The sequence below is a fragment of the Camelus dromedarius genome, chromosome 35 (genome assembly GCF_036321535.1).
Source record: "Camelus dromedarius isolate mCamDro1 chromosome 35, mCamDro1.pat, whole genome shotgun sequence".
In the NCBI taxonomy this organism is placed as follows: domain Eukaryota; kingdom Metazoa; phylum Chordata; class Mammalia; order Artiodactyla; family Camelidae; genus Camelus; species Camelus dromedarius.
In genome coordinates this window covers 7574617-7646705 of record NC_087470.1, presented here as the reverse complement: position 1 = coordinate 7646705, position 72089 = coordinate 7574617, and the positions used below count along the sequence as shown (strand labels likewise).

The 72089-nt window shown below is 44.6% G+C and overlaps 1 protein-coding gene and 2 long non-coding RNA genes across 5 annotated transcripts; 2 read left to right on the top strand and 1 right to left on the bottom strand.

Moving 5' to 3' along the window:
- Positions 1–2488: 2488 nt before the first annotated feature.
- On the top strand, positions 2489–12150 carry LOC135319977 (melanoma inhibitory activity protein 2-like). Its single transcript, XM_064482393.1, has 12 exons — positions 2489–2563; positions 3197–3307; positions 4971–5043; positions 7133–7271; positions 8648–8746; positions 9432–9492; positions 9605–9640; positions 9716–9828; positions 9946–10040; positions 11227–11297; positions 11656–11809; positions 12065–12150. Exons 1-12 carry the CDS (start codon positions 2489–2491, stop codon positions 12148–12150), a joined length of 1113 nt encoding a protein of 370 aa, XP_064338463.1.
- A 7457-nt stretch (positions 12151–19607) lies between these two features.
- Positions 19608–21709, top strand: LOC135319998 (uncharacterized). The gene is made up of 2 exons (XR_010379141.1): positions 19608–19982; positions 21552–21709. It is a non-coding gene; the product is annotated as an uncharacterized LOC135319998 (long non-coding RNA).
- A 27767-nt stretch (positions 21710–49476) lies between these two features.
- Positions 49477–71357, bottom strand: LOC135319959 (uncharacterized). 3 transcript variants are annotated; one of them, XR_010379052.1, is made up of 4 exons: positions 70860–71357; positions 67533–67605; positions 65597–66163; positions 49477–50360 (listed from the first exon to the last, which is right to left on the bottom strand). It is a non-coding gene; the product is annotated as an uncharacterized LOC135319959 (long non-coding RNA). The 3 variants fall into 3 exon arrangements; XR_010379050.1 differs by lacking the exon at positions 49477–50360 and adding an exon at positions 60344–60901 and having other exon boundaries at positions 70860–71356; XR_010379051.1 differs by lacking the exon at positions 49477–50360 and adding an exon at positions 60344–60901 and having other exon boundaries at positions 70929–71356.
- Positions 71358–72089: the final 732 nt, after the last annotated feature.

Below are 72089 nucleotides of genomic sequence, written 5' to 3'. Positions count from 1 at the left end.
TTCTTCTATTGCCACATTATTGCCACTGGATCTTCGACACTGTGATGATTCTCCAATATCTTGGCAAGGTTAGGGGCTGGCCTCAGTCTCTGATCATCACTTAAAGTTTTGAATGAAGAAATATGTGTTAAGGGTCAGGGAAATGTGTCTTTACATGGTATTACAGTGGAGTCCTGCCTGGGTTTTTCTGGACTATTACTCTTCATACGATGACTTGTATCTGAGTCAAGAAGCATTTTCGCTTCTTGAAAATGGTCACTGTCCTTCCTGCTGCTGTGTGTGCTTTTACTACAGCCATTACTCACTTTCATTCTCGTCTGATGTCTCATCTGATGTCCGTTTGTTTTTAGTGGTCTTGACAAATCTTACGACCTCATATGTTACAATTGCTTATCAATTCAACAGTCAACTCTGTATAAGATTTCAGAAAACCTTTCATTGAATGAAAGGGGTGCATCTTAATCTTAGTATAAAGATTTTGCCTTTATTTTTCTTTTAGTTTTCTCCTCTCTGTCTCTCTCTCTCTTTTGAAGGTTACATAACTATCCAGGTTCTGGACTTAAGTGTGGATGTTTGATTTGACAAAAAAAAAATTAGATAAATGATGCATTACAACAACATATCATGAAAATAATATAGTTCAGTGTTGTTAAATATGAATATGTGTTATAAAAATTGAATAGAGTGATGTTTATTTAATAGAATGTAAGCAGATCTTTTGTTCTAAAATAAGTTATTTACCATTGTGCTATCAGAAATGGTGAGTGAAAGATCATGCCTTAAGTAGGAAATTCTGATTTTTCCTGATTTTTAATCATATTAATTGTTATGCTGAACCAAAGTGATAATTGTGATTTCAATGGATTACTGTTTTGATAGTTTATTAGAAACTATAGATTTACTAATTATATATTTTGACTTCAAATTTAATGTTTCTTCCTCTCCTAGGTAAAGCCTCCAGTGTGTCAAGGTAAGGTATTAGGGTTTAGTTTCCTTTGTAATATTTTCTCAATACCAGGATTTGATGTGGATTTTAATTCAACTAAGAGTAAACACAATGACTTCTGATGTCTAACTGACTTCTCAACTCTTGAAAATTTTACTCCTGTGATTTGTGTCTAAATGACATCGTAGAGGAAGTTGGCATCTATTGAGCTAAGAGGCCAGGAGGGTCACAGGAGTAGGGAGACTAGGATGAGTTTAATTTTGCATAGCAACCTTGAGGAAGCAGGTGATGAGAAGAGTCTAATGTTCGGAGTGTGTCCCTAATATGAGCTGGCTCTTGGTGAAAAGTAAAGATGCTGAAACACTACTTGAGCCTGTCAGGTCTCCCCTGGCTGAGGGAGGGATGCAGATGTAGCCAGGCGGTGTGTGTCACAGCAGAGGGGAAACCATGGGCTGTGACTCATAAGTGAAGGGAGCCATTCATGGCAGTGGGGACTTAATGGAAGTGATTCAGCCTGAGGATGATGCTTTCTATGCAGGCTTCACACTCTGCTGACCGAGTGGGGATGTGCGTGGTGGGCAGGGTGGCTGCCCGGCGCTCAGTAGGCCCTCAAGGGCTGCTGTTGGTGACAGTTGATGCAGAAGGGCTGGTGCTGAGAAGAGGGATCTCAACATCAGAGCATCCCCACTGGGCAGGCAGAAGACACGTGTGCACTGTGTGGTCAGATGAGGGACTTAGATGCCTGAGAGAGGAGTCTGGTTCTGAGGGCTGCATTCTAGAGCTTCACACGTGGAGTCGCCTGTGACTGGCTGTTTTACATGTGCTGCTTTCCTGAAGCAGTGATGGTAACATTCTCATCCTGGCGATAGAAAAGCTTGTCATTTAGGACCTGTGTGTTATCCAGGTCCTCCAGTGACTAGGTGGGGAAGCCCACATGGTACTAAAATGTTTAATTCCAGCGACCTTGTCCTTCAGGGCCCCCAACATGGTTTTCATGAAAGATGATCTTCCAGGCAGCAGGAAGACACTGGAGGCCTGTGCAGGCCCAGTCAGGCAATGTTTTGAACTTGCCTTCTGTGGTGTTGCAGATAGGGCCTGGCTGTGGGGTGAACCTGCGTGGGATAAGGGTTCTATTTTTTTTAAGTAGGGGCATTTTTACTTACCTTAGTAATTGGAGGAAAGAATGCTAAGGGGACAGGATGCTTGGTTTTTCTTTTTCATCTCTGGTGATGTCAGAAGTATTTGAATGATTGAATTTTCTAAGAATGGTGCTTATAGCTGGGAGAGAATTTAGGGGAAGACTTTTTATTGTGTTTCTGCATCTTTGAAAAAAATTAAACTAGGAATCTCAATGATCTCACATTTAGAATGCCACTAAGATTTGCTTCCTTTAGGCACAGTAGAAAAGCTAAAAGGTTAATTATACTCATACTGCCAGCCTGATATGTCTCTACTGCTAATAAATCATGATAATTCTATTCTACTGGGTTTTCTTGCCAATATGAGAAATTGCTTCATCTCCTTTTAGTTACTTTAAAGCAGATGACTGTGCAGAGCAAGAATTTGGAGAATGAAAACAGAGAACTTGCAGAAAATATAGCTGCTTGGGTGCAGAAGGTATCCTTGTCCTTTTGCTTTTTTTTTTTTGTGTGTGATTTTAACTTCAGTTCCTCCCCCCTCTGGCAGTTCAGTTATTTGGCTCTCTTTTCCTTCATCCTACTGTCCTGTTCCATGTGTTCCATAAGAGGTCTAGGTTCAAAGCAAGTGTCCTAGTTAAAAAAAAAAAAAAACCCAAAAAACAAATTTCTTCTGCAGAGCACAGGGAACTCTACTTGATATCTTGTAATCTATAATGAAAAAGAATGTGAAGACAAACATAGGTGTATATAGATATGTGACTGAAACATGCTGTACACCAGAAAATTGACACATTGTAACTGACTATATATCAGTAAAAAAATAAACAAAGCAAGTGTCGTAGATGAAAAGCACCACTTTCTGTATTAGTGGAAGGGGTCACATACAAGATAGGTTCAGCTAGCAGTGTAATTAGTATTTGTAATTCTGTTTCCTTCATTACATTTTTGCATAGACCAACAACACAAAGAAATGCTTAGAGGAGGCCATCAGGCAAAAGAAGCTGCCCTCTGAGAAAGCACTGAAGTTTACGGTACGAACTTCTTAGATTACATTCTGAAAATAGAAATGAAAGTAATGAGTAATTGTTACTAATTCAATGTTTCATTGAAGGAGAGCTTGAAAGCCATTGAGAAGGTGAATGAAAATTTGAATGACATCATTCAGATTGTTCGAGCTAAGCTGCAGGCAGTGAGGGACCAGAACGCCAAGAGCCCACACCTGGTAAGAGCTGCCACGTTGACCATAGCCGGGCTTCTGATGCTTTTTGTGCCCTGGGCGAGCTGCGTGCTCCTGCTCCTCCTGCTTTTGACCACAGCAGAGTGTGAGAGCCCAGGAGCGGAACCTCCCTGTGAACAATGACCCAGAATTTCATGGACTAAAACCTCTGTGACTTTTTCTATTTCAGAGACTAGGAAATATGTCTTATTTTCACAACCTAGAGAGTTTTCTCACCACTCACACTGCCCTCCAAGATACACAGAAGATGCCAGGAAATACCTGAGAGGTTAAGGAAGTTACTAGACTAGGTGCACAGCTCCTTGCCCTGTTGATGTTAAACAGAGAATTTTCCATGTGAATTTGGGTAAACTTTGTTTATATTTCACCAGCAACACTCATTTGTGAGCTCTTTGACATGATCAGTTTCCCACCCATGCTTTCCCTTCTCGTCCAGTCGTGCCCTCCATTGTCCAGGGAGGAGGAAGCCTGTGGAGGTGAGGAAAAATCTGTGCCTGGAGGTCTTTTTTTCACATTTCTTTATGGGCTTGACATTTGTCCTGGGCCCAGCCTGTATCAGCTGCCATCACAGGAAACTTAGGGGTAGTTGTGGGTACTGGCTGAGAAGGGACAGGATTCCAAAAGGGTTGAAGAGAAGCAACTGCCCATCAGAACAAACCAAGACTTTCTGGAAGAGATTGGCAGGCTGGCAGTGGAAGAGGACAAGCTGAAGAAGGAAATGCAAGATGCAAAGGGTCAGAATGAGCTGCTAGGATGCCCGGTGCTAGAACTTGAAGGAAGAGGCCCTGTCTGCTGTAAACTCTCAAATGGAGCACTGTCTTCAGCCCCAAACCGAAATTCAGGGAAAGTCTCAGATGCTTTCAAGCATGTGTAAGGGAACGTATAACACTTGCTTTCCTTTCTTTATAAAATTTGTATGTTCAGAATTATTTCACTGCCTTAATATCTTCTGGAGAGAATGCTCACCAAAGTCTTTGGACATGTACCAGGGCTAATATATTTATTTTCTATGGTTTGTTTTGCAGTTAACAAATTACTTTGTTTCTGGAAAAAAAAACTTACACTTTTTAAACATATCACCCTGAGTTTTCATTGAAATCTTAGTACATACTTTATTTCTGTCCTGTGTGAAGATACTGGAAAAAGGAACATCTCCAGAGAACTTGAAAGGTGCTGTTTCAATGAACACTTCAGGAATTTGAGGTAAATGCCTCCAGTTGCAGCAGGATTTCCACTGTACACATTAGCTTTCACAAGGAACAACAATCTCATGTCTTAGAAGATTAAATGTTGATATCTACTCAAATTATTTTTCTTGGGAATTTAGTCACCAATGAGAATGTTTTAAGTTGAAATTGCTCTTAATAAATCTCATGTCTGTGAAGCCACAGTGAAATCTGAAGAAATGCATGTGCAGGAGGACGTTCAGCTCAGCATCAAGAAGAGAGTAAGGATTGTTACTCACCCCCAGAGATGCTTACCTCAGAGAACCGAGCATCACTGTGTCAGTGTTTAATTATGCTGTAACGCACGGAAAGCAGATGGCCCATCTTAGCTGATTTCAGGCGTATGATTCCTCTCATGTTAAGTATGTGCACATTGCTGTGGATCAGTACCTCTTGAATGTCTTCTCATATCTATCTTACAGCCAGTTGTTTCGAAGACCAGATCTGAGGATTCGATGCAGCGAGCTGTGACAACAGGGGACTGCAGCCTGGAAGGTATGTTGCTTGTTGGGAAGAAAACCTTACATACAGGATTCCTGGGAGATGTTGTGGCTTCAGTTCTAGACCCCTAGAATAAAATAAATATAATAAAGAGAGTCAAATAACTTATTTTTTTGGGTTTTTTTTTTTTTTTTGGTTTTCCAGTGCAAAGAACAGTTAAGTTTACACTATACTGTAGTCTATTAAGTGAACAATACCACTGTGTCTAAAAACCCCAATGTTCATGACTTAATGAAAATACTCTTTATTACTAAAAACTGCTAGCCATCATTGGAGCCTTTAGTGAGGTTTAATCTTTTTGTTGGTGGATGGTCTTTTTTTTTTAACTTTTTTTTAATTGAGTTACAGTCATTTTGGTGGATGGTCTTGAATTAACATTGGTGGCTGCTGACTGGTCATTGTGGCAGTTGCTGAAGATCGGTGTGGCTTTTGCAATTTCTTAACATAAGACCACAATGAAGTTTGTGACAGGATTCTCTCTTCCTTTCAGGAACAAGTCCTCTGTCACAGGCAATTTGACACATTTTACACACAGTAGAAATTCTTTCCAAATTGGAGTCAGTCCTCTCAAACCCTGTGGTAATTTATCAGCTAAGTTCATACGCTCTTCTAAGTCCTTTGTTATTTCAACCTTCTTCACAGCATCTTCACCAGTAGATTCCATCTCAAGAAACCAATTTCTTTGCTTGTCCATAAGAAGCAGCTCCTTATTCATGCACATTTTATCATGAGGTTGCAGCCAATCAGTGATATCTTCAGGCTCCATTTGTAACTCTAGTTCTCCTGCTATTTTCAGCACATCTGCAGCTCCTTCCTGCACTGAATTCTTGAGCCCCTCAAAGTCACACATCAGGATTGGAATCAATTCCTTCCAAACCCCAGTTCACGTTGATATTTTGACTTCTTCCCATGAATCACGAATGTTCTTAATGGCATGTAAAATGGTGAATTCTTTCCAGAAAATTTTCCATTCATTTGCCCAGACCCATCATTGGTGTCACTGTCTATGGCAGCTAAAGCCTTCCAAAATGTATTTCTTAAATAATAAGACTTGAAAGTCATAATTACTCCTGATTCATGGGCTGCAGAATAGATGTCGTGTTAAGCATGGAAACAGCATTCATCTCATGCATCTCCATCAGAGCTCCTGGACGACTTGTGCATTGTCCATGAGCAGTAATATTTTGAAAGAATTTTTTTTGTGTGTTTTGTTTTGTTTTCTGAGCAGTAGGTCTCAACAATGGGCTAAAATATTCATGTTGTAAATAGATGTGCTGTCATTCAGGCTTTGTTCTATTTATAGAGCACAGAGTAGATTTCACTTGATTCTCATGGGACATAGGATTTTCATAATGTTAAATGAATATTGGCTTCATTAGCCGCTAACGGGAAAATCAGCCTTTCCATTGAAGCCTTGATGCCAGGCGCTGACTTCTCTCCAGCTGTGATGGTGCTGGGTGGCCTCCCCTTGCAGTTCTCTGCATTGAAAACCTGTTGTTTAGTGCAGCCACCTTCATTAGCTGCCTTAGCTTCATCTCCTGGAGCACTTGCAGCAGCCTCTGGGTCAGCTCTTCCCGCCTTACCTTGCACAGGTATGCAGTGGAGATGGAATCTTGCCTTAAACTTCATGGGCCAACCCCTGCTGGCTTCACACTTTTCTTCTGAAGCCTCTTCACCTCTCTCAGGGTTTATAGAATTGCTGAGAACTAGGGACTTCCGCTGGATTAGGCTTTGCCTTAAAGGAATGTCATGCCTGTTTTAATTAAAATGATAAAGAACCAAATATTTCAGAAACTACAAAAATGTGACACAGAGATAAGAAATGAGCAAATGCTGCCAGAAAAAAAATGTCACCAATGGAATTGCTGTACTCAGGGTTGTTACAAATCTTCAATTGTTTAAAAATATGCATTACCAGGGAGGGCAATAAAATGAAACATGCCTGTAATAGCAATGAATTTGCACTGGGAAGGTAAAAAGGGGATTCCTGCCTTCAGAATTCTCTCCTTTCTCCACTCCCCAGCACAGCCAAGCTCTTGAGTGCACATGGGCACACACAAAGCCAGTTGTTTTATGTTTATAGAGGGTAAAAAGAAAATGCAAGACCACCATGCTGCATCGGGATCTCTGAAAGAACGTGAGGAAGACGGTTTCCAAAGGCAGGTGAAGAAAGTACGCGTCCTTGATGAAATCAGTGGACAGAGATCTATGGACACTGAAGGGTAAGACATTCCCGTGTTAATTATGACAATGTGTGAATGAATGTGTGGAGTTATGTGGATATTGTAATATGTTTCAGAATACTTACCACCATATTTTCTTTACCATATTCAATCAGTACAGATGTGCATTTATTTTTCGACCTTGATTTCTGTAATCTGCTGCTTCTGTTCATTCTAACTGGTTACCAGAGTCTTGTTTATATTTAGTTTGAGATTTTAGCGGGTTCTTGGACCAGATTTAGTCACTTAATTATCTGGATCCCCCTAGGTCCATTTTTATTGTCCTTAGGTTTCAACCACATCAAAGTGTCATGACCTGCCATGTGTCTATCATTTTTAATAAACTCTAGACATTGGGTAGAAAATAGAGAAAATTTGAGGCCTCGTGTGAGGTTAACTTGCTGCAGAGAAGGTGGGCATTACAGCTGGCAGGTGGTCAGGTCGCCAGCAGCGCTACATCCTGTTAACCCGGTTAGCAGCTGAGATCAGTCAGTGCAGCCAGCTTTCGTGAGGCCCGTGTGTCTCCTGTCCACCTTTGTTTCTGGCATGTAGCTCTCGTGGATCCCAGCTAAGTCCTGTGGGTCTCTCTAGGGATCACCTTCGCTGACGGACAGTGAGCTCCAGCTGCCTGACTGCGGTGCCTGTGCGTAGGGGGCACCGGCTGCCGGGCTGCTCTGCATCTCAGTGGTTTCCTCTGCAGTTACCGGGTGACCCCCGGGGAAGGTGGGCCCAGTCCTGGGCTTTCTTCTTCTCCATCTTGGCCTCATGTCCCTTTCTGGCTTGTTAGCAATTTGGTACATTTGATCATGGATTTCATAATTTGTCCAGAGTTTCCTGTCATTCTCAGGGAGAGGTCATGGACATCACACCCATTAACCCGCTTTCAAAAACAAACATTTCCTTATATTTCCTAAAGGATCAGGTTTTGCTCCAGGTTTTGACTGAAATCTGGGCTCTCTGTGGGAGAAATCAAACAAGTCATGAACGCTTGCTTTACCCTAATGTGTTTCGTTGTGATGACTTGGTCAGACCCTGATTCCCACGTTGAAACACAGTGAGCTCGTGCTGTCCCAGGCACAGGAGCCTAAGCCTGGTGGGGGGGGCGCAGAGCACACCTCACGTGGGCTTTTCCTGTGTGTTTACTTTATGCATAAATGATTAAGGGTGAGGACGCTGAAGGGAAGCCCAGATACCAAACACTTGCCAGAGGCCTGAGTGTAGCTTTTTCATATTTATTAGTGGGGGTACTTTAATTCTTTCCTGTGTATTTATCAGCCTGAGCATTTATGGGGAAGGGCGAAAGGAACATGGAATTCTTCCCTTCCAGTTTCTGGGAGGGAAACTGGCAGAATTTCAGAGTTTCTTTCCCCTCTCAGGAAGGTGGACATGAACGGATGTGAGCTGGTGGGAAAGCAGCAGCTGTTGGCAGCAAAGGAGGAGGCAAAATTGGCTGAAGAGGAGACAAGATGGTACAAGTGAGTTCAGCTCCTCTGCACCTGCGGCTCTGAAAACACCTGTTGGATTTTTTGAAAACTTTTCTAAAATGTTTAGACACAATATCATAAACTGACCCAAACAAAAGACATTTGTATACATGGCTTCACACAGGAGGAAAAGTGTTAAGTTTTACATATGTTAAGTTAAACGTTTAACTTTAAAAAGTATTAAGTTACTAAGAATTTCCTGGTCCCAGTGCTGGCCAGACTGAGAGGAGAGACGGTTCACAGAGGTGTTTCTGAAGGTGCTATAAACCGTTCTCACCCTGAGGATAGCAGTTTAGTGTAGCGTCAGTCGGACCAATAAACATTCCCGTGCTGCTGGGGAGACCCAGGGGTAAGAAGTAGGGTCAGGATGTAAGGAAAGGAAGAATCAAGCTTTGTGATGAAAGATGCTCAGCACAGGACACGTGAGGGAAATGCTGAGAACGGGAGGGGGAAATGTGTCAGCGCAGAACCGGGCAGGCGTTCAGTAACAGTGACGGAAGGAGTGGCTGCAGTGACAGCTTTGCACCTGCTGTGTTTCTGCAGCCTTGTGCAGTGTGTCTTGAGCGGTGAGATGATGTGTGTGAGTGTGCAGTGCAGATAACATGGACTGGGGCAGATTATTTAACAGCATACCCAGCATTGTGTCTTCTCTGATGGAACAATTTGTAACTCATAGGATAAGACTTGAAGAATGTCACGGGCAAATGCGGGAAGCAGAGATCATTTGGAGACACCAGGTAACCTGCCTTCCTCCTGACACACCGAGTCCTCAGCACCTGATGCAGACAGTTATTGTGGCCCTGAGAACCCCTAGCCATGGGGTGTTTCTTGATGTGTTGACATTTTCAGGTCACTCTTGCCGAGAAGAAGGCCCAAGACAGCTCGGTAAGAATTTGTTTCCTTCCTTCCCTTTGTGCACAGTCGGCCACAACTGAACGTGGATGTGTTTTTCTCCCACAGCTCAGGGCTCAGGAGCTGGAGAGGGAAATCTCTGAATTGAGAAGGGAAAACTCTGACCTGAGAAGGGAAAAATCCTCTGAGCTGAGAAGGGAAGTTGCCCACCTGAAACAGAGGTACAGAATTTTGACACATTTTTACGGGTGTTTTGAGATTTTTAAGGACTGGTTGTTTTGTGCCTAGTAGAGGAATTGGTAGTGTAATTTGTATTGAAGCCATTCTTTATCTTTAAGATTGGATGCAATCTGCAGATGGAGGCAGGCAGAGGAATACATGAGGCAGGAGTCCACCCCAGGAGGACCGTACAGGCTGCACCCTCCCCTGAGAGGTAAGGAGCGCACTGTGAAGTGCGGCAGCTCCATTTCTGCAGCAGGAGCTGCCCAGTGGGCTGCTTGTCCCCATGGGTAGTTGTCGGGTTTCCTGGACACCACACCACACACTCACTGTGGGGAACAGGTTCACAGCTGGGTGACAAGATGCTGTTTTCTTTACATGCCACCAGCCAGCAGGGCTCTGTCCCCTGTGAGCGGTGGAGCTCACGTCCCTCCAGGGACTGCGGGCCGCCCCCCAGTCTCTTGGTTGCCTGGCGTGGCTGGCATGGCTGGTTTCTGTGCACTAGAAGACATGAGCGTCAGCCCTCTCTTCCCTCCTAGACACGGTTTTGAAGGCTGAATTTTCTTCTCATTTTAGGAAAATAACATGGATGACGTTGTAGAATGAAGGCGGTATGTCATAACGAGAAAACATTTTTCTTCATTTGCCTTGGTGGGTAAATATTCTATTCAAGATCTGCTTTAAGGCAGCAGGCATTTCTTCACTAATTTTGCAGGTCCCTTCGTTCTTATAAAAAAGCTTGCACAGTGACCTAGAGTAGCCAGTTAGTAAGTGACATGACTACGTAGCCTCCCTCTCCCAGAGTTAACGTGTAACTCTAAAGTCTCCCACCAGCTACTCCATGTAACTCACCATTCTTTTGCCGCTTATTACAACATGAGTCATTGAGGCCACTTCTTTCATAAATGTTTACGTGACATCTGGTCACTTATACAAGACATGCGCTGTCAGAGAGAAGGCTTTTAACAGTTTACCAACAGGCTGAGGAGGAAGAGGTGGAGCTCACAGTCACGGGTTGTTGATACTCTTCCTACGAAAGACCCTTCTTACTTTAATGTATAATCTGCATACAGACTGATTTGCCCTGAAGTGTGCTGTGAGTCCACTGTGTAAGTGTTGGTTGAGAGGGATCTGAGCCCTGAGACCACATCCAGGGTGATTAGCTATGAAAACACCTGAATCAAGGCCCTGTGGTGTCCTCGTCATGGGACAGGGGTCCAGTCTCCCCTCGTCCTCGGGGTCAACTGAGGTGTGAGGGAGACCTGCGGCCTCTGTGAAGAGACCGGGGCGTGGGTGGGAGTGAGAGCTCTTGGAGGAGGGCACGGAGGGCTCGGCTCATGCTTCCCCTGCACGGCATCTGTCAGATAGAATCCGCCTTCAGCGCTGCTCTCCCTTTACAGCTTCAGGGCCGGGTGGCACCCCTGTTAGGAATGGCACCGCCTTACCGGCTCAGGAGGCAGAGGAAACCAAAGTAAGTAATTTTACTCAGTTGTGTTCCAGTGGTCATTTTGTATTGAATAATCTCTGCAACGAGCATTTTCCTTTTGAACAAACCTTCCTGGCTTTGCCTATGGATTGGGAATTAGGGGACAAGTATGCCCAGTCATCACAGTGAAGTTTGGTGACAGTGTTTTATCCCAAAAGCCTCCTGAGCAGCCCAGGCTGCAGGCAGGCCCAGGGCTAAAGGAGTGCATGCCGCGTAGCTGCCAACTGGGCACCCAGTGCAGGGGAGGGTGCCCGGTGCCGAAGACTGCTGCGTTGGGTTTCGGCTATTGTCGGTGTTGGCTTTTTGTCTGTCATTCAACCAAGCCCTCCCTTCTGTCCCGCAGGTCACCCCGTGGGCTGGAGGGCCCCAATCTTTCCGAGGACCAGCCCATGTGGCCTGCCCCGTGAGCGGCCCGTCGTCGCCCAGCTGGGCACCTGCACCTGGTCCCACTTGCTACCCTGTGCAACCTCGACCCCCACAGCCAGCTACTCCGCTCGGTAAGAGGAAAGCATAGTCCTCTGTTTCTTCCTTGAGTCACTGCAGAAGAAGGGCAGATCGCTCTCCGGGGCTTCCCCGTGCACGGGCGGCCCTGACTGGGCTCACGGCCGTGTCCCTCTGATCCCTTAGCAGACGCACTTGATGGACCGCGTCTTCGCCGTCCTGCCCTGGGGAGGGAGGTGTCTGTTGTAGAGGGAAAGAGGGTCCTCTGACGGAGGGCAGACTTGTCGGTTCTGCACACGGGTCTTCAACAGACACCAAGTTCCGGGCCCCCTGGAGGACAAGCCCGCCCATGTCACTGTCTGCAGCGAGTGGAGCCCTGACCTTCCACAGCCGATGATCGGTTATGGAAGAAACACCCGAACTCGGGGCCTTTGGTCTCTTCAGTCAAGGGTCCTCAGACCTGTCTCCCACTCGGTCTGATGTTAGACTAAGTGTGATACGGGAAGAAGGCCTCAAAGATCTTTTGCGCTTCAGGAAACTAACATGTTTTGTAAGGCAGTGAACAGTGAAAGACTGTTTTGTATTTTATTTTATCTATGCCGAGAAGCTAGTTGACTCGGGGAAGGACATAGGTTAGTGGTAAATAGAATGCTTGCTTAGCATGCCGAATTCCGTGTGCTCATTCCCAGAACCTACATTTAAAAACAGAAGAAAAGAAAAAACAAAAACAAGAGCAAACTTCAAATGTTAGAAATACATAGTGCACAAACCCAACTTCCATATCCATTATTTTTTACGTGTTTTCCTCTTACTACTTGGTTTGAAATATATCCCAACCGTGACTTAAGCATTTTTTTCAGAAAATGCTCCAAATCTTTGAAAGTCTTTTCTGCCACTATTGTTTTGACACATCCACGAACAGAGATAGACGCACATGGTGGATTTAATATACATTCGTGAATATTCTCATTAATGTACCTGTAAATACATTTTACAGATGGTGTGTCAGTGCGCCACTTTACAGAAGAGAGAGGAAGAGAATCTTCCTGGGATGAGGTACAGTCTCTTGTTGTTAATGTCCTTGTGTGACTATATAAGTACCAGGGGATTCTGAGACATAAACCGGGGGTTGGTGTGAGTATGCATTTTCACATTTGCATCTGCTGATGAGAATTTTTCACTTATGTTTTTAACTTATAGTTTAGGATGTGATTCTGTGCTTAATGCCGTAGGACTGGTAATGCACTTGTGTTCATTTTCCAGACTCACCTAGTGAAACCAGTGTCTGTATGGGCATTCTTTTTTTCAGGGTCTTTCCCTTACAGTTTATTAGAGGATATTGAAAAGAAATTCATCCCTGGGAAAGTTAGGTGCATCTTGGTGTTGGTTCTTGTTTAGCCGTCCTCACTTGGAATTAAATAAGTGATGTTTCATTTTCAATGCAGCATGTTTTGTCTTCCCATTCCACCGCCAGTAACAGTGGTCTAGTTTCCTTAATGCCTTACGCTGTTTCCAACCTGCTCCTTTTACTCAGGCTGCCCTTCCCCAAAGCCCCTCCACATCCCCCCCCTGCGCTGGATCTCTCTTTTACGAAACAGTGCGGTCTTCCCAGCATTCCCTGAGCTATCCACGTGCAGCGGACTCTCCTGTCCTTTGTGGCATTACTGTACCCGTTCACCTCTGTTGTAGAGCTGTTGAAACTTTTCTGTGCTGATTTGTTTTCATGGATCCTGTGCCTCTGGCAGAACAGAGAGGAGAATCTGCCTTTTATTGTACCGCCAGCTTCTCCCAGGATAGGGCTTATGTTCTGATAGCTTCGGTAAATAACTGTTGTCTACCTGACTGACTAAGCGTATGCACATGATCTGAAGTTCGGTTCCTGATTTATCTTGTTTTGTGTTCCTAGGAAGGGGCGACTAAGCCCGAAATTACAAAACCGAGTACGCTACTGGGACTGTAGAAATGGCTCCGCAGGAGCTGACGGATCATAAAACACTGACCTCTGTTGGTGGAGCACACGGAGCTTATTATACACTGGGTAAATTAGTGAACGTGGCTGGCATTTCTTGTTCTCTGTGCCTAGAAACTAGTGTGCTCTGGGGGGAAGGGTATATGTAGCTCAGCATTAGAGAGAATGCGGGCTTAGCATGCAGGAGTTCCTGGGGTCAGTATCCAGTTCCTCCAAGAAACGAGTGTGATACGGGAAGGAAGGAAGGAAGGAAGGAAGGCGCAAAGGTTTTGTTTCGCTTCAGCAGTGTCTTCGCAGGAAAGCCTAATCCTCCATCCTTTTCTGTGGTTTTTAGCCGACGCGGGACCTGGCGCGGCTCCGGTGTGGCCCGGCAGCGCCCGCCCGCCTGCGGCGGCCCCGGAGGCCCAGGTATGTGGGGTGGTCATGCTCTGTTGGACCTCGTCCTGGGAAAGGTGATCTTCCCGTTCTCCCGGCAGCCGTTCCTGGCCTCGTCTGCAGACTGTGTGTCCTGTGACGGGTCTGGCGTGGCGTGTCGCTGCCTTTTTCAGACTCAAAACTCTTGCCCAGGAGCCAGTGGGCTGCTTCTCCCGGGAGCCCGTCACCTTGGCTGGTGCCTGCAGGAGCCATGAGGGAGTGCTTAGGAGCCGGGGCCCGCAGACTTTGACTGTGGGTTTCTCGAAACAGCGTGAGGAGGGTGAGCCCTCGCTCCACACTGGCTTCTCCTGGCTCGGCTGACTCCTTCCTGACCTCCTGCACCTGGGGTTGCTCCTGGGTCACTGAGACGGATTTCTGTGTCGTCGTTCTTTTGACTGGTTTCCCGGCTCAGGCCAGGTGATTCTCCTGTTTAGAATGTCCATTCAGATCCTGGTACCTGGAAAAGGGGCAAAGCCCTCCCTCCAGCTTTGTACGGTGTGCTTTGTGCAACTTTGAGTCTTCCTGGGTGTGGTAAACATCACAGCCCGTCACTGTCTTTTCTCGGGAGGTAAGTGTGTCTTGGCCGCTGCCTCCAGTTGTCCTCTGGGCAGAAAAGCCTGGCTCTCGGAGATGGTGCGTTTGTAGTAGGGAATAGAGGCTGGAAGGGAAAGAGCCCGCCGTGAAAATGCCTCCTTCCCTGCGGGGGAATTCCGATGCGCACCAGAGTGCGTACGTTGTGTTTGTCCCCCACCCTGCGCCGGGTCGGGCCTGCCCTGGAAGCTGTCAGAGCTGCTCGTCGGTCTCATGGCACACCGTGGGGTTTTGCGCACGAGCTGGTACAGTCCCTTTGGTGTGAGGTGTGAGGTTGAGACTCCCCACGTCACTCTACCCTAGCACGCAGGTAGGGTGCGTTCCGTAGCGAACGTAAAATCCAGACGTCCCTGAGGATAGGGATGATTGTAGCGGAGCCTGAGTCCCTTCTGAGGACAGCCTTGTCCCCTCAGGAGCCCTTGGCCAGCTCTGCTGCAGGACACCGGGATGCCCAGCTCCCCAGGGCTCTTTGCGCCCAGGGGCAGCCCTGCGGGTCAGAGGAGGGCCCTTTGTGTGGAGGGGGCAGAGAGGGCCTGGCAGGGTCCTGCAGGCAGAGCCCTTCAGGCAGAGCGGTGACCCTGGTGCGGCTCTGCTTGCTCGTGTGGAGAATGAGCTCTTCACGTCCGTCCCGTCTCAATGTTACTTGTCCGCGCCGGGCAAGATTGCGTGGAGCTGGTGAAGGTGGCCTGGAGGGCCGCCCCGTCCAGAGCGGCTGGCTGTTGGGAAGGCGCTAGTTTGCCCGTGTGCTGGAAGCTCGGTGTGCAGCCTCTCGGGCAGGAGGACCCTTGGGTTCCTCCACTTGGAGACAGAGGCGGCGGCGACGTGCAGCGTCAGGGTCGTATCCCCGTGTCCCCCTGTGCGGCCCAGGCTGCAGGCAGGCCCCAGAGTACTGGGCGGGGCGTGTGGCACCGTGCTGCTCTCTGGGCACCCGGTGGAGAGGAGGGTGCCCGGTGCCGACGGCTGCTGCGTTGGGATTCGGCTCTTGTCGGTGTTGGCGATTTTGTCTGTCATCCAACCCAGCCCTCCCTTCTGTCCTGCAGGTCACCCCGTGGCCCGGAGGGCCCAACATTTCCGAAGACCAGCCTGCGTGGCCTGCCCCGGGTGCAGCCCGTCGTCGCCCAGCTGGGCACCACACCTGGTCCCCCTTGGTGTCCTGTGCAACCTCGCCCCCCCACCGCCAGCTGCTCCGCTCGGTAAGAGGAAAGCATAGTCCTCTGTTGCTTCCTGGAGTCACTGCAGAAGAAGGGCAGATCGCTCTCCGGGGCTTCCCCGTGCACGGGCGGCCGTGACTGGGCTCACGGCAGTGTCCCTCTGGTCCCTTAGCAGACGTACTTGATGGATCGCGTCTTCCCGTCCTGCCCTGGGGAGGGAGGTGTCTGTTGTAGAGGAAAGAGGGTCCTCTGACGGAGGGCAGACGTGTCGATTCTGCACACGGGCCGTCAACAGACACCACGTTCCGGGCTCCCTGGAGGACAAGCCCGCCCCTGTCACTGTGTGCAGCGAGTGGAGCCCTGAAATTCCAAGGCCGATGATCTGTTATGGAAGAAACACCCGAACCCGGGGCCTGTGGTCTCTTCAGTTAAAGGTCCTGAGACCTGACTCCCACTCGGTCTGATGTGAGACTTAGTGTGTTACGGGGAAGAAGGCCTCAAAGATCTTTTGCGCTTCAGCAAACTAACATGTTTTGTAAGGCAGTGAACCGTGAAAGAGTGTTTTGTATTTTATTTTATCTATGCCGAGAAGCTAGTTGACTCGGGGAAGGACATAGGTTAGTGGTAAATAGAATGCTTGCTAGCATGCCGAATTCCGTGTGCTCATTCCCGGTACCTCCATTTAAAAACAGAAGAAAAGAAAAAACAAAAACAAGAGCAAACTTCAAATGTTAGAAATACATAGTGCGCAAACCCAAATTCCATATCCATTCTTTTTCCGTGTTTTCCTCTTACTACTTGGTTTGAAATATATCCCAACCGTGACTTAAGCATTGTTTTCAGAAAATGCTCTAACTCTTTGAAACTCTTTTCTGCCACTTTTTTTTTGACACATCCCCGAACGGAGATAGACGCACATGGTGGTTTTAATATACATTCGTGAATATTCTCATTAATGTACCTGTAACTACATTTTACAGATGGCGTGTCAGTGCGCCACTTTACAGAAGAGAGAGGAAGGGAATCCTCCTGGGATGAGGTACAGTCTCTTGTTGTTAATGTCCTTGTATGACTATATAAGTACCAGGGGATTCTGAGACATAAACCGGGGGTTGGTATGAGTGTGCATTTTCACGTTTGCATCTGCTGCTGAGAAGTTTTGACTTATGCTTTTAACTTACAGTTTAGGATGTGATTCTGTGCTTAATGCCGTAGTACTGGATAATGCACTTTTATTCATTTTCCAGACTCACCAAGTGAAACCAGTGTCTGTATGGGCATTCTTTTTTTCAGGGTCTTTCCCTTACATTTTATTAGAGGTTATTGAAAAGAAATTCTTCCCTGGGAAAGTTAGGTGCATCTTGGAGTTGGTTCTTGTTTTAGCCGTCCTCATGAAAGTTATTAAGTGATGTATCATTTTCAAGGCAGCATGTTTTGTCTTCCCATTCCACCGCCAGTATCAGTGGCCTAGTTTCCTTAATGCCTTACGCTGATTCCCACCTGCTCCTTTTACTCAGGCTGCCCTTCCCCTAAGCCCCTCCACATCCAACCCACTGCGCTGGAACTCTCTTTTACGAAACAGTGCGGTCTTCCCAGCATTCCCTGAGCTATCCACGTGCAGCGGACTCTCCTGTCCTTTGTGGCGTTACTGTACCCGTTCACCTCAGTTGTAGAGCTGTTGAAACTTTTCTGTGCTGATTTGTTTTCATGGATCCTGTGCCTCTGGCAGAACAGAGAGGAGAATCTGCCTTTTATTTGTACCGCCAGCTTCTCCCAGGATAGGGCTTATGTTCTGATAGCTTCGGTAAATAACTGTTGTCTACCTGACTGACTAATTGTATGCACATGATCTGAATTTCGGTTCCTGATTTATCTTGTTTTGTGTTCCTAGGAAGGGGCGACTAAGCCCGAAATTACAAAACCGGAGTACGCTACTGGGACTGTAGAAATGGCTCCGCAGGAGCTGACGGATCATAAAACACTGACCTCTGTTGGTGGAGCACACGGAGCTTATTATACACTGGGTAAGTTAGTGAACGTGGCTGGCATTTCTTGTTCTCTGTGCCTAGAAACTAGTGTGCTCTGCGGGGAATGGTATATGTAGCTCAGCAGTAGAGAGAATGCGGGCTTAGCATGCAGGAGTTCCTGGGGTCAGTATCCAGTTCCTCCAAGAAACGAGTGTGATACGGGGAAGGAAGGAAGGAAGGAAGGCGCAAAGGTTTTGTTTCGCTTCAGCAGTGTCTTCGCAGGAAAGCCTAATCCTCCATCCTTTTCTGTGGTTTTTAGCCGACGCGGGACCTGGCGCGGCTCCGGTGTGGCCCGGCAGCGCCCGCCCGCCTGCGGCGGCCCCGGAGGCCCAGGTATGTGGGGTGGTCATGCTCTGTTGGACCTCGTCCTGGGAAAGGTGATCTTCCCGTTCTCCCGGCAGCCGTTCCTGGCCTCGTCTGCAGACTGTGTGTCCTGTGACGGGTCTGGCGTGGCGTGTCGCTGCCTTTTTCAGACTCAAAACTCTTGCCCAGGAGCCAGTGGGCTGCTTCTCCCGGGAGCCCGTCGCCTTGGCTGGTGCCTGCAGGAGCCATGAGGGAGTGCTTAGGAGCCGGGGCCCGCAGACTTTGACTGTGGGTTTCTCGAAACAGCGTGAGGAGGGTGAGCCCTCGCTCCACACTGACTTCTCCTGGCTCGGCTGACTCCTTCCTGACCTCCTGCACCTGGGGTTGCTCCTGGGTCACTGAGACGGATTTCTGTGTCGTCGTTCTTTTGACTGGTTTCCCGGCTCAGGCCAGGTGATTCTCCTGTTTAGAATGTCCATTCAGATCCTGGTACCTGGAAAAGGGGCAAAGCCCTCCCTCCAGGTTGTACGGTGTGCTTTGTGCAACTTTGAGTCTTCCTGGGTGTGGTAAACATCACAGCCCGTCACTGTCTTTTCTCGGGAGGTAAGTGTGTCTTGGCCGCTGCCTCCAGTTGTCCTCTGGGCAGAAAAGCCTGGCTCTCGGAGATGGTGCGTTTGTAGTAGGGAATAGAGGCTGGAAGGGAAAGAGCCCGCCGTGAAAATGCCTCCTTCCCTGCGGGGGAATTCCGATGCGCACCAGAGTGCGTACGTTGTGTTTGTCCCCCACCCTGCGCCGGGTCGGGCCTGCCCTGGAAGCTGTCAGAGCTGCTCGTCTGTCTCATGGCACACCGTGGGGTTTTGCGCACCAGCTGGTACAGTCCTTTTGGTGTGAGGTTTGGGGTTGAGACTCCCCACGTCACTCTACCCTAGCACGCAGGTAGGGTGCGTTCCGTAGCGAACGTAAAATCCAGACGTCCCTGAGGATAGGGATGATTGTAGCGGAGCCTGAGTCCCTTCTGAGGACAGCCTTGTCCCCTCAGGAGCCCTTGGCCAGCTCTGCTGCAGGACACCGGGATGCCCAGCTCCCCAGTGCTCTTTGCGTCCAGGGGCAACCCGTGTGCTGCGGAAGACGGCCCTTTGTGTGGAGGGGGCATAGAGGGTCTGGCAGGGTCCTGCAGACAGAGCAAGTACCCAGGTGCGGCTCTGATTCTATGTGGAAAACCAGGCCTTCACTTCCTTTCTTTCTCTGTGTTTCTGGTTCATGCAGACCATGCTTCTGTGGAGCTGGGGAAGGTGTCAGGATTGGTTGTCCTGCACAGAGAGTCTTCCTGTTTGGGAGGTCCTACTTTATCAATTTGCTGGAACCTCTGTACATCATCTCAGGCAGGACTCTCGCCTTCCTCCTCTTACAGACACCGGCGGTGTCATGTGGCAAAAGTGTTTTATCCCCAAGGTCGTGTGTATGTCCCTGTGCTGCTGTCTGGGCAACCGGTTGAGGGGAGGGTGCCCGGTGCTGACAGCTGCTGCATTGGGTTTCAGGTTCTGTAGGTGTTGTTCCTTTTGTCTGTCATCCAACACAGCTCTCTCTTCTGTTCTTCAGGTCACTGTGGATTCCCGATGTCCCGGTACTTGTGCAGGACCACTTGGTGTGCCTCACCCGATGGGACACCCAGCGTCACTTCTCAGAGGCTATTCATCACCGCCACCCCCACCTCTGTTGTGGCCTATGCGGTCTCACCCACCACCACCCCCACCACCACCAGTTACAGCACTCGGTAAGCTGAGAGCATGTGCTTCTGCTCCCTTGTCGAGTCTTTGCAGAAGGGGAGATGGCCCTCCAGGGCCTTGCAATGCCTGAGGAAATCTGACTTGGGACATTGTGACGTCTGTCTAGCTTCCCAGCACACACATGTAATGGACTGTGTCATTTCCCCATCCTGACCTGGGAAGCAGATGTCTCTTGTATAGAACAGAAGAGACTTTTGACAGAATATCAAATGAATTTGAAGTCCCAGTTTGGCAGATGTGCCTCTTGCATGGACCATGTGATGTGCTCTGTGAGGGGTGAAGCACACCCCTAACTTCAGGGGCTCATGGGGTTGCCTCGAATGGTAAGGGAGCGAGTGAGGGAGAGAGACATTCACAGCAGACAGCTTGTCACCATAGCAGATGTGCCCGTGCAGGGCCTCAGAGTGCAGAAGAGGGACACGTGAGCCACACAGGAGTGAATAAGAGGGTGTGGAGGGGAAGAAAGAAATTGAAGATCTGCCCAGTGGGCGTTTGTTGGGTTCACTCAGATGGAGCTGGAAGGTCACTCCTGGCAGGGCGGGCAGCTCAGGCGGGCCGTGTGAATGCGGCGTGAGGTCCACTCAGAGCCACGTGTGTGTGCAGGGGACTCAGTGCAGCCATGCACGTATCCCCTTCAGAACCCAGTGCCTCCAGAAAGCCCTCAGTTCACAACCTCATATAAAGATGATTGTTCTCTTGGGTTTCTGAAAGTTCTGGGTCTGGATGAAATCTCTGGATATCAGAGAAACTGAAATTAACTTGTTTTTTTCAGGGTAATTTGTGCGGCTGAAGTTTTCTTTTGCCCCAGTGATTTGAAAAGTGCAGGCAGGATTTAGATCAGCTGAGCAGGTGCCTTGCCCTTCAGCAGGTTCTTTGGGGGAAGTCAGGGGTGATCAGGAGACACCCTGTAGGACCCCTGTCCCTACACCCCTGCTCCCTCCTGTCACCATGACCACTGTCAGCTTGGCATCTCCACATTTATGTCACAAGATCCAATTTCTGATTCTTTGAGTTCTTGCAGTTCATCCCCTAACACCAAGACTCAGTGGGGCCCCCACAGGGTCTCAGCGTTGTTCTCTGTGAGCCGGGGGGTAACGCTGGTCCCTGACGTCATTGTGAGGAGGGTTGGGTCAAGCACACACATTGTTTTGCGAAATGACTGGGACATATTTCTCACTCAGCATTCTCATAGTTTAAAAGAAAGTGTCTGCAAACAGAATCATCAAAAGAGACCTTAGGAAGTACATTAAATTAAACTGAAGATATAAGAGCTCAGGCCCAGAGCTTACCATTCTCTGCTTTAAACATAAGGCAAAAGGTCCCTTTCTTCTATTAAATATTAGCTCTTACTAGTTAAAGAAGGAAATATAATAATGAGAATGTGCACATTTTGAGATCTGTGTCTGAGATGTGAAAATAATTATTTTCATCCTGTATAGACACGGAGATGCACACACAGACTACAGTGTCCTTCAGAGGCCATACATACATTAGAGAAGACAAAATCAGGAAAAAATAAGATCCTATTAAAATAAATAACTCTTTTTGCCTTACAGCACAGTCCATTTGCCAACTGAAGGGGCCCCTCAGCTGTGGCAATGATGTGTTTAGAGAAGATGTCAGAGGTGCATTACGGCCCGAATGTTTCCCTGCTCCAACCTGCCCCCTCTGCTGTTCTCTCCTATTGTCACCCCTAATGAAATTGTCACAGTTCTCTCTGTGTCAGTGTCTGCTTCCTGGAGGACTAGTGGTCAAACCCTCTTGAGGGCATGCAGTGATTCACGGGCACACAACTCACAAACCAGCAGGAACTAAGATGACAGGGCAGACGCAAGGTTACCCCTTCAGGGCAGCAGTGACCACAGGGGCCCCGGGGCTCCTCCTGGGTGGTGGGTACAGCCTGTGTCTAGATCTAGTGATGGCTGTGCTGCTTCAGTCGGTAAACACTCACTGGGCATGTGGGGCCTGTCAGTCACAGGGGTGTCCGGTTGTGAGCTAGATGACCAGAATGAAGTGGCCGTGTCTCATGGTGAGGAACGGATGAGGTGCAGGGAGGCCATGGGCATCCAGCAAGAGGCCCTGCACTGACCAGTCCCGTGCCCCCGCCCCGCATCAGCTGCCCGGTAGCCCCGGCTCCAGGCAGACCCTGAGGGGGGCTGAGGGCTGCAGTGCTCTCAGTGGGCCCCATGAGAGCCCTTCATCCTCCCACAGCCTCCTGAATCTGAGGTGGGCGGGGCAGGGTCAGTGGTTGGGGTGCCACCACTGCCAGGGAGAAGGTGTTGGGCATAAAAAGAGTCCACTCCACTCTGTGCCAGCTGTCCCTGGAGCCCACGGGGCCCTCCCTCCATCCAGGTGGGGGAGGCAGCCAGCCCTGCAGCAGCTCTGGGGTCCAGGCTGGGCCACAAACAAGTCAAGGTGAGACTGCTGCACTGCCCGGGAAGTGGGGGGGATCAGCGATGCAGCAGCAAATGCCAGCAGGAGCAGCTCTGTAACCGGGCTCCACCACTGTGAGCAGAGCTGGGGCTGGAACATTGCTGTGACGGTGGGAGTGCTGGGAGAGATGTGGCCCTGTGGCTCTGTGGCCCTGGACAGGGCTAGACCTGAGCTCAGGGCCTGAGGGCCTGGGGGAGAGGCAGAGAAAGACACACGCAGGGAGAGACAGTGTGTGAATGAGAGAGAGAAAGGTGGGGGTCAAGTCCTAGAGAGGGACAGGAGGTGACAAGAGAGGGACACCAGGAGGGGGGAAGCAGAGACAAGAGGAGGCTGGAAGGAAAGAGGGAGCCAGCCCAGGGTGCGTGGTGGGGGACGATGGGCCAGGGTGACTGGGAAGGGGAGTTGGCCCATCCTTCACCAAGACGTGTAGCTGCCACTGTCAGGGCCGCAGGGACCAGCAGCCCGCCCAGCTAGACAGGCACCATCGGCCCTCAGGAAGGGCCCTCCGGCCACTTCCAAGGTAAGGAGGACCAGGAGGGCTCTCCCCAGCACCACAGCAGCACCATCTCTAGCTTCACAGAGACCCTGTGAGCAGGCGCCGTCCTGTCCCCTGTTCCACAGAGGGGAAACTGAGGCTCGGCCAGCCATCCAACTTGGCCCTGTCTGCAGGGTTATTCACTTACCAGATGCTTCTTTCCCAGGCAGGCCTGTGCCCCTGTCCTAAGAAGGGGGCCTGTGACAAGCCCGAAGTCCTGGGTCCCACCCGACTGCCCTCCTGTGCTGGGTGACCTGGGCAGGTCTCTTCCCCTCCTTGGGCCTCGACTGTATGACCAGCAGCCCTTCTCCCCATCTTCCTGGGTAGTGGGACCCCAGCAGGGCCATCACTCCAGGCCTCCCAGGCCCCTGGATGTGTGTGGGGTGAGCTCTGGCTCTCGGGGGAATTCCTTTCTGGGCGAGGCGATGGCTCACGTGCGCTCACCAATTTTTACGGGGTCACATCCTGCTATTTCCGTCTGGAATGGGACTTATCTACCATGGAGCCTGAAACTTGGTTTTCCACATTTTTCTAAATTGGCCCTTGTGCAGAAGAGCGGCTCCCTTGGCCGGGGGTGACAAACTCAGTCCTGGTGAGGAGGCCCTTCTTACTCCCCTCACCTCACTGCTGATGGTCACCCCCAAACTCCAGAGCCATGCTCACCCCCTTGGATTCCCTGCTCCCCCCTCCCCATGCAAAGCCCAGCCACCTCCTCCTGCCCCAGAGACCCCTCCTCCTGAGGGAAGTTGTGGGGCCCTTAGGGTCAGGACTCCAAGCCCTGTGTCACGGCAGGGGACACCCCAGCTGATTGGTGACAGGCCTGGAAGCAAGGGTGGGGCCCTGGGCCCCAAGATGGGCTGTGTGGCCTTGGTCAGGTCACAGCCTCTCAGCCCAGCATCACAGCCTCTCACACCCCTCCAGGCCCACGTGCCTGAGATGTCAGTCACACACACAGGCTCCAGCCCCACTCCCCACCCCCATGCAGGCACATGGAGGGCACACATGTACACACAGGGACATGTACACACATACAGGAACATACACACATGCACAGGGACACACACACAGGCTCATTCCCCAGCCACCAGGATGCCACTTTTTCATTCTTACATGTTGCTGCTGCAATAAAATAATTAAAGCATGAATATTCAAATGGTAAGTGCTAGAGAGGGTGTGGAAAAGAGTGAACCCTTGTACACTGTCGGTGGGAATGTAGTTTGGTACAGCAGTTATGGAAAATGGTATGGAGTGTCCTCAAAAAACTAAAAATACACTTACTATATGATACAATAATCCCACTCCTGGGCATATATGCAAAGGAAGCATTAATACAGAAAGACACCAGCACCCCAATGTTCATAGCACTATTTACAATAGCCAAGACATGGAGACAGCTTAAATGTCCAGCAACAGATGACTGGATATAGAAGCTGTGTCATGTATACAATGGAATACTACTCAGCCATAAAAAATAATATCATGCCATTTGGAGCAACATGGATGGCCCTGGAAAACATCATTCTAAGTGAAGTAAGCCAGAAAGAAAGAAAAACACCATATGACAACACTCATGTGGAATCTAAAATTAAACAGACTTAGAAAACGAACTCATGGTTATCAGAGGGGAACAGGGTGGGAAAGGATAGACTGGGAGTTCGAGATTTGCAGACAGTGAGTGGTAAATATAAAATAAAGCAACAAGTATATAAAACACAGCACAGGGAACCATAGTCAAAATCTTGTAGTAGCTCATGGTGAGAAAGGACATGAAAATGAATATACGAATGTTATTGTATGACTGAAGCATTGAGCTGTACACCAGAAAATGACACAAAATTGTAAACTGACTATAATTCAATAAAATAAAAATTTAAAAATCTGAATATTTAAAACGACCCTTGAGAGAAATGGCCCCATCTCACCAAAGGCAGGAAAACGCTGAGACACTTTGGGGAGGAGGAGGGGAGATGACGCTGAGAGGCCGGGAGAGCGGGAGGGCAGATATAGAGGGGCACCAGGCAGGGGGCAAACGCGGAGAAGAGGGGATAGATGCTCTAACACAAGGAACGCTTGCCAGCCACATGTGTGAGAGGGCCATGTGGCATTAGGACAGGCCAGGGTGGAGCAGGGCTGAAAATGGGCCACGGGCTGACCTGGGCATCTTTCAGGCTTCCAGCGGGGCTGGGGATGGAGGGAAACGTGTGACCCAGCCTCCCCTAGCTTCAAAGCAGGAGTCTTCGGACAAAACTTCGGACCATAGCTGTATAGAAAACGAAGCTAAACAAACATCCAAATTCTGTGAATTATATGTGGAAAGTGTTGATTTATCGATGCCCAGTAGGCAGAGAACCAGTGCAAAATGCTCTAACTCGCTCCCATACACACAGAATTGTAAACATCCACTCACCCAGGCCTTGGCACAGGACACATGCCGAAGAGTGGTCTGTTATTCCACAGACAGGATGAGGCCTCAGAAAACCTGGGAGAAGGAGAAGGTAAAGTAGAGAATGGAAACCAGTGCAGGATCTGACCTCTGGTAATGGAGGATCAAAGGTGAAACACTGTTTACCTTGGAAGCACACTCTCAAGAAGGCAGCAAGCATGGGATTGAAGGTGATGTGCTGAGTGTTAGAAGAGTGCACCGCAGATGCTTGGCTGACAGAACTCAAAAAAATAGCACAAAATATCCCAATTGAATCTGAGACCAAGATCCGAGCTGCCAAATCTGAGCTAGCAGAGGCAGCGGAAAAAGAGGGATAGGGCTACGGATGATGGCCCACGCAAAACTCAGGGATCTAGAGTGCATTGTGGGTATTGGTGGGTACTTTCAAGACAGCAAAGAGAACTGTGACCTCAGTGAGACAGCAACTGCACTGGCGCGTGAGGTTGAGTTTATCGATATGTCCTATGGCCACATCCACTGCATCTGCAGGACCAGGGACCAATTTGATATTTTGCCAATACAGCACGTGTGGGGATCAATCAGAGATATCATGCATTTGGTCTGAGGGTTCCAGGGGGCGTTGGGTTTGAAATCAGTATTAAAAGTTTTAGGATCTGATAAATTCGTAACCTAGACTTGGATAACGGTCTGGTTTGAGGCAGAGGATACGGAAAAGCCCTGTGTTTGCTTTCGTGAACCCATGACTCAAGGATGAGAGAACTAGGAAGAGTGGTCAAAGTCCACAGCATGAGAAGATGAAGCATTTCTTACAGCATTATCTCCCAAATGCAGATGCTACATTTTGGACGGCACTGACAGAGTACTGAACCGAGGACACATAGGTCGGTCTGCGGGATCATCCCAGCAGGCCCTGAAGTATGACATCCATACATATGCTTCCACTGGTGTTTCTGTAGACAGAGAAGTTCTGGGAAGAACTGGTAACATTGGGACATTCCCATGGCAGTAGAAAGTACAAGCGCACTCTCTGTAGGCTCTTTTGGAGACACTCCAAAATGACATACAGAGGAATGCAGACCTGAAAAACTATAGAAGCTTCATTTCCAGTAGAGGAAGTGCCTTGTGCCCTTTCAGAACTGTGAGATTAGCGTAATAAAAATGAGGTTGTAATAACTGAAATAGTATGGTGTGTTCATCACAACAAAGGGAACACCAGCAATTAGAGATATAACAGACAACACACAGAGGAACAGGGCATGGCATCAAGGTCTAGGGAAAATTGTCCTCTCAGAAATGCCATGGAATTGCTTACACCAAATACTCTAAAGTTTTCATAAATCAAAGCCATATAAGTCTCTACTGCATACCTGATAGTACTTGAAGAGTAGAGAAAAAGAAGTATAGTAAAAGAAACAGGAAGTGCCATTTTCTGTTCCAAAGTGATTGAAGGCCCAAAAAATAAGCTTTCAAACAACTAAACGGCAAAACGATACCAGAGAAAGCACTGAAAATGGAAGTGAGGAAAACACTGATGAACAAAAGGGCCTCTGAATAACAAAAGGCAGAATACCAGAAAAGGGGAAGACAAAGTCTAAAGAAGAACCCAATAATGACAGAAAACTCAATGGGTGAGATAATAACTGGGCTAAAGTCAGTCCTATGCAGACTAGATAATGCAGAGGGACTCGTGAATGACTGTGACGACAGGGGAACAGAAATCAATCGATCAGTAGAAGACACAGAAAAGCAAGTGGAAACCAATGCTAACATCGCTGTTGAATCATGGGTTAAGACAAAGCAGGAAAGAACAGGAATCATAGAATTCCCAAATGGAAAAGCAAGAGTAAAAGTAAAAAATTCTGAAAAGGAATTTGTACAAAAATCAGAATGAAACTTGCTGAAAGCCAAGAATGGATCATCTATACGAATTCAGGAAGTACACAGCGTCCAAATGAGGTGGAATCCCAATAGACTAACAAGCAGCTGTAGAAATCAAATAAACAAATTTCATGATCATCTCAGTGATGTAAAATGCACCTCGAGGAAAGCAACTTAGTCACAACAGAACCTCCAGAGGGTGTTCAGCTGATATCTCGGCAGAAATTTTGCAGCAAGGGAGGAGTGCCAGGACATAGACCATATCCTGAATGAGAAAAAGCTGCAATCTAGGGTAGCCTATGCCAAATGACCGCCGTTTATAACAACGGCAGAGCTAGGAAATTTCACTGACCATCAAAACTTAAAAGAATTCAGCAGTTTGAGACTGATCCTAAAACAAAAATTGAGAATCCTACCCTGAGTAGAATAGTAGCATGATGAAATGGAAATAACAAAACCATTATTGGTAATGCAAGAAGAGCCTGAGTTGCAAAGAAGTAAGAAGAAGAATGCAAGGAGGACATCAAAATCCTAAAGATGGGAGAGGGTAGCAGGGAATCATAGGTGATTTTAAGCACTATCTTAAGTGAATCAGCTTATATGACTGTCTGTCTGAAGCAAAAGGAGAGATGCATGGCCTAATGTGATTGCAAAACAAACAAACAATCAGACAAACAAACAAACACCAAAAGATTACAGTTGGCTGACATATACCAAACAACCATGATTATTCAAGACAAAATACTCAAAGTGATGTCAAGGATCATTCATCACGAAATGACCCAGTATCGCGGCTAGCATGTACTCAAAACACTTGTATTCAGAACACAGACGCGTGCATTAGTATTCATAGATAATGATCAAGAAGTGCATATCTTGACCCAAACAAAATGACGGTTTTCAACAACAGTGGGTCATAGAAAGGGGTATAGACTTACAAGAATTCCAACAGGATGAATGAATGCCATATTCTAACATAGGTAGAGAAGAAATGGCAATAGCCTATAACAAAGACAAGTAGCTCTGCAAAACTGTACTAAGAGCAAAAGAGACAGACAGGAAAGTGCACGTTGGGATTGGTTTCATTTCTAGTAATTTCAGTCCCCATGATAAAACGGATCCATGTTCTGAGATTGTGGGTGTGTCAGCAGAAAGCAACAGAGGGATATGCATTCTGGGTGAATGGATATTACACAAACATGAGTTTCCTTGAGTGGGTCTCTGTGTACTGTGAACTGTTAGAAAGTTTAAAGAGCTATCATTCGATAAACTGAACATGGACACCCTTCCCTCCGTTTTTACTGTGTATACAGATATGAAAAAAAGGAAAGAGGGTAGAGAAAAGACAATGGGACCCTTGTGGATAGAATCACATTTCCCTTAGGAAACTCTCGTCTAATGCAGCATCACCCCCAACACGGATTTGATGCATCAACCACTAGGGATGGCAGTTACCGGCTGGATTCCAGGTGGAATGTTGGTGTGTACCATGAGGCTTGTTGCGGCTGGTGGATCCAATGTAACTGGCCAGAATTCTGTGGGTGGATCAATTTGATGGTGGGTCTGCTGCCCTATGTGGAGTTTGGCTTAAGTCTTTTGTTCGGGAAGCTGAGTAAGTTTGAGATACTGATGTTGCCAAGAGACCTGAGTTCACAGGTCAGTTTCCAGAATCTGAAAGGGAAGACAGTGGAAGATCTGCCTGTCATTAGCTTACTGGAGAGGCTCTGAGGTATTTTCAGAATTGCCAAGTATTGCTGACGTCGACGTTAGGGGAGACACGAAGAGAAGCTGGCAGAAAAATTGGCTGCATGGATTGAGGAAATGTGCGAACACATTGATGAAATTTGTTCTGCTACAGTGGAGAATATCTGCATGGAAACATCTCTATAGCATACCAGGCTCGAAAGACATTCATGAGACCTACTGAAACTCGGTGATACTGCAGAAACTTACGGAGAGTCACTGTGCACTTGAGAAATTTACTCGATTCTCTGCTCCAAGAAAGGTCCAAGATTCCTGACGTCTAAAAGAGAAGAGATGGCAGAGATGATAAAAGCGCTCATGTTCTTGGAAGAGGTCGTGAGAATCCACACATCCCAAGGGGCATTTACGAATCATTCAGACCGAAATGCACCAAGCGTAGGTAAGCCTATTCCCATAATTGTGCCTAGCTAGCAATCACATGCTCTTCCCTCCACTCCACACAGGCATCCATTTCAAAGGATCAGAACCTGAGCTGCAATGAATCCAGTAGGAGGAGAGCAAGCCACTACTAGAATCAGTGTTCCTCCTCCTTCACACTCGGTGAACAACAGTGAATCCTTTAAAGGTCAAATACTCTCGACTAAAATAGATAGGAATTGAATACTTAGGTCACACAAAGAAATGATGACCTTACCCTAGATTCAGGAATTGCTGGGGTTATGTATTCTTTGGGCAGAAAGGAGTGTGGGAAGTGAGGGGAATCTTTGAATGAACTTGAATATGTATTAGGCCTCAGTTTTTCAAGACACTACAGGAAAATATTAGGAATCAGATAGTGAACTGAACTGTAAAAGTCGCCAAAGACATTAAAGACACAGGTTATGTGGACAGTCATTCACTTCCGTCAAGCCACGGGTGCAGTATATCTTGGAGGTGCAGACTTGGTTGTGTTAAATTGCTTTCCCCAACATGATCGGATTATTAAGCCTTCTCAGCACTGATAGAAGAGCACCTGGTTCTCAATAGCCTAGCATAGCTGCAGCAGGATTCTCATAGTTAATTGCCTCTAGGTGCTTTTGGAATCAAGAATAAAATTATATATTCTGTTTAGATTTTCTTGTATGTTCCTAGAGAGGAATGTTACCCCTTGAAATGACAACATTGCCTAGTATGTGTCATTGGGATTAAAGGGCACCAGGTGCACAAGGGAAACACAGGCTGGGTGTTATATCATAGTTCCGATAGCTATTTCATTGTTCCTTTTGTTGTTGGAGGCTTCAAGAGAAAAGAGTTGGCATGTCCCCTTCAAACTTTTGGACTGCTATCTTACATTGAGACTGTCTGTTTTTTCCTTAGAGCTGACAAAATCTTACAGAAATTGTCATGTCTGGTTTCTAGGTTGATTTGGTACTTTTCAAAAGCTAACTATACTTTCATATAAAACCCAAAACATGTAAATCGATACTGTAAACTTTCTTAAAGACTGCAACTGCCTTGTAAACATGATGTCAAAGCTGGAGTCATCGGACAAACACTCAGACGATGGGTGTAAAAAAACGGAGCGAAACAAATATCCAATTTATGTGAATTATATGTGGAAAATGTTGATTTATTGATGCCCTGTAGGAAGAGAACCAGTGCAAACTGCTCTCACTAGCTACCATACACAAAACATTGTAAACACACACTCAACCAGCCCTTGGTAAAGGACACTTGTCTAAGAGTGGTCTGTTACTTCCAAAGACAGGATGAGGCCTCAGAAAAACCGGAAGCAGGAAAAGGCAATGTAGAGAATGGAAACCAGTGCAGGATCTGACCTCTGGTAATGGAGCATCAAAGGTGAAACTCTGTTTTCCTTGGAAGCACACTCTCAAGCGGGCAGCAGGCATGGGATTGAAGGTGATGCGCTGAGTGTTAGCAGAGTGCACAGCAGATGCTTGGCTGACAGAACTCAAAGAAAGCAGCTCAAAATATCCCCACAATTGAATCTGAGACCAAGATCCGAGCTGCCAAATCTGAGCTAGCCGAGGCAGCGTAAAAAGAGGGGTAGGGCTACGGATGATGGCTCTCGCAGAACTCAGGGATCTAGAGTGCGTTGTGGGTTTTGGTGGGTACTTTCAAGAGAGCAAAGAGAACTGTGACCTCAGTGAGGCAGCAAACGTACTGGCGCGTTAGGTTGAGTTTATCGATATGTCCTATGGCCACATCCACTGCATCTGCAGGACCAGGGTCCAATTTGACATTTTGCCAATAGAGCACGTGTGGGGCTCAATCAGAGGTATCATGCATCTGGACTGAGGTTTCCTGGGGGCGTTGGTTTTGAAATCAGTATTAAAAGTTTTAGGATCTTCTACATTCATAACCTAGATTGGGATTACAGTCTGGTTTGAGGCAGAGGATGCAGAACAGCTCTGTGGTTGCCTTCGTGAAACCATTACTCAAGAATGAGAGAAGTAGGAAGAGTGGTCAAAGTCCACAGCATGAGAAGATGAAGCATTTCTTACAGCATTATCACCCAAATGCAGATGCTACATTTTGGATGGCACTGACAGGGTACTGCACCGAGGACACATAGGTCGGTCTGCGGGATCATCCCAGCAGGCCCTGAAGTATGACATCCATACATATGCTTCCACTGGTGTTTCTGTAGACAGAGAAGCTCTGGGAAGAACTGGTACCATTGGGACATTCCTATGGCAATAGAAAGTACAAGTGCACTCTATGTTGGCTGTATTGGAGACACTTCAAAATGACCTACAGAAGAATGCAGAGCTGAAAACCTATAGAAGCTTCATTTCCACTAGAGGAAGTGCCCTGTGCCCTTTCAGAATTGTGAGACTAGTGTAATAAAAATAGGTTCTACTAACTGAAACTGTATGGTTTGTTCATCACAACAAAGGCAACACCAGGATTCAGAGATATACCTGACAACACACACAGGAACAGGGCATGGCATCAAGGTCTAGGGAAAATTGTCCTCACAGAAATACCATGGAATTGCGTACACCAAAGTGTCTAAAGTTTGCACTTAACCAAGCAATATAAGTCTATATTAGATACAAGATAGTACCTGACCTGTAGAGTCAAAGAAGTATAGTAAAAGAAACAGGAAGTACCATTTTCATTTCCAAAGAGATTGAAGGCCCAAAAAATAAGCTTTCAAACAACTAGACGGCAAAACGATACCAGAGCAAGCTCTGAAAATGGAGGTGAGGAAAACACTGATGAACCACAGTGCCTCAGAATCACAAAAGGCAGAATACCAGAAAAGGGGAAAAGAAAATCTAAAGAAGAACACAATAGTATCACATAACTCAATGGATGAGATAAAAACTGGGCTAAATTCAATCCTAAGCAGACTACATAATGCAGAGGGACTCGTGAATGACTGTGAGGACAGGGGAACAGAAATCCCTCCATCATTAGAAGACACAGAAAAGCAAGTGCAAACCAACGCTAACATCACTGTTGAATCCTGGGATAAGAAAATGCAGGTAAGAATAGGACTCGTAGGATACCCAAATGGAAAAGCAAGAGATAAAATAATAAATTCTGAAAAGGAATTTGTAGAAAAATCAGAATGAAATTTGCTGAAAGCCAAGAAAGTATCATCTATACGAATTCAGGATGTACACATCGTCCAAAATACGTGGAATACCAATAGACCAACAAGCAGCTGTAGAATTCAAGTAAACAAATTTCATGATCAACCCAGTGATGTAAAATGCACCTCGAGGAAAGCAACTTAGTCACAACAGAACCTCCAGAGGGGTTTCAGCTGATATCTCGGCTGAAATTTTGCAGCACGGGGAAGAGTGCCAAGACATAGACCATATCCTGAATGAGAAAAAGCTGCAATCTAGGGTAGCCTATGCAAAATGACCGCCATTTATAACAACAACAGAGGTAGGGAATTTCACTGACCGGCAAACCTTAAAAGAATTCAGCAGTTTGAGACTGATCCTAAAACAAAAATTGAGAATCCTACCCTGAGTAGGAAAGTAGCAAGATGAAATGGAAATAACAAAACCATTATTGCAAATGCAAGAAGAGCCTGAGTTGCAAAGAAGTAAGAAGAAGAAGGCAAGGAGGACATCAAAATCCTAAAGATGGGAGGGGGTAGCAGGAAATCATAGGTGATTTTAAGCACTATCTTAAGTGAATCAGCTTACATAACTGTCTGTCTGAAGCAAAAGGAGAGATGCATGGCCTAATGTGTTTGCAAAATAAACAATCAGACAAACAAACAAACACTAAAAGGTTACAGTTGGCTGACATATACCAAACAACCATGATTATTCAAGACAAAATACTCAAAGTGATGTCAAGGATCATTCAGCACGCATCGACCTATTATCGCTGTTAGCATGTACTCAACACACTTGTATTCAGACAACAGACGCGTGCATTACTATTCATAGATACTGATCCAGAAGTGCATATCGTGAGCCAACCCAAATGACGGTTTTTTATAAGAGTGGGTCATAGAACGGGATATAGAATTACAAGTCTTCCGACAGCATGAACGAATGCCTAATTCTACCCTACGTAGAGAAGAAATGGCATAAGCCTATAACAAAGTCAAGTAGCTCTGCAAAACTGAACTAAGTGCAAAAGAGAGAGACAGGAAATTGCACGTTGGGATTGGTTTCATTTCTAGGAATTTCAGCCCCCATGAAAGAAATGGATCCATGTTCTGAGAGTGTGGGTGTTTCAGCAGAAAGCAACAGACGGATATGTAATCTGGTGAATGGATATTACACAAACATGAGTTTCCTTGAGTGGGTCTCAGTGTACTGTGAATTGTTAGAAATTTTAAATAGGTGTGAATTCATAAACTGAACATGGACACTCTTCCCTCCGTTTGTACTGTGTATACAGATCTGAACAAAAGGAAAGAGGGAAGAGAAAAGGACCAGGGGACCCTTGTGGATATAAAAATATTTCCTTAGGAAACTCTCGTCTAATGCAGCATCACCCCCAACACGGACTTGATGCATCAACCACTGGGGATGGCAGTTACCGGTTGGATTAAAGGTGGAATATAGGTGTGTACCACGAGGCTTGTTGCGGCTGGTGGATCCAAGGTAACTGGGCAGAATTCTGTGGGTGGATCAGTTTGATGGTGGGTCTGCTGCCCTATGTGGAGATTGGCTTCGGTCTTTTGTTCGGGAAGCTGAGTAAGTTCGAGATACTGCTGCTGCCCAGAGACCTGAGTTCATGGGTCAGGTTCCAGAATCTGAAAGGGCAGACAGTGGAAGATCTGCCTGTCATCAGCTTACTGGTGAGGCTCCGAGGTATTTTCAGACTTGCCCAGTCCTGTTGACGTCGACTTTAGGGGAGACACGAGGAGAACCTGGCAGAAAAACTGGCTGCATGGATTGAGGAGATGTACGAACACATTGATGAAAGTTGTTATGCTACAGTGGAGAATATCGACATGGAGACATCTCTAGAGCATACCAGGCTCGAAAGACATTCATGAGACCTACTGGACCTCGCTGATACTGGCAAAAATATACGGAGAGTCAAGGTGCCTTTTAGAAAGTTACTCGATTCTCCGCTTCAAGAACGGGTCCAAGATTCCTGACGTCTAAAAGAGAAGAGATGGCAGAGATGATAAAAGCGCTCATGTTCTTGTAAGAGATCGTGAGCATCCACACATCCCAAGGGGCATTTACGAATCATACATACCGAAATGCACCAAGCCCAGGTAAGCCTATTCCCAGCTTTGTGCCTAGCTGTCAATCACATGCTCTTCCCTCCACTCCACTCAGGCATCCATTTCAAAGGATCAGAACCTGAGCTGCAAAGAATCCAATAGGAGGAGAGCAAGCCACTACTAGATTCAGAGTTCCTCCTCCTTCACACTCGGTGAACAACTGTGAACTAATTAAAGGTCAAATAATCTCGACTAATATAGATAGGAATTGAATACTTAGCTCACACAAAGAAATGATGACCTTCCCCTAGATTCAGGAAATACTGGGTTTTTGTATTCTTTGGGGTGAAATGAGTGTGGGAAGTGAGGGGAATCTTTGAATGAACTTGAATATGTATTAGGCCTCAGTTTTTCAAGACAGTACAGTAAAATATTAGAAATCAGATAGTGAACTGAACTGTAAAATTCGCCAAACACTTTAAAGACACAGGTTATGTGGACAGTCATTCACTTCCATCAAGCACCGGGTGCACTATATCTTGGAGGTGCAGACTTGGTTGTGTTAAATTGCTTTCCCCAACATGATCGGATGATTAAGCCTTCTCAGCACTGATAGAAGAGAGCCTGGTTCTCAATAGCCTATCATAGCTGCAACAGGTTTCTCATAGTTAAATGCCTCTAGGTGCTTTTGGAATCAAGCCTAAATGTATATATTCTGTTTTGATTTTCTTGTATATTCCTAGAGAGGAATGTTACCCCTTGAAATGCCAACATTGCCTAGTATGTGTCATTGGGAATAAAGGGCACCAGTTGCACAAGGGTAAACCAGGATGGGGGTTATTTCAAGGTTCCAATAGGTATTTCATTGTTCCTTTTGTTGTTGGAGGCTTCAAGAGAAAAGAGTTGGCATGTCCCCTTCAAATTTTGGACTGCTATTTTACATTGAGACTGTCTGTTTTTTCCTTAGAGCTGACAAAATCTTGCAGAAAATGTCAAGTCTGGCTTCTAGGTTGATTTGGTAATTTTCAAAAACTAACTTCACTTTCATATAAATCACAAAACATGTAAATCGATACTGTTAACTTTCCTAAAGACCGCAACTGCCTTGTCAACATAAGTTCAAAGCTGGAGTCTTCGGACAAACACTACAATGATGGCTGTAAAAAAACGGAGCGAAACAAATATCCAATTTATGTGAATTATATGTGGAAAGTATTGATTTATCGATGCCCAGTAGGAAGAGAACCAGTGCAAAATGCTCTCACTAGCTACCATACACAAAAAATTGTAAACACACATTCACCCAGCCCTTGGTACAGGACACTTGTCTAAGAGTGGTCTGTTACTTCCAAAGACAGGATGAGGCCTCAGAAAAACCGGAAGCAGGAAAAGGCAATGTAGAGAATGGAAACCAGTGCAGGATCTGACCTCTGGTAATGGAGCATCAAAGGTGAAACTCTGTTTTCCTTGGAAGCACACTCTCAAGCGGGCAGCAGGCATGGGATTGAAGGTGATGCGCTGAGTGTTAGCAGAGTGCACAGCAGATGCTTGGCTGACAGAACTCAAAGAAAGCAGCTCAAAATATCCCCACAATTGAATCTGAGACCAAGATCCGAGCTGCCAAATCTGAGCTAGCAGAGGCAGCGTAAAAAGAGGCGTAGGGCTACGGATGATGGCTCTCGCAGAACTCAGGGATCTAGAGTGCGTTGTGGGTTTTGGTGGGTACTTTCATGAGAGCAAAGAGAACTGTGACTTCAGTGAGGCAGCAAACGTACTGGCGCGTGAGGTTGAGATTATCGATATGTCCTATGGCCACATCCACTGCATCTGCAGGACCAGGGTCCAATTTGACATTTTGCCAATAGAGCACGTGTGGGGCTCAATCAGAGGTATCATGCATCTGGACTGAGGTTTCCTGGGGGCGTTGGGTTTGAAATCAGTATTAAAAGTTTTAGGATCTTCTACATTCATAACCTAGATTGGGATTACAGTCTGGTTTGAGGCAGAGGATGCAGAACAGCTCTGTGGTTGCCTTCGTGAAAACATTACTCAAGAATGAGAGAAGTAGGAAGAGTGGTCAAAGTCCACAGCATGAGAAGATGAAGCATTTCTTACAGCATTATCACCCAAATGCAGATGCTACATTTTGGATGGCACTGACAGGGTACTGCACCGAGGACACATAGGTCGGTCTGCGGGATCATCCCAGCAGGCCCTGAAGTATGACATCCATACAAATGCTTCCACTGGTGTTTCTGTAGACAGAGAAGCTCTGGGAAGAACTGGTACCATTGGGACATTCCTATGGCAATAGAAAGTAAAAGTGCACTCTATGTTGGCTCTATTGAAGACACTTCAAAATGACATACAGAAGAATGCAGAGCTGAAAACCTATAGAAGCTTCATTTCCACTAGAGGAAGTGCCCTGTGCCCTTTCAGAATTGTGAGATTAGTGTAAAAAAATATGTTCTTCTAACTGAAACATTATGGTTTGTTCATCACAACAAAGGCAACACCAGGATTCAGAGATATACCTGACAACACACACAGGAACAGGGCTTGGCATCAAGGTCTAGGGAAAATTGTCCTCACAGAAATACCATGGAATTGCGTACACCAAAAAGTCTAAATTTGCACTTAACCAAGGCCTTTATGTCTATATTAAATACATGATAGTACCTGAACTGTAGAGTAAAAGAAGTATAGTAAAAGAAACAGGAAGGAACATTTTCAGTTCCAAAGAGATTGAAGGCCCAAAAAATAAGCTTTCAAACAACTAGACGGCAAAACGATACCAGTGCAAGCTCTGAAAATGGAGGTGAGGAAAACACTGATGAACCACAGTGCCTCAGAATCACAAAAGGCAGAATACCAGAAAAGGGGAAAAGAAAATCTAAAGAAGAACACAATAGTATCACATAACTCAATGGATGAGATAAAAACTGGGCTAAATTCAATCCTAAGCAGACTACATAATGCAGAGGGACTCGTGAATGACTGTGAGGACAGGGGAACAGAAATCCCTCCATCATTAGAAGACACAGAAAAGCAAGTGCAAACCAACGCTAACATCACTGTTGAATCCTGGGTTAAGAAAATGCAGGTAAGAATAGGACTCGTAGGATACCCAAATGGAAAAGCAAGAGATAAAATAATAAATTCTGAAAAGGAATTTGTAGAAAAATCAGAATGAAATTTGCTGAAAGCCAAGAAAGTATCATCTATACGAATTCAGGATGTACACATCGTCCAAAAGAGGTGGAATACCAATAGACCAACAAGCAGCTGTAGAATTCAAGTAAACAAATTTCATGATCAACCCAGTGATGTAAAATGCACCTCGAGGAAAGCAACTTAGTCACAACAGAACCTCCAGAGGGGTTTCAGCTGATATCTCGGCTGAAATTTTGCAGCACGGGGAAGAGTGCCAAGACATAGACCATATCCTGAATGAGAAAAAGCTGCAATCTAGGGTAGCCTATGCAAAATGACCGCCATTTATAACAACAGCAGAGGTAGGGAATTTCACTGACCGGCAAACCTTAAAAGAATTCAGCAGTTTGAGACTGATCCTAAAACAAAAATTGAGAATCCTACCCTGAGTAGGAAAGTAGCAAGATGAAATGGAAATAACAAAACCATTATTGCAAATGCAAGAAGAGCCTGAGTTGCAAAGAAGTTAGAAGAAGAAGGCAAGGAGGACGTCAAAATCCTAAAGATGGGAGGGGGTAGCAGGAAATCATAGGTGATTTTAAGCACTATCTTAAGTGAATCAGCTTACATAACTGTCTGTCTGAAGCAAAAGGAGAGATGCATGGCCTAATGTGTTTGCAAAATAAACAATCAGACAAACAAACAAACACCAAAAGGTTACAGTTGGCTGACATATACCAAACAACCATGAATATTCAAGACAAAATACTCAAAGTGATGTTAAGGATCATTCAGCACGCATTGACCTATTATCGCTGTTAGCATGTACTCAACACACTTGTATTCAGACAACAGACGCGTGCATTACTATTCATAGATAATGATCCAGAAGTGCATATCGTGAGCCAACCCAAATGACGGTTTTGTATAAGAGTGGGTCATAGAACGGGATATACCATTACAAGTCTTCCGACAGAATGAACGAATGCCTTATTCTACCCGACGTAGAGAAGAAATGGCATAAGCCTATTACAAAGTCAAGTAGCTCTGCAAAACTGAACTAAGTGCAAAAGAGATAGACAGGAAATTGCACGTTGGGATTGGTTTCATTTCTAGGAATTTCAGCCCCCATGAAACAAATGGATCCATGTTCTGAGAGTGTGGGTGTTTCAGCAGAAAGCAACAGACGGATATGTAATCTGGTGAATGGATATTACACAAACATGAGTTTCATTGAGTCGGTCTCTGTGTACTGTGAACTGTTAGAAAGTTTAAATAGGTGTGAATCCATAAACTGAACATGGACACTCTTCCCTCCCTTTGTACTGTGTATACAGATCTGAACAAAAGGAAAGAGGGAAGAGAAAAGGATCATGGGACCCTTGTGGATAGAATCACATTTCCTTAGGGAACTCTCGTCTAATGCAGCATCACCCCCAACACGGACTTGATGCATCAACCACTGGGGATGGCAGTTACCGGTTGGATTCCAGGTGGAATGTAGGTGTGTACCACGAGGCTTGTTGCGGCTGGTGGATCCAAGGTAACTGGGCAGAATTCTGTGGGTGGATCAGTTTGATGGTGGGTCTGCTGTCCTATGTGGAGATTGGCTTCGGTATTTTGTTCAGGAAGCTGAGTAAGTTCGAGATACTGCTGCTGCCCAGAGACCTGAGTTCATGGGTCAGGTTCCAGAATCTGAAAGGGCAGACAGTGGAAGATCTGCCTGTCATCAGCTTACTGGTGAGGCTCCGAGGTATTTTCAGACTTGCCCAGTCCTGTTGACGTCGACTTTAGGGGAGACACGAGGAGAACCTGGCAGAAAAACTGGCTGCATGGATTGAGGAGATGTACGAACACATTGATGAAAGTTGTTATGCTACAGTGGAGAATATCGGCATGGAGACATCTCTAGAGCATACCAGGCTCGAAAGACATTCATGAGACCTACTGGACCTCGCTGATACTGGCAAAAATATACGGAGAGTCAAGGTGCCTTTTAGAAAGGTACTCGATTCTCCGCTTCAAGAACGGGTCCAAGATTCCTGACGTCTAAAAGAGAAGAGATGGCAGAGATGATAAGAGCGCTCATGTTCTTGTAAGAGATCGTGAGCATCCACACATCCCAAGGGGCATTTACGAATCATACATACCGAAATGCACCAAGCCCAGGTAAGCCTATTCCCAGGTTTGTGCCTAGCTGTCAATCACATGCTCTTCCCTCCACTCCACTCAGGCATCCATTTCAAAGGATCAGAACCTGAGCTGCAAAGAATCCAGTAGGAGTAGAGCAAGCCCCTACTAGAATCAGAGTTCCTCATCCTTCAGACTCGGTGAAAAACTGTGAACTCTTTAAAGGTCAAATAATCTCGACTAATATAGATAGGAATTGAATACTTAGCTCACACAAAGAAATGATGACCTTCCCCTAGATTCAGGAAATACTGGGTTTTTGTATTCTTTGGGGTGAAATGAGTGTGGGAAGTGAGGGGATTCTTTGAATGAACTTGAATATGTATTAGGCCTCAGTTTTTCAAGACAGTACAGGAAAATATTAGAAATCAGATAGTGAACTGAACTGTAAAAGTCGCCAAAAACTTTAAAGACACAGGTTATGTGGACAGTCATTCACTTCCATCAAGCCCCGGGTGCACTATATCTTGGAGGTGCAGACTTGGTTGTGTTAAATTGCTTTCCCCAACATGATCGGATGATTAAGCCTTCTCAGCACTGATAGAAGAGAACCTGGTTCTCAATAGCCTAGCATAGCTGCAGCAGGTTTCTCATAGTTAAATGCCTCTAGGTGCTTTTGGAATCAAGCCTAAATTTATATATTCTGTTTAGATTTTCTTGTATATTCCTAGAGAGGAATGTTACCCCTTGAAATGCCAACATTGCCTAGTATGTGTCATTGGGAATAAAGGGCACCAGTTGCACAAGGGTAAACCAGGATGGGGGTTATTTCATGGTTCCAATAGTTATTTCATTGTTCCTTTTGTTGTTGGAGGCTTCAAGAGAAAAGAGTTGGCATGTCCCCTTCAAACTTTTGGACTGCTATTTTACATTGAGACTGTCTGTTTTTTCCTTAGAGCTGACAAAATCTTACAGAAAATGTCAATTCTGACTTCTAGGTTGATTTGGTAATTTTCAAAAACTAACTTCACTTTCATATAAATCACAAAACATGTAAATCGATTCTGTTAACTTTCCTAAAGACCGCAACTGCCTTGTCAACATAAGGTCAAAGCTGGAGTCTTCGGACAAACACTCCAATGATGGCTGTAAAAAATCGGAGCGAAACAAATATCCAATTTATGTGAATTATATGTGGAAAGTGTTGATTTATCGATGCCCAGTAGGAAGAGAACAATTGCAAACTGCTCTCACTAGCTACCATACACAAAACATTGTAAACACACACTCACCCAGCCCTTGGTACAGGACACTTGTCTAAGAGTGGTCTGTTACTTCCAAAGACAGGATGAGGCCTCAGAAAAACCGGAAGCAGGAAAAGGCAATGTAGAGAATGGAAACCAGTGCAGGATCTGACCTCTGGTAATGGAGCATCAAAGGTGAAACTCTGTTTTCCTTGGAAGCACACTCTCAAGCGGGCAGCAGGCATGGGATTGAAGGTGATGCGCTGAGCGTTAGCAGAGTGCACAGCAGATGCTTGACTGACAGAACTCAAAGAAAGAAGCTCAAAATATCCCCACAATTGAATCTGAGACCAAGATCCGAGCTGCCAAATCTGAGCTAGCAGAGGCAGCGTAAAAAGAGGGGTAGGGCTACGGATGTTGGCTCTCGCAGAACTCAGGGATCTAGAGTGCGTTGTGGGTTTTGGTGGGTACTTTCATGAGAGCAAAGAGAACTGTGACCTCAGTGAGGCAGCAAACGCACTGGCGCGTGAGGTTGAGATTATCGATATGTCCTATGGCCACATCCACTGCATCTGCAGGACCAGGGTCCAATTTGACATTTTGCCAATAGAGCACTTGTGGGGCTCAATCAGAGGTATCATGCATCGGGACTGAGGGTTCCAGGGGGCGTTGGGTTTGAAATCAGTATTAAAAGATTTAGGATCTGCTACATTCTTAACCTGGATTGGGATTACAGTTAGGTTTGAGGCGGAGGATGCAGAACAGCTCTGTGGTTGCCTTCGTGAACACATTACTCAAGAATGAGAGAAGTAGGAAGAGTGGTCAAAGTCCACAGCATGAGAAGATGAAGCATTTCTTACAGCATTATCACCGAAATGCAGATGCTATATTTTGGATGGCACTGACAGGGTACTGCACCGAGGACACATAGTTCGGTCTGCGGGAACATCCCAGCAGGCCCTGAAGTATGACATCCATACATATGCTTCCACTGGTGTTTCTGTAGACAGAGAAGCTCTGGGAAGAACTGGTACCATTGGGACATTCCCATGGCAATAGAAAGTACAAGTGCACTCTATGTTGGCTGTATTGGAGACACTTCAAAATGACCTACAGAAGAATGCAGAGCTGAAAACCTATAGAAGCTTCATTTCCACTAGAGGATGTGCCCTGTGCCCTTTCAGAATTGTGAGATTAGTGTAATAAAAATAGGTTCTACTAAATGAAACTGTATGGTTTGTTCATCACAACAAAGGCAACACCAGGATTCAGAAATATACCTGACAACACACACAGGAACAGGGCATGGCATCAAGGTCTAGGGAAAATTGTCCTCACAAAAATACCATGGAATTGCGTACACCAAAGAGTCTAAAGTTTGCACTTAACCAAGCCCTATAAGTCTATATTAGATACAAGATAGTACCTGACCTGTAGAGTAAAAGAAGTATAGTAAAAGAAACAGGAAGTACCATTTTCATTTCCAAAGAGATTGAAGGCCCAAAAAATAAGCTTTCAAAAAACTAGACGGCAAAACGATACCAGAGCAAGCTCTGAAAATGGAGGTGAGGAAAACACTGATGAACCACAGTGCCTCAGAATCACAAAAGGCAGAATACGAGAAAAGGGGAAAAGAAAATATAAAGAAGAACACAATAGTATCAAATAACTCAATGGATGAGATAAAAACTGGGCTAAATTCAATCCTAAGCAGACTACATAATGCAGAGGGACTCGTGAATGACTGTGAGGACAGGGGAACAGAAATCCCTCCGTCATTAGAAGACACAGAAAAGCAAGTGCAAACCAACGCTAACATCACTGTTGAATCCTGGGTTAAGAAAATGCAGGTAAGAATAGGACTCGTAGGATACCCAAATGGAAAAGCAAGAGATAAAATAATAAATTCTGAAAAGGAATTTGTAGAAAAATCAGAATGAAATTTGCTGAAAGCCAAGAAAGTATCATCTATACGAATTCAGGATGTACACATCGTCCAAAATACGTGGAATACCAATAGACCAACAAGCAGCTGTAGAATTCAAGTAAACAAATTTCATGATCAACCCAGTGATGTAAAATGCACCTCGAGGAAAGCAACTTAGTCACAACAGAACCTCCAGAGGGGTTTCAGCTGATATCTCGGCTGAAATTTTGCAGCACGGGGAAGAGTGCCAAGACATAGACCATATCCTGAATGAGAAAAAGCTGCAATCTAGGGTAGCCTATGCAAAATGACCGCCATTTATAACAACAGCAAATGTAGGGAATTTCACTGACCGGCAAACCTTAAAAGAATTCAGCAGTTTGAGACTGATCCTAAAACAAAAATTGAGAATCCTACCCTGAGTAGGAAAGTAGCAAAATGAAATGGAAATAACAAAACCATTATTGCAAATGCAAAAAGAGCCTGAGTTGCAAAGAAGTAAGAAGAAGAAGGCAAGGAGGACATCAAAATCCTAAAGATGGGAGGGGATAACAGGAAATCATAGGTGATTTTAAGCACTATCTTTAGTGAATCAGCTTACATGACTGTCTGTCTGAAGCAAAAGGAGAGATGCATGGCCTAATGTGTTTGCAAAATAAACAATCAGACAAACAAACAAACACCAAAAGGTTACAGTTGGCTGACATATACCAAACAACCATGATTATTCAAGACAAAATACTCAAAGTGATGTCAAGGATCATTCAGCACGCATCGACCTATTATCGCTGTTAGCATGTACTCAACACACTTGTATTCAGACAACAGACGCGTGCATTACTATTCATAGATAATGATCCAGAAGTGCATATCGTGAGCCAACCCAAATGACGGTTTTGAATAAGAGTGGGTCATAGAACGGGATATAGACTTACAAGACTTCCGACAGCATGAACGAATGCCTAATTCTAACCTACGTAGAGAAGAAATGGCATAAGCCTATAACAAAGTCAAGTAGCTCTGCAAAACTGAACTAAGTGCAAAAGAGATAGACAGGAAATTGCACGTTGGGATTGGTTTCATTTCTAGGAATTTCAGCCCCCATTAAACAAATGGATCCATGTTCTGAGAGTGTGGGTGTTCAGCAGAAAGCAACAGACGGATATGTAATCTGGTGAATGGATATTACACAAACATGAGTTTCATTGAGTCGGTCTCTGTGTACTGTGAACTGTTAGAAAGTTTAAATAGGTGTGAATCCATAAACTGAACATGGACACTCTTCCCTCCGTTTGTACTGTGTATACAGATCTGAACAAAAGGAAAGAGGGAAGAGAAAAGGATCATGGGACCCTTGTGGATAGAATCACATTTCCTTAGGGAACTCTCGTCTAATGCAGCATCACCCCCAACACGGACTTGATGCATCAACCACTGGGGATGGCAGTTACCGGTTGGATTAAAGTTGGATTATAGGTGTGTACCACGAGGCTTGTTGCGGCTGGTGGATCCAAGGTCACTGGGCAGAATTCTGTGGGTGGATCAGTTTGATGTTGGGTCTGCTGCCCTATGTGGAGATTGGCTTCGGTATTTTGTTCGGGAAACTGAGTAAGTTCGAGATACTGCTGCTGCCCAGAGACCTGAGTTCATGGGTCAGGTTCCAGAATCTAAAAGGGCAGACAGTGGAAGATCTGCCTGTCATCAGCTTACTGGTGAGGCTCCGAGGTATTTTCAGACTTGCCCAGTCCTGTTGACGTCGACTTTAGGGGAGACACGAGGAGAACCTGGCAGAAAAACTGGCTGCATGGATTGAGGAGATGTACGAACACATTGATGAAAGTTGTTATGCTACAGTGGAGAATATCGGCATGGAGACATCTCTAGAGCATACCAGGCTCGAAAGACATTCATGAGATCTACTGGACCTCGCTGATACTGGCAAAAATATACGGAGAGTCAAGGTGCCTTTTAGAAATTTACTCGATTCTCCGCTTCAAGAACGGGTCCAAGATTCCTGACGTCTAAAAGAGAAGAGATGGCAGAGATGATAAAAGCGCTCATGTTCTTGTAAGAGATCGTGAGAATCCACACATCCCAAGGGGCATTTACGAATCATACATACCGAAATGCACCAAGCCCAGGTAAGCCTATTCCCAGGTTTGTGCCTAGCTGTCAATCACATGCTCTTCCCTCCACTCCACTCAGGCATCCATTTCAAAGGATCAGAACCTGAGCTGCAAAGAATCCAGTAGGAGTAGAGCAAGCCCCTACTAGAATCAGAGTTCCTCATCCTTCAGACTCGGTGAAAAACTGTGAACTCATTAAAGGTCAAATAATCTCGACTAATATAGATAGGAATTGAATACTTAGCTCACACAAAGAAATGATGACCTTCCCCTAGATTCAGGAAATACTGGGTTTTTGTATTCTTTGGGGTGAAATGAGTGTGGGAAGTGAGGGGATTCTTTGAATGAACTTGAATATGTATTAGGCCTCAGTTTTTCAAGACAGTACAGGAAAATATTAGAAATCAGATAGTGAACTGAACTGTAAAAGTCGCCAAAAACTTTAAAGACACAGGTTATGTGGACAGTCATTCACTTCCATCAAGCCCCGGGTGCACTATATCTTGGAGGTGCAGACTTGGTTGTGTTAAATTGCTTTCCCCAACATGATCGGATGATTAAGCCTTCTCAGCACTGATAGAAGAGAACCTGGTTCTCAATAGCCTAGCATAGCTGCAGCAGGTTTCTCATAGTTAAATGCCTCTAGGTGCTTTTGGAATCAAGCCTAAATTTATATATTCTGTTTAGATTTTCTTGTATATTCCTAGAGAGGAATGTTACCCCTTGAAATGCCAACATTGCCTAGTATGTGTCATTGGGAATAAAGGGCACCAGTTGCACAAGGGTAAACCAGGATGGGGGTTATTTCATGGTTCCAATAGTTATTTCATTGTTCCTTTTGTTGTTGGAGGCTTCAAGAGAAAAGAGTTGGCATGTCCCCTTCAAACTTTTGGACTGCTATTTTACATTGAGACTGTCTGTTTTTTCCTTAGAGCTGACAAAATCTTACAGAAAATGTCAATTCTGACTTCTAGGTTGATTTGGTAATTTTCAAAAACTAACTTCACTTTCATATAAATCACAAAACATGTAAATCGATTCTGTTAACTTTCCTAAAGACCGCAACTGCCTTGTCAACATAAGGTCAAAGCTGGAGTCTTCGGACAAACACTCCAATGATGGCTGTAAAAAATCGGAGTGAAACAAATATCCAATTTATGTGAATTATATGTGGAAAGTGTTGATTTATCGATGCCCAGTAGGAAGAGAACCATTGCAAACTGCTCTCACTAGCTACCATACACAAAACATTTTAAACACACACTCACCCAGCCCTTGGTACAGGACACTTGTCTAAGAGTGGTCTGTTACTTCCAAAGACAGGATGAGGCCTCAGAAAAACCGGAAGCAGGAAAAGGCAATGTAGAGAATGGAAACCAGTGCAGGATCTGACCTCTGGTAATGGAGCATCAAAGGTGAAACTCTGTTTTCCTTGGAAGCACACTCTCAAGCGGGCAGCAGGCATGGGATTGAAGGTGATGCGCTGAGCGTTAGCAGAGTGCACAGCAGATGCTTGACTGACAGAACTCAAAGAAAGAAGCTCAAAATATCCCCACAATTGAATCTGAGACCAAGATCCGAGCTGCCAAATCTGAGCTAGCAGAGGCAGCGTAAAAAGAGGGGTAGGGCTACGGATGTTGGCTCTCGCAGAACTCAGGGATCTAGAGTGCGTTGTGGGTTTTGGTGGGTACTTTCATGAGAGCAAAGAGAACTGTGACCTCAGTGAGGCAGCAAACGCACTGGCGCGTGAGGTTGAGATTATCGATATGTCCTATGGCCACATCCACTGCATCTGCAGGACCAGGGTCCAATTTGACATTTTGCCAATAGAGCACGTGTGGGGCTCAATCAGAGGTATCATGCATCGGGACTGAGGGTTCCAGGGGGCGTTGGGTTTGAAATCAGTATTAAAAGATTTAGGATCTGCTACATTCTTAACCTGGATTGGGATTACAGTTAGGTTTGAGGCGGAGGATGCAGAACAGCTCTGTGGTTGCCTTCGTGAACCCATTACTCAAGAATGAGAGAAGTAGGAAGAGTGGTCAAAGTCCACAGCATGAGAAGATGAAGCATTTCTTACAGCATTATCACCAAAATGCAGATGCTACATTTTGGACGGCACTGACATGGTACTGCACCGAGGACACATAGTTCGGTCTGCAGGATCATCCAAGCAGGCCCAGAAGTATGACATCTATACATATGCTTCCACTGGTGTTTCTGTAGACAGAGAAGCTCTGGGAAGGACTGGTAACATTGGGATATTCCCATGGCAATAGAAAGTACAAGCGCACTCTATGTTGGCTGTATTGGAGACACTTCAAAATGACCTACAGAAGAATGCAGAGCTGAAAACGTATAGAAGCTTCATTTCCACTAGAGGAAGTGCCCTTTGGCCTTTCAGAATTGTGAGATTAGTGTAATACAAATAGGTTCTACTAACTGAAACTGTATGGTATGTTCATCACAACAAAGGCAACACCAGGATTCCGAGATATACCAGACAACACACACAGGAACAGGGCATGGCATCAAGGTTTAGGGAAAATTGTCCTCACAGAAATACCATGGATTTGCGTACACCAAAGAGTCTAAAGTTTGCACTTAACCAAGCCATATAAGTCTATATTAGATACATGATACTACCTGACCTGAAGATTAAAGAAGTATAGTAAAAGAAGCAGGAAGGAACATTTTCAGTTCCAAAGAGATTGAAGGCCCAAAAAATAAGCTTTCAAACAACTAGACGGCAAAACGATACCAGAGCAAACTCTGAAAATGGAGGTGAGGAAAACACTGATGAACCACAGTGCCTCAGAATCACAAAAGGAAGAATACCAGAAATGGGGAAGAGAAAATCTAAAGAAGAACCAAATAGTATCAGAAAACTCAATGGATGACATAAAAACTGGGCTAAAGTCAATCCTAAGCAGACTACATAATGCAGAGGGACTCGTGAATGACTGTGAGGACAGGGGAACAGAAATCCCTCCATCAGAAGAAGACACAGAAAAGCAAGTGCAAACCAACGCTAACATCACTGTTGAATCCTGGGTTAAGAAAAAGCAGGTAAGAGTAGGACTCTTAGGTTGCCCAAATGGAAAAGCAAGAGATAAAATATTATGTTCTGAAAAGGAATTTGTAGAAAAATCAGAATGAAACTTGCTGAAAGCCAAGAAAGTATCATCTATACGAATTCAGGAAGTACACAGGGCCCAAAAGAGGTGGAATACCAATAGACCAACAAGCAGCTGTAGAATTCAAATAAACAAATTTCATGATCATCCCAGTGATGTAAAATGCACCTCGAGGAAAGCAACTTAGTCACAACAGAACATCCAGAGGGGTTTCAGCGGATATCTCGGCAGAAATTTTGCAGCACGGGGAGGAGTGCCAAGACATAGACCATATCTTGAATGAGAAAAACCTGCAATTTAGGGTAACCTATGCAAAATGATCGCCATTTATAACAACAGCAGAGGTAGGGAATTTCACTGACAGGCAAACCTTAAGAGAATTCAGCAGTTTGAGACTGATCTTAAAACAAAAATTGAGAATCCTACCCTGAGTAGAAAAGTAGCAAGATGAAATGGAAATAACAAAACCATTATTGCAAATGCAAGAAGAGCCTGAGTTGCAAAGAAGTAAGAAGAAGAAGGCAAGGAAGACATCAAAATCCTAAAGATGGCAGAGGGTAGCAGGAAATCATAGGTGATTTTAAGCACTATCTTAAATGAATCAGATTACATTACTCTCTGTCTGAAGCAAAAGGAGAGATGCATGGCCTAATGTGTTTGCAAAATAAACAATCAGACAAAAAAACAAACACCAAATGGTTACAGTTGGCTGACATGTACCAAACAACCTTGATTATTCAAGACAAAATACTCAAAGTGATGTCAAGGATCATTCAGCACGCATCGACCTATTTAAGCAGTTAGCATGTACTCAACACACTTGTATTCAGAAAACAGACGTGTGCATTACTATTCATAGATACTGATCCAGAAGTGCATATCGTGAGCCAACCCAAATGACGGTTTTGAATAAGAGTGGGTCATAGAACTGGATATAGGCTTAGAAGTCTTCCAACAGGATGAACGAATGCCTTATTCTACCTTACGTAGAGAAGAAATGGCATAAGCCTATAACAAAGACAAGTAGCTCTGCAAAACTGTACTATGGGCCAAAGAGACAGACAGGAAATTGCACGTAAGGATTGGTTTCATTTGTAGAAATTTCAGCCCCCATGAAACAAATGGATCCATGTTCTGAGAGTGTGGGTTTTTCAGCAGAAAGCAACAGACGGATATGTAATCTGGGTGAATGGATATTACACAAACATGAGTTTCCTTGATTGGGTCTCTGTGTACTGTGAACTGTTAGAAAGTTTAAATAGGTGTGAATCCATAAACTGAACATGGACACTCTTCCTTCCGTTTGTACTGTGTATACAGAACTGAACAAAAGGAAAGAGGGAAGAGAAAAGGACCATGGGACCCTTGTGGATAGAATCACATTTCCCTTAGGAAACTCTCGTTTAATGCAGCATCACCCCCAACAAGGACTTGATGCATCAACCACTGGGGATGGCAGTTACCGGTTGGATTCCAGGTTGAATGTTGGTGTGTACCACGAGGCTTGTTGCGGCTGGTGGATCCAATGTAACTGGGCAGAATTCTGTGGGTGGATCAGTTTGATGTTGGTTCTGCTGCCCTATATGGAGATTGGCTTCGGTCTTTTGTTCGGGAAGATGAGTAAGTTGGAGATCCTGCTGCTGCCCAGAGACCTGAGATCACGGGGCAGTTTCCAGAATCTGAAACGGCAGACAGTGGAAGATCTGCCTGTCATCAGCTTACTGGTGAGGCTCCGAGGTATTTTCAGACATGCCCATTCCTGTTGACGTCGACTTTAGGGGAGACACGAAGAGAAGCTGGAAGAAAAACTGGCTGCATGGATTGAGGAGATGTGCAGACACATTGATGAGTGTTGTTCTGCTACAGTGGAGAATATCGGCATGGAGACATCTCTAGAGCATATCAGGCTCGAAAGACATTCATGAGACCTATTGAACCTCGCTGATACTGGCAGAAACATACGGAGAGTCAACGTGCCCTTGAGAAATTACTCGATTCTCTGCTCCAAGAACGGGTCCAAGATTCCTGACATCTAAAACAGAAGAGATGGCAGAGATGATAAAAGCGCTCATGTTCTTGGAAGAGGTCGTGAGAATCCACACATCCCAAGGGGCATTTACGAATCATTCAGACCGAAATGCACCAAGCCCTGGTAAGCCTATTCCCACGTTTGTGCCTAGCTGTCAATCACATGCTCTTCCCTCCACTCCACTCAGGCATCCATTTCAAAGGATCAGAACCTGAGCTGCAAAGAATCTAGTAGGAGGAGTGCAAGCCCCTACTAGAATCAGAGTTCCTCCTCCTTCACACTCGGTGAACAACAGTGAAATCCTTAAATGTCAAAAACTCTCGACTAAAATACATAGGAATTGAATAATTAGCTCACACAAAGAAATGATGACCTTCCCCTAGATTCAGGAAATACAGGGTTTATGTATTCTTTCGGCTGAAAAGAGTGTGGGATGGGAGGGGAATTTTTGAATGAACTTGAATATGTATTAGGCCTCAGTTTTTCAAGACAGTACAGGAAAATATTAGAAGTCAGATAGTGAACCTAACTGTAAAATTCGCCAAACACATTAAAGACACAGATTATGTGGACAGTCATTCAATTCCGTCAAGCCCCGGGTGCACTATATCTTGGAGGTGCAGACTTGGTTGTGTTAAATTGCTTTCACCAACATGATCGTAAGATTAAGCCTTCTCAGCACTGATAGAAGAGCACCTGGTTCTCAATAGCCTAGCATAGCTGCAGCAGGTTTCTCATAGTTAAATGCCCCTAGGTGCTTTTGGATTCAAGCCAAAATGTATATATTCTGTTAGATTCTCTTGTATAATCCTAGAGAGGAATGTTACCCCTTGAAATGCCAACATTGCCTAGTATGTGTCATTGGGAGTAAAGGGCAAAAGGTGCACAAGAGTAACCCAGGATGGGGGTTATTTCATGGTTCCAATAGGTATTTCATGGTTCCTTTTGTTGTTGGAGGCTTCAAGAGAAAAGAGTTGGCATGTCCCCTTCAAACTTTTGAACTGCTATTTTACATTGAGACTGTCGGTTTTTTCCTTAGGGCAGACAAAATCTTTCAGAAATTGTCATGTCTGGGTTCTAGGTTGATTTGGTAATTTTCAAAAACTAACTTCACTTTCATATAAATCACAAAACATGTAAATCGATACTGTTAACTTTCCTAAAGCCTGCAACTGCCATGTCAACATAAGGTCAAAGCTGGAGTCTTCGGACAAACTTTTCAACGATGGCTGTAAATAAACGGAGCGAAACAAATATCCAATTTCTGTGAATTATATGTGGAAAGTGTTGATTTATTGATGCCCAGTAGGAAGAGAACCAGTGCAAAGTGCTCTCACTAGCTACCATACACAAAACATTGTAAACAAACACTCACCCAGCCCTTGGCAGAGGACACTTGCCTAAGAGTGGTCCGTTACTTCCAAAGACAGGATGAGGCCTAAGAAATCCTGGTAGCAGGAAAAGGCAAAGTAGAGAATGGAAACAAGTGCAGGATCCGACCTCTGGTAATGGAGCATCAAAGGTGAAACTCTGTTTACCTTGGAAGCACACTCTCAAGCGGGCAGCAGGCATGGGATTGAAGGTGATGCGCTGAGAGTTAGCAGAGTGCACAGCAGATGCTTGGATGACAGAACTCAAAGAAATCAGCTCAAAATATCCCCACAATTGAATCTGAGACCAAGATCTGAGCTGCCAAATCTGAGCTAGCAGAGGCAGCGTAAAAATAGGGGTAGGGCTACGGATGATGGCTCTCGCAGAACTCAGGGATCTAGAGTGCGTTGCAGGTTTTGGTGGGTACTTTCAAGAGAGCAAAGAGAACTGTGACCTCAGTGAGGCAGCAAACGCACTGGCGCGTGCGGTTGCGTTTATCGATATGTCCTATGGCCACATCCACTGCATCTGCAGGACCAGGGTCCAATTTGACATTTTGCCAATAGAGCACGTGTGGGGCTCAATCAGAGGTATCATGCATCTGGACTGAGGTTTCCTGGGGGCGTTGGTTTTGAAATCAGTATTAAAAGATTTAGGATCTGCTACATTCATAACCTGGATTGGGATTACAGTCTGGTTTGAGGCAGAGGATGCAGAACAGTTCTGTGGTTGCCTTTGTGAACCCATTACTCAAGAATGAGAGAAGTAGGAAGAGTGGTCAAAGTCCACAGCATGAGAAGATGAAGCGTTTCTTACAGCATTATCACCAAAATGCAGATGCTACATTTTGGATGGCACTGACAGGGTACTGCACCGAGGACACATAGGTCGGTTTGCGGGATCATCCCAGCAGGCCCTGAAGTATGACATCCATACATATGCTTCCACTGGTGTTTCTGTAGACAGAGAAGCTCTAGGAAGTACTGGTAACATTGGGACATTCTCATGGCAATAGAAAGTAAAAGTGCACTCTATGTTGGCTGTATTGGAGACACTTCAAAATGACATACAGAAGAATGAAGAGCTGAAAACCTATAGAAGCTTCATTTCCACTAGAGGAAGTGCCCTGTGCCCTTTCAGAATTGTGAGATTAGTGTAATAAAAATAGGTTCTTCTAACTGAAACAGTATGGTATGTTCATCACAACAAAGGCAACACCAGGATTCAGAGATATACCAACAACACACACAGGATCAGGGCATGGCATCAAGGTCTATGGAAAATTGTCCTCACAGAAATATCATGGAATTGCATACACCAAAGAGTCTAAAGTTTGCACTTAACCAAGCCCTATAAGTCTATATTTGATACATGATAGTACCTGACTTGTAGAGTAAATGAAGTATAGTAAAAGAAACAGGAAGAATCATTTTCAGTTCCAAAGAGATTGAAGGACCAAAAAATAAGCTTTCAAACAACTAGACGGCAAAACGATACCAGAGCAAGCTCTGAAAATGGAGGTGAGGGAAACACAGATGAACCTCAGTGCCTCAGAATCACAAAAGGCAGAATACCAGAAAAGGGGAAGAGAAACTCTAAAAACAAACCAATAGTATCAGAAAACTCAATGGATGAGATAAAAACTGGGCTAAAGTCAATCCTAAGCAGACTACATAATGCAGAGGGACTCGTGAATGACTGTGAGGACAGGGGAACAGAAATCCCTCCATCAGAAGAAGACACAGAAAAGCAAGTGCAAACCAACGCTAACATCACTGTTGAATCCTGGGTTAAGAAAATGCAGGTAAGAATAGGACTCATAGGATTCCCTAATGGAAAAGCAAGAGATAAAATAATAAATTCGGAAAAGGAATTTGTAGAAAAATCAGAATGAAACTTGCTGAAAGCCAAGAAAGTATCATCTATACGAATTCAGGAAGTACACAGCGTCCAAAAGAGGTGGAATACCAATAGACCAACAAGCAGCTGTAGAATTCAAATAAACAAATTTCATGATCATCCCAGTGATGTAAAATGCACCTCGAGGAAAGCAACTTAGTCACAACAGAACCTCCAGAGGGGGTTCAGCTGATATCTCGGCAGAAATTTTGCAGCACGGGGAGGAGTGCCAGGACATAGACCATATCCTGAATGAGAAAAAGCTGCAATCTAGGGTAGCCTATGCCAAATGACCGCCGTTTATAACAACGGCAGCGCTAGGGAATTTCACTGACAGGCAAACCTGAAAAGAATTCAGCAGTTTGAGACTGATCCTAAAACAAAAATTGAGAATCCTACCCTGAGTAGAAAAGTAGCAAGATGAAATGGAAATAACAGAACCATTATTGCAAATGCAAGAAGAGCCTGAGTTGCAAAGAAGTAAGAAAAAGAAGGCAAGGAGGACATCAAAATCCTAAAGATGGGAGAGGGTAGCAGGAAATCATAGGTGATTTTAAGCACTATCTTAAGTGAATCAGCTTACATGACTGTCTGTCTGAAGCATAAGGAGAGATGCATGGCCTAATGTGTTTGCAAGATAAACAGTCAGACAAACAAACAAACACCAAAAGGTTACAGTTGGCTGACATACACCAAACAAACATGATTATTCAAGACAAAATACTCAAAGTGATGTCAAGGATCATTCAGCACGCATCGACCTATTAAAGCGGCTGGCATGTACTCAAAACACTTGTATTCCGAAAACAGACGTGTGCATTACTATTCATAGATACTGATCCAGAAGTGCATATCGTGAGCCAACCCAAATGACGGTTTTGAATAAGAGTGGGTCATAGAACGGGATATAGACTTAGAAGTCTTCCAACAGGTGAACGAATGCCTTATTCTACCTTACGTAGAGAAGAAATGGCATAAGACTATAACAAAGACAAGTAGCTCTGCAAAACTGTACTAAGAGCCAAAGAGACAGACAGGAAAGTGCACGTTGGGATTGGTTTCATTTCTAGGAATTTCAGCCCCCGTGAAACTAATGGATCCATGTTCTGAGAGGGTGGGTGTTTCAGCAGAAAGCAACAGACGGATATGTAATCTGGGTGAATGGATATTAAACAAACATGAGTTTCCTTGAGTCGGTCTCTGTGTACTGTGAACTGTTAGAAAGTTTAAATAGGTGTGAATCCATAAACTGAACATGGACACTCTTCAATCCTTTTGTACTCTGTATACAGATCTGAACAAAAGGAAAGAGGGAAGAGAAAAGGACCATGGGACCCTTGTGGATAGAATCACATTTCCCTTAGGAAACTCTCGTCTAATGCAGCATCACCCCCTACACGGACTTGATGCATCAACCATTGGGGATGGCAGTTACCGGTTGGATTCCAGGTGGAATGTTGGTGTGTACTATGAGGCTTGTTGCGGCTGGTGGATCCAATGTAACTGGGCAGAATTCTGTGGGTGGATCAGTTTGATGGTGGTTCTGCTGCTCTATGTGGAGTTTGGCTTAGGTCTTTTGTTCGGGAAGCTGAGTAAGTTCGAAATACTGTTGCTGCCCAAAGACCTGAGATCACGGGTCAGTTTCCCGAAGCTGAAACGGCAGACAGTGGAAGATCTGCCTGTCATCAGCTTACTGGTGAGGCTCCGAGGTATTTTCAGACTTCCCCAGTCCTGTTCATGTCGACTTTATGGAAGACACGAAGAGAACCTGGCAGAAAAATTGGCTGAATGGATTGAGGAAATGTGCGAACACATTGATGAAAGTTGTTTTGCTACAGTGGAGATTATCGGCATGGAGACATCTATAGAACATACCAGGCTCGAAAGACATTCATGAGACCTACTGAACATCAGTGATACTGACAGAAACATACGGAGAATCAACGTGCCATTGAGAAATTTACTCGATTTTCTGCTCCAAGAACGGGTCCAAGATTCCTGATGTCTTAAAGAGAAGAGATGGCAGAGATGATAAAAGCGCTCATGTTCTTGGAAGAGGTCGTGAGAATCCACACATCCCAAGGGGCATTTACGAATCATTCAGACCGAAATGCACCAAGCCCAGGTAAGCCTATTGCCACGTTTGTGCCTAGCTGTCAATCACATGCTCGTCCATCCATTCCACTCAGTCATCCATTTCAAAGGATCAGAACCTGAGCTGCAATGAATCCAGTAGGAGTAGAGCAAGCCCATACTAGAATCAGAGATCCTCCTCCTTCACACTCAGTGAACAACAGTGAACTCTTTAAAGGTCAAATACTCTCGACTAAAGTAGATAGGAATTGAATACTTAGCTCACACAAAGAAATGATGACCTTCCCCTAGATTCAGGAAATGCTGGGGTTATGTATACTTTGGGCTGAAAAGAGTGTGGGAAGTAAGGGGAATCTTTGAATGAAGTTAAATATGTAATAGGCCTCAGTTTTTCAAGACAGTACAGGAAAATATTAGAAGTCAGATAGTGAACTGAACTGTAAAAGTCGCCAAACACATTAAAGACACAGGTTATGTGGACAGTCATTCACTTCCGTCAAGCCCCGGGTGTACTATATCTTGGAGGTGCAGACTTGGTTGTGTTAAGTTGCTTTCCCCAACATGATCGGATGATTAAGCCTTCTCAGCACTGATAGAAGAGCACCTGGTTCTCAACAGCCTAGCATAGCTGCAGCAGGTTTCTCATAGTTAAATGCCTCTAGGTGCTTTTGGATTCAAGCCTAAATGTATATATTCTGTTTAGATTTTCTTGTACATTCCTAGAGAGGAATGTTACCCCTTGAAATGCCAACATTGCCTAGTATGTGTCATTGGGAGTAAAGGGCACCAGGTGCACAAGGGAAACCCAGGTTGGGGGTTATTTCATGGTTCCAATAGGTATTTCATTGTTCCTTTTGTTGTTGGAGGCTTCAAGAGAAAAGAGTTGGCATGACCCCTTCAAACTTTTGGACTGCTATTTTACATTGAGACTGTCTGTTTTTTCCTTAGAGCTGACAAAATCTTACAGAAATTGTCAAGTCTGGCTTCTAGGTTGATTTGGTAATTTTCAAAAACTAACTTCATTTTCATATAAATAACAAAACAAGGAAATCGATACTATTAACCTTATTAAAGACTGCAACTGCTATATCAACATAATGTCAAATCTGGTGTCTTCGGACAACCACCCGACCATGGCTGTAAAGAAAATGGAGCCAAACAAATATCCAATTTCTCTGAATTATTTGTGAAAATGTTGATTTGTCGATGCCCAGAAGGAAGAGGACCAGTGCAAACTTCTCTCACTAGCTACCATACACCAAACATTGTAAACACACACTCACCCAGCCCTTGGCAAGGACACTTTCCTAATAGTGGTCTGTTACATCCAAAGACAGGATGAGGCCTCAGAAGAACCGGAAGCAGGAAAAGGCAAAGTAGAGAATGGGAACTTTTGCAGGATCTCACCTCTGGTAATGGAGTATCAATGGTGAATCTCTGTTTTCCTTGGAAGCACACTCTCAAGCGGGCAGCAGGCATGGGATTGAAGGTGATGCGCTGAGTGTTAGCAGAGTGCACAGCAGATGCTTGGCTGACAGAACTCAAAGAAATCAGCTCAAAATATCCCCAGAATTGAATCTGAGACCAAGATCTGAGCTGCCAAATCTGAGCTAGCAGAGGCAGCGTAAAAAGAGGGGTAGGGCTACGGATGATGGCTCTCGCAGAACTCAGGGATCTAGAGTGCGTTGTGGGTTTTGGTGGGTACTTTCAAGACAGCAAAGAGAACTGTGACCTCAGTGAGGCAGCAACTGCACTGGCGCGTGAGGTTGAGTTTATCGATATGTCCTATGGCCACATCCACTGCATCTGCAGGACCAGGGTCCAATTTGACATTTTGCCAATAGAGCACGTGTGGGGCTCAATCAGAGGTATCATGCATCTGGACTGAGGGTTCCTGTTGGCGTTGGTTTTGAAATCAGTATTAAAAGATTTAGGATCTGCTACATTCATAACCTGGATTGGGATTACAGTCTGGTTTGAGGCAGAGGATGCAGAACAGTTCTGTGGTTGCCTTCGTGAACCCATTACTCAAGAATGAGAGAAGTAGGAACAGTGGTCAAAGTCCACAGCATGAGAAGATGAAGCATTTCTTACAGCATTATCACACAAATGCAGATGCTACATTTTGGATGGCACTGACAGGGTACTGCACCGAGGACACATAGGTCGGACTGCGGGATCATCCCAGCAGGCCCTGAAGTATGACATCCATACATATGCTTCCACTGGTGTTTCTGTAGACAGAGAAGCTCTAGGAAGAACTGGTAACATTGGGACATTCTCATGGCAATAAAATGTACAAGTGCACTCTATGTTGGCTGTATTGGAGACACTTCAAAATGACATACAGAAGAATGCAGAGCTGAAAACCTATAGAAGCTTCATTTCCACTAGAGGAAGTGCCCTGTGCCCTTTCAGAATTGTGAGATTAGTGTAATAAATATAGGTTCTACTAACTGAAACAGTATGGTATGTTCATCACAACAAAGGCAACACCAGGATTCAGAGATATACCAGACAACACACACAGGAACAGGGCATGGCATCAAGGTCTAGGGAAAATTGTCCTCACAGAAATACCATGGATTTGCGTACACCAAAGAGTCTAAAGTTTGCACTTAACCAAGCCCTATAAGTCTATATTAGATACAAGATAGTACCTGACCTGTAGAGTAAAAGAAGTATAGTAAAAGAAACAGGAAGAACCATTTTCAGTTCCAAAGAGTTTGAAGGACCAAAAAATAAGTTTTCAAACAACTAGACGGCAAAACGATACCAGAGCAAGCTCTGAAAATGGAGGTGAGGAAAACACTGATGAACCACAGTGCCTCAGAATCACAAAAGGCAGAATACCAGAAAAGGGGAAGAGAAACTCTAAAGAAGAACCCAATAGTATCACATAACTCAATGGATGAGATAAAAACTGGGCTAAAGTCAATCCTAAGCAGACTACATAATGCAGAGGGACTCGTGAATGACTGTGAGGACAGGGGAACAGAAATCCCTCCATCAGAAGAAGACACAGAAAAGCAAGTGCAAACCAACCCTAACATCACTGTTGAATCCTGGGTTAAGAAAATGCAGGTAAGAATAGGACTCATAGGATTCCCTAATGGAAAAGCAAGTGAAAAAATAATAAATTCTGAAAAGGAATTCGTAGAAAAATCAGAATGAAACTTGCTGAAAGCCAAGAAAGTATCATCTATACGAATTCAGGAAGTACACAGCGTCCAAAAGAGGTGGAATACCAATAGACCAACAAGCAGCTGTAGAATTCAAGTAAACAAATTTCATGATCATCCCAGTGATGTAAAATGCACCTCGAGGAAAGCAACTTAGTCAAAACGGAACCTCCAGAGGGGGTTCAGCTGATATCTCGGCAGAAATTTTGCAGCAAGGGTGGAGTGCCAGGACATAGACCATATCCTGAATGAGAAAAAGCTGCAATCTAGGGTAGCCTATGCCAAATGACCGCCATTTATAACAACGGCAGAGCTAGGGAATTTCACTGACAGGCAAACCTGAAAAGAATTCAGAAGTTTGAGACTGATCCTAAAACAAAAATTGAGAATACTACCCTGAGTAGAAAAGTAGCAAAATGAAATGGAAATAACAAAACCATTATTGCAAATGCAAGAAGAGCCTGAGTTGCAAAGAAGTAAGAAGAAGAAGGCAAGGAGGACATCAAAATCCTAAAGATGGGAGAGGGTACCAGGAAATCATAGGTGATTTTAAGCACTATCTTAAGTGAATCAGCTTACATGACTGTCTGTCTGAAGCAAAAGGAGAGATGCATGGCCTAATGTGTTTGCAAAATAAACAATCAGACAAACAAACAAACACTAAAAGGTTACAGTTGGCTGACATACACCAAACAACCATGATTATTCAAGACAAAATACTCAAAGTGATATCAAGGATCATTCAGCACGCATCGACATATTAACGCTGTTAGCATGTACTCAACACACTTGTATTACGAAAACAGACGTGTGCATTACTATTCATAGATTCTGATCCAGAAGTGCATATCGTGAGCCAACCCAAATGACGGTTTTGAATAAGAGTGGGTCATAGAACGGGATATAGACTTAGAAGTCTTCCAACAAGATGAACGAATGCCTTATTCTACCTTACGTAGAGAAGAAATGGCATAAGCCTATAACAAAGACAAGTAGCTCTGCCAAACTGTACTAAGAGCCAAAGAGACAGACAGGAAAGTGCACGTTGGGATTGGTTTCATTTCTAGGAATTTCAGCCCCCATGAAACAAATGGATCCATGTTCTGAGAGTGTGGGTGTTTCAGCAGAAAGCAACAGACGGATATGTAATCTGGGTGAATGGATATTACACAAACATGAGTTTCCTTGAGTCGGTCTCTGTGTACTGTGAACTGTTAGAAAGTTTAAATAGGTGTGAATCCATAAACTGAACATGGACACTCTTCAATCCTTTTGTACTCTGTATACAGATCTGAACAAAAGGAAAGAGGGAAGAGAAAAGGACAATGGGACCCTTGTGGATAGAATCACATTTCCCTTAGGAAACTCTCATCTAATGCAGCATCACCCCCAACACGGACTTGATGCATCAACCACTGGGGATGGCAGTTACCGGTTGGATTCCAGGTGGAATATTGGTGTGTACCACGAGGCTTGTTGTGGCTGGTGGATCCAAGTTAACTGGGCAGAATTCCGTGGGTGGATCCGTTTGATGGTGGTTCTGCTGCCCTATGTGGAGATTGGCTTAGGTCTTTTGTTCGAGAAGCTAAGTTCGAGATACTGCTGCTGCCCAGAGACCTGAGTTCACGGGTCAGTTTCCAGAATCTGAAAGGGCAGACAGTGGAAGATCTGCCTGGCATCAGCTTACTGGTGAGGCTCCGAGGTATTTTCAGACTTACCCAGTCCTGTTGACGTCGACTTTAAGGGAGACACGAAGAGAAGCTGGCAGAAAAACTGGCTGTATGGATTGAGGATATGTGCGAACACATTGATGAAAGTTGTTCTGCTACAGTGGAGAATATCGGCATGGAGACAACTCTAGAGCATACCAGTCTCGAAAAACATTCATGAGACCTACTGTACATTGGTGATACTGGCAGAAACATACGGAGAGTCAAGGTGCCCTTGAGAAAGTTACTCGATTATCTGCTCCAAGAACGGGTCCAAGATTCCTGACGTCTAAAAGAGAAGAGATGGCAGAGATGATAAAAGCGCTCATGTTCTTGGAAGAGGTCGTGAGAATCCACACATCCCAAGGGGCATTTACGAATCATTCAGACCGAAATGCACCAAGCCCAGGTAAGCCTATTCCCACGTTTGTGCCTAGCTATCCATCACATGCTCTTCCCTCCACTCCACTCAGGCATCCATTTCAAAGGATCAGAACCTGAGCTGCAATGAATCCAGAAGGAGGAGAACAAGCCCCTACTAGAATCAGAGTTCCTCCTCCTTCACACTCGGTGAACAACACTGAACTCCTTAAAGGTCAAATACTCTCGACTAAAATAGATTGGAATTGAATACTTTGCTCACACAAAGAAATGATGACCTTCCCCTAGATTCAGGAAATGCTGGGTTTATGTATGCTTTGGGCTGAAAGGAGTGTGGGAAGTGAGGGGAATCTTTGAATGAACTTGAGTATGTATTAGGCCTCAGTTTTTCAAGACAGTACAGGAAAATATTAGAAGTCAGTGAGTGAACTGAACTGTAAAATTCGCCAAAAACTTTAAAGACACGTGTTGTGTGGACAGTCATTCACTTCCGTGAAGCCCCGGGTGCACTATATCTTGGAGGTGCAGAATTGGTTGTGTTAAATTGCTTTCCCCAACATGATCGGATGATTAAGCCTTCTCAGCACTGATAGAAGAGCACCTGGTTCTCAATAGCCTAGCATAGCTGCAGCAGGTTTCTCATAGTTAAATGCCTCTAGGTGCTTTTGGATTCAAGCCTAAATGTATATATTCTGTTTAGATTTTCTTGTACATTCCTAGAGAGGAATGTTACCCCTTGAAATGCCAACATTGCCTAGTATGTGTCATTGGGAGTAAAGGGCACCAGGTGCACAAGGGAAACCCAGGTTGGGGGTTATTTCATGGTTCCAATAGGTATTTCATTTTTCCTTTTGTTGTTGGAGGCTTCAAGTGTAAAGGGTTGGCATGTCCCCTTCAAATTTTGGACTGTTATTTTACATTGAGACTGTCAGTTTTTTCTTATAGCTGACAAAATCTTACAGAAATTCTCAAGTCTGGCTTCTAGGTTGATTTGGTAATTTTCAAAAACTAACTTCAATTTCATATAAATCCCAAAACACTTAATCGATACTGTTAACATTCTTAAAGACTGCAACTGCTATATCAACATAATGTCAAATCTGGTGTCTTCGGACAACCCCCCGACTATGGCTGTAAAGAAAATGGAGCCATACAAATATCCAATTTCTCTGAATTATTTGTGAAAATGTTGATTTGTCGATGCCCAGTAGGAAGAGAACCAGTGCAAACTGCTCTCACTAGCTACCATACACAAAATATTGTAAACACACACTCACCCAGCCCTTAGCAAGGACACTTTTCTAATAGTGGTCTGTTACTTCCAAAGACAGGATGAGGCCTCAGAAGAACCGGAAGCAGGAAAAGGCAAAGTAGAGAATGGGAACCTTTGCAGGATCTCACTTCTGGTAATGGAGAATCAATGGTGAATCTCTGTTTTCCTTGGAAGCACACTCTCAAGCAGGCAGCAGGCATGGGATTGAAGGTGATGCGCTGAGTGTTAGCAGAGTGCACAGCAGATGCTTGGCTGACAGAACTCAAAGAAATCAGCTCAAAATATCCCCAGAATTGAATCTGAGACCAAGATCTGAGCTGCCAAATCTGAGCTAGCAGAGGCAGCGTAAAAAGAGGGGTAGGGCTACGGATGATGGCTCTCGCAGAACTCAGGGATCTAGAGTACATTGTGGGTTTTGGTGGGTACTTTCAAGACAGCAAAGAGAACTGTGACCTCAGTGAGGCAGCAACTGCACTGGCGCGTGAGGTTGAGTTTATCGATATGTCCTATGGCCACATCCACTGCATCTGCAGGACCAGGGTCCAATTTGACATTTTGCCAATAGAGCACTTGTGGGGCTCAATCAGAGGTATCATGCATCTGGACTGAGTGTTCCTGGGGGCATTGGGTTTAAAATCAGTATTAAAAGGTTTAGGATCTGCTACATTCATAACCTGGATTGGGATTACAGTCTGGTTTGAGGCAGAGGATGCAGAACAGCTCTGTGGTTGCCTTCGTGAACCCATTAATCAAGAATGAGAGAAGTAGGAACAGTGGTCAAAGTCCACAGCATGAGAAGATGAAGCATTTCTTACAGCATTATCACACAAATGCAGATGCTACATTTTGGACGGCACTGACAGGGTACTGCACCGAGGACACATAGGCCAGTCTGCGGGATCATCCCAGCAGGCCCTGAATTATGACGTCCATACATATGCTTCCACTGGTTTTTCTGTAGAAAGAGAAACTCTAGGAAGAACTGGTAACATTGTGACTTTCCCATGGCAATAGAAAGTACAAGCACACTCTATGTTGGCTGTATTGGAGACACTTCAAAATGACATACAGAAGAATGCAGAGCTGAAAACCTATAGAAGCTTCATTTCCACTAGAGGAAGTGCCTTGTGCCCTTTCAGAATTGTGAGATTAGTGTAATAAAATTGAGATTCTACTAACTGAAACAGTATGGTGTGTTTGTCACATCAAAGTCAACACCAGGATTTAGAGATATACCAGACAAGACACACAGGAACAGGCCATGGCATCAAGGTCTAGGGAAAATTGTCCTCGCAGAATTACCATGGAATTGCGTACACCAAAGAGTCTAAAGTTTGCACTTAAACAAGCCCTATAAGTCTATATTTGATACATGATATTACCTGACCTGTAGAGTAAAAGAAGTATAGTAAAAGAAACAGGAAGTACCATTTTCATTTCCAAAGAGATTGATGGCCCAAACAATAAGCTTCCAAGCAACTAGATGGCAAAAGTCTACCAGAGTAAGCATTGAAAATGGAGGTGAGGAAAACAGTGTAGAACAACAGAGTCTCAGAATCACAAAAGGCAGAATACCAGAATACGGGAAGGGAAACTCTAGAGAAGAACCAAATAATATCAGAAAACTCAATGGATGAGATAATAACTGGGCTAAAGTCAGTCCTAATCAGACTATATAATGCAGAGGGACTCGTGAATGACTGTGAGGACAGGGGAACAGAAATCTCTCGATCAGAAGAAGACACAGAAAAGCAAGTGCAACCAACTCAAACATCATTGTTGAATCCTGGTTTTAGACAAAGCATGAAAGAATAGGATTCATAAGAGTCCCAAATGGAAAAGCAAGAGTTAAAGTAAAAAATTCTGAAAAGGTTTTTGTAGAAAAATCACAATGAAACATGCTGAAAGCCAAGAAAGGATCATCTATACCAATTCAGGAAGTACACAGCATCCAAAGGAAGTGAAATCCCAATCCACCAACAAGCAGCTGTAGAATTCAAATAAACAAAGTTCATGATCATCACAGTGATCTAAAATGCACCCCAAGGAAAGCAACTTAGTCACAACAGAACCTCCAGAGGGGTTTAAGCTCATATCTCGGCAGAAATTTTGCAGGACAGGGAGGAGTGCCAGGACATAGGCCATATCTTCAATGAGAAAAAGTTGCAATCTAGGGTAGCCAATGCCAAATGACCGCCATTTCTAAGAACGGCCGAGCTAGGGAATTTCACTGACCAGCAAATCTTAAAAGAATTCAGCAGTTTGAAACTGATCCTAAAACACAAGTTGAGTATCCTTCCCTGAATACAAAAGTAGCAAGATGAAATGGAAATAAGAAAACCATTATTGGAAATGCAAGAAAAGCATGAGTTGCAAAGAAGAAACAAGAAGAAGGCAAGGAGGACATCAAAATCCTATAGATGGGAGAGGGTAGCAATGAATCATAGGAGATTTTAAGCACTATCTTAAGTGAATCAGCTTATATGACTGTCTGTCTGAAGCAAAAGGAGAGATGCATGGCCTAATGTGTTAGCAAAACAAACAATCAGACAAACAAACATCAAAAGGTTACAGTTGGCTGACATATACCAAAGAACCATGATTATTCGATACAAAATACTCAAAGTGATGTCAAGGATCATTCAGAACGCATCGACCCAGTATGGCGGCTAGCATGTACTCAACACACTTGTATTCAGAAAACAGATGCGTGCATTCATATTCATAAATATTGATTCATAAGTGCATATCGTGACCCAAAACAAATGATGGTTTTGAATGTGATTGGTTCATAGAACGTGATATAGACTTACAAGTCTTCCAACAGGATGAACGAATGTCATATTCTACCCTACGTAGAGAGGAAACGGCATAAAACTATAGCAAAGAAAAGTAGCTCTGCCAAGCTGTACTAAGAGCAAAAGAGACAGACTTGAACGGGCACATTGGGATTGGTTTCACTTCGAGGAATTTCAGCCCCCATGAAACAAATGGATCCATGATCTGAGAGTGTGGATGTTTCAGCAGAAAGCAACAGATGGATATGTATTCTGGGTGAATGGATATTACACAAACATGACTTTACTTTAGTGGGACTCCGTGTACTGTGAACTGTTAGAAAGTTTCAAGACGTGTGAAACTGTAAAATAAAATGGACACACTTCCCTCCGTTTATACTGTGTTTACAAATCTGGAACAAAGGAAAGCGGGAAGAAAAAAGACAATCGGACGCTAGTGGATTGAATCACATTTCCCTTAGGAACCTCTAGTCTAATGCAGCCCCTCCCCCAACACTGAAAATATGCAGCAACCATTGGGGATGGCAGTTACCGGATGGAATTCCAGATGGAATGTTGCTGTGTACCACGAGGCTTGTTGTGGCTGGTGGATCCAAGTTAACTGGGCAGAATTCCGTGGGTGGATCCGTTTGATGGTGGGTCTGCTGCCCTATGTGGAGATTGGCTTAGGTCTTTTGTTCGAGAAGCTAAGTTCGAGATACTGCTGCTGCCCAGAGACCTGAGTTCACGGGTCAGTTTCCAGAATCTGAAAGGGCAGACAGTGGAAGATCTGCCTGTCATCAGCTTACTGGTGAGGCTCAGGGGTACTTTCAGTCTTGCCCAGTCCTGTTGAAGTCGACTTTATGGGAGACACGAAGAGAACCTGACAGAAAAGCTGGCTGGACGGATTGAGCTGAGATGCGAACATATTGATGAGAGTTGTTCTGCTACAATGGAGAATACCGGCATGAAGGCTTCTCTGGAGAATTCCAGGCTCGAAATTCTTTCATGAGACCTACTGAACCTCGGTGATACTGGTAGAAATATACGGAGTGTCAACGTGCACTTGAGAAAGTTATTCAATTCCCTGCTCCAAGAACGGGTCCAAGATTCCTGACATCTATAAGAAAAGAGATGGTGGAGATGATAAAAGCGCTCATGTTCTTGGAATAGGTCATGAGAATCAACAGGTCCCAAGAGGCATTTGCAAACCATTCAGATCAAAATGCACCAAGCCCAGGTAAGTCTTTTCCCAGGTTTGGGCATAGCTATCACGCACTTGCACTTCCCTCCCCTCCACACAGTCATCCATTTTAAAGAATCAGATCCTGAGCTGCAATGAAGCCAGTAGGAGAAGAGTAAGCCTCTCCTTGAATCAGAGTTCCCCCAACTTCACACTCTGTGAAGAACGGTGAAATCCTTAAAGGTCATATACTCTCGACTAAAATAGATAGGAATTGAATACACAGCTCACACAAAGAAATGATGACCTTCCCCTAGATTCAGCAAATGCTGTGGTTAAGTCTTTTTGGGGTGAAGGGAGTGTGGTACATGAGGGGAATCTTTGACTGAACTTGAATATGTATTATGCCTCAGTATTTCAAGACAGTATAGTCAAATATTATGTCAGATAGTGAACTGAAATGTAAAAGTCGTGAAGGCATTAAAGACACAGGATATGTGGAGCGTCTTTCCCTTCAGACAAGCCTCGGGTGCACGAAATCATGGGGGTGCACACTTGGTTGTGTGAAATTGATTTACCCAATATGATCAGATGATTAAGTGTTCTCATCAATGATAGAAGAACACCTGGTTCTCAATAGCCTAGCAGAGCTGCATCAGGGTTCTCATAGCTAAAATTCCTCTAGGTACTTTTGGAATCAATCATAAATATATATGTTTTGTTTGGTTATTCTTGTATTTTCCTAAAGAGGAATGTTACCCCTGGAAATGCCAACATTGGCCAGTATGTGTCATTGGGAGTAAAGGGAACCACATGCAAAAGGGAAACCCAGGTTCTCCATTATTTCATGGTTCCAGTAGGTACTCCATGGTTCCTGTTGGTGTTGGAGGCTTCAACAGTAAAGAGTTGACATATCCCCTTCAACATATTTTGCAGCGATTTTACTTTCTAACTGTCTATATTTTTCTTATATGTGCAAAAATGTTCAAAATTGACAAGTCTGGCATCTAGGTGGATTTAGTATGTTTCAAAATCTACCTTCATGTTCTTAGAAATCCCAAAACATGTAAATCAATTCTATTAACCTTTTTAAAAACTGCAACTGGGTTATCAACACAATGTGAAAATTGGAGGCTACGGACAAACCCTCCCACCATGGCTGCATATTAAACAGAACTAAACAAACATCACAATTCTGTGAATTATATCTGAAAAGTGATGATTTATCAGTGCTCAGTTGGCAGAGAACCAGTGTAACCTGTGCTCACTTCCTCCCATGTACACAGCAATGTAAACATCCACTCACCCAGCCCTTGGCACAGGACACTTTCCGAAGTGTGGTCTGTTACTTCCAAAGACAGGATGAGGCCTCAGAAAACCTGGAAGCAGGAGAAGGCAAAGTAGAGAATGGAAACCAGTGCAGGATCTGACCTCTGGTAATGGAGCATCAAAGGTCAATCTCTGTTTTCCTTGGACGCACACTCTCAAGTGTGCAGCACACATGGGATTGAAGGTGATGCGCTGAGTGTTAGAAGAGTGCACAGCAGATGCCTGATTGACAGAACTCAATGAAATCAGCACAAAATATCCCCACAATTGAATTGGAGATCAAAATCTGAGCTGCCAAATTTGAGCTAGCAGAGGCAGCGGTAAATGAGGGATAGGGCTACGGATGACGACACACGCAGAACTCAGGGATCTAGAGTGCGTTGTGGGTTATGGTGGGTCCTATCAAGAGAGCAAACACAACTTTGTCCTCAGTGAGAAAGCAACCACACTGGCGTGTGAGGTTGAGTTTATCGGTATGTCCTATGGCCACGTCCACTGCATCTGCAGGACCAGGGACTAATTTGGCCTTTTGCAAATAGAGCACGTGCGGGGATCAATCAAAGATATCATGCACCTGGTCTGAGGGTTCCAGGGGGCGTTGGGGCTGAAACCAGTATTAAAAATTTTCGGATATGCTACATTCGTAACCTGGACTGGGATTATGGTCTGGTTTGAGGCAGAGGATGTGGAATAGCTCTGTGGTTGCCTTCGTGAACCCATGACACAAGGATGAGAGGACAAGGAATAGTGGTCAAAGTCCACAGCGAGAGAAGATGAAGCATTTCCTTTAGCATAATCTCCCAAATGCAGACGCTACATTTTGGATGGCAATGACATGGTACTGCACCAAGGACACATAGGTCGGTCTGCGGGATCATTCCAGCAGGCCCTGAAATATGACATCCATATATATGCTTCCACTGGTGTTTCTATAGACAGAGAAGCACTGGGAAGAACTGGTAACATTGGGATATTCCGATTTTAATAGAAAGTACAAGCGCACTGTCTGTTGGCTGTGGTGGAAAAACACCAAAATGACATACAGAAGAATGCAGAGCTGAAAACCTTTTGAAGCTTCATTTCCAGTAGGGGAAGGGCCCTGTGCACTTTCAGAATTGTGAGATTAGCATAATAAATATGAGGTTATAAAAATTGAAATAGTATGGTGTGTTCATCACAACAAATGCAACACCATCAATTAGAGATATACAAGAAAACACACACAGGAATAGGACATGGCATCAATGTCTAGGGAAAATTGTCCTCATAGAAATATCATGGAATTGCGTACACCAAAGAGTCTAAAGTTTTCACTTAACCAAGCCCTATAAGTCTATATTAGATACCTGATTGTACTTGACCAAGAGAGAAAAAGAAGTATAGTAAAAGAATCAGGAAGTACCATTTCAGTTCCAAAGAGATTGAAGGCCCAAACAATAAGCTTTCAAGCAACTAGATGCAAAACTCTACCAGAGCAAGCATTAAAAACAGAGGTGAGAAAAACACTGTAGAACAACAGAGTCTCAGAATCACAAAAGGCAGAATACCAGAAAACGGGAAGGGAAACCCTAGAGAAGAAACAAATAATATCAGACAACTCAATGGATGAGATAATAACTGGGCTAAAGTCAGTCCTAAGCGGACTAGATAATGCAGAGGGAATCGTGAATGACTGTGAATACAGGGGAACAGAAATCCCTCGATCAGAAAAAGACATAGAAAAGCAAGTGCAAACCAATGCAAACATCACTGTTGAATCCTGGTGTAAGACAAAGCATGAAAGAATAGGATTCATAAGAGTCACAAAAGGAAAAGCAAGAGATAAAATAAAAAATTCTGAAAAGGTGTTTGTAGAAGAACAACAATGAAACATGCTGAAAGCCAAGAAAGTATCATCTATACGAATTCAGGAAGTACACAGCGTCCAAAAGAGGTGAAATCCCAATACACCAACAAGCAGCTGTAGAATTCAAATAAACAAAGTTCATGATCATCACAGTGATCGAAAATGCACCTCGAGGATAGAAACTTAGTCACAATAGAACCTCCAGTGGGGTTTAAGCTCATATCTCGGCAGAAATTTTGCAGGACAGGGAGGAGTGCCAGGATATAGGCCATATCTTCAATGAGAAAAAGCTGCAATCTAGGGTAGCCAATGCCAAATGACCGCTGTTTCTAAGGACAGCAGAGCTAGGGAATTTCACTGACCAGCAAATCTTAAAAGAATTCAGCAGTTTGAAACTGATCCTAAAACACAAGTTGAGAATTCTTCCCTGAGTAGAAAACTAGCAAGATGAAATGGAAATAAGAAAACCACTATTGGAAATGCAACAAGAGCATGAGTTGCAAAGAAGAAACAAGAAGAAGGCAAGGAGGACATCAAAATCCTAAAGATGGGAGAGGGTAGCAGGAAATCATAGGTGATTTTAAGCACTATCTTAAGTGAATCAGATTATATGATTGTCTGAAGCAAAAGGAGAGATGCATGGCCTAATGTGTTTGCAAAACAAACAAACAATCAAACAAACAAACACCAAAAGGTTACAGTTGGCTGACATATACCAAAGAACCATGATTATTCGATACATAATACTCAAAGTGATGTCAAGGATCATTCAGCACGCATCGACCCAGTATGGCGGCTAGCATGTACTCAACACACTTGTATTCAGAAAACAGATGCGTGCATTCATATTCATAAATATTGATTCATAAGTGCATATCGTGACCCAAAACAAATGACGGTTTTGAATGTGATTGGTTCATAGAACGTGATATAGACTTACAAGTCTTCCAACAGGATGAACGAATGTCATATTCTACCCTACGTAGAGAGGAAACGGCATAAAACTATAGCAAAGAAAAGTAGCTCTGCCAAGCTGTACTAAGAGCAAAAGAGACAGACTTGAAAGGGCACATTGGGATTGGTTTCACTTCGAGGAATTTCAGCCCCCATGAAACAAATGGATCCATGATCTGAGAGTGTGGATGTTTCAGCAGAAAGCAACAGATGGATATGTATTCTGGGTGAATGGATATTACACAAACATGACTTTACTTTAGTGGGACTCGGTGTACTGTGAACTGTTAGAAAGTATCAAGACGTGTGAAAAAATAAACTAAAAATGGACACACTTCCCTCCGTTTGTACTGTGTATACAGTCTGGACCAAAGGAAAGCGGGAAGAAAAAAGGACGATTGGACGCCAGTGGATTGAATCACATTTCCCTTAGGAACCTCTAGTCTAATGCAGCCCCTCCCCCAACACTGAAAATATGCAGCAACCATTGGGGATGGCAGTTACCGGATGGAATTCCAGATGGAATGTTGCTGTGTACCACGAGGCTTGTTGTGGCTGGTGGAACCAACGTACCTGGGCAGCATTCTGTGGGTGGATCAGTGTGATGGAGGGTCTGCCGCCATATGTGGAGCTTGGCTTTGGTCTTTTGCTCGGGAAGCTGTGCAACTTCGAGTTACTGCTGCTGCCCAAAGACCTGAGTTCAAGGGTCAGTTTCCAGAATCTGAAAGGGCAGACAGTGGAAGATCTGCCTGTCATCAGTTTACTGGTGAGGCTCAGGGGTACTTTCAGTCTTGCCCAGTCCTGTTGAAGTCGACTTTATGGGAGACACGAAGAGAACCTGACAGAAAAGCTGGCTGGACGGATTGAGCTGAGATGCGAACATATTGATGAGAGTTGTTCTGCTACAATGGAGAATACCGGCATGGAGGCCTCTCTAGAGAATTCCAGGCTCGAAATTCTTTCATGAGACCTACTGAACCTCGGTGATACTGGTAGAAATATACGGAGTGTCAACGTGCACTTGAGAAAGTTACTCAATTCCCTGCTTCAAGAACGGGTCCAAGATTCCTGACGTGTATAAGAGAAGAGATGGCAGAGATGATAAAAGCACTCATGTTCTTGGAAGAGGTCATGAGAATCCACAGGTCCCAAGGGGCATTTACAAACCATTCAGACCAAAATGCACCAAGCCCAGGTAAGCCTTTTCCCAGGTTTGGGCATAGCTATCAGGCACTTGCACTTCCCACCCCTCCACTCAGTCATCCATTTTAAAAAATCAGATCCTGAGCTGCAATGAAGCCAGTAGAAGAGTAAGCCCCTCCTAGAATCAGAGTTCCTCCAACTTCACACTCTGTGAAGAATGGTGAATTCCTTAAAGGTCAAATAATCTCGACTAAAATAGATAGGAATTGAATACTCAGCTCACACAAAGAAATGATGACCTTCCCGTAGATTAAGCAAATGCTGTGGTTAAGTCTTTTTCGGGTGAAGGGAGTGTGGTAGGTGAGGGGAATCTTTGACTGAACTTGAATACGTATTAGGCCTCAGTATTTCAAGACAGTATAGTCAAATATTATAAGTCAGATATTGAACTGAACGTTAAAAGTCGTGAAAGACATTAAAGACACAGGTTATGTGGGGCGTCTTTCCCTTCAGACAAGCCCCGGGTGCACGATATCATGGGGGTGCACACTTGGTTGTGTGAAATTGATTTACCCAATATGATCAGATGAT

Bases quoted from the DNA above. Each gene is read 5' to 3' on its own strand.
- LOC135319977 (XM_064482393.1), top strand. From the start codon at position 2,489: ATGACTGTGCAGAGCAAGAATTTGGAGAATGAAAACAGAGAACTTGCA. The intron at 9,493-9,604 runs GTAACCTGCCTT...TGACATTTTCAG, and splicing joins AGATCATTTGGAGACACCAG to GTCACTCTTGCCGAGAAGAA. The intron at 9,829-9,945 runs GTACAGAATTTT...TTTATCTTTAAG, and splicing joins GTTGCCCACCTGAAACAGAG to ATTGGATGCAATCTGCAGAT.